This window comes from Medicago sativa, chromosome 3 (genome assembly GCF_051527215.1).
Source record: "Medicago sativa cultivar Bolivia chromosome 3, Bolivia_mono, whole genome shotgun sequence".
NCBI lineage: Eukaryota > Viridiplantae > Streptophyta > Magnoliopsida > Fabales > Fabaceae > Medicago > Medicago sativa.
Window position 1 is genome coordinate 72,131,545 of NC_140751.1, and position 72,089 is coordinate 72,203,633.

Below are 72,089 nucleotides of genomic sequence, written 5' to 3' on the forward strand. Positions count from 1 at the left end.
AAGTAGTGCAAAGTAGACCTAGAATTCTTCATCAAGGCAAGGCTTGGCTATGACCTATAATTCCCATGGTTCAACACATTTTTAAGATATGAAATCCAAGAAAAAGAAATGGGAATCTAAAAGCCATAGTAAGCTTCACATTTTAATGTGAACTTAGACCTATTTTACACTAACATCACTTGCAAAACAAGTAAGTAAACCATATATGCTCATGACCAGTACCCAAATACATTCAAGTTATGTTAAATTCTTCATAAAAACACACACCATGAGTCCCAAGTGCACAACAAGACATAGGAACAAAAGTGAACCAATTTCCACCAATTTTTAACAATGCAATTCAAGAAATAACCCTAACACCTATCTATATTTTTTTCAGGCTTTTTCAGTGTAAAACAACGCAAGAACATCATAAAGACACTAAAAAAAATCTATGAATTCTGCTAGGATTTTCTAAAACATTTTTAGGCATGCCAGGGGTGCAAATATCACAGACTGCGTGGGAAATAGCAAGAAAGATCAAGAAAACGTTCACAAAAAGCCCAAACCCAAAGTCCAAGGGATCTGGATCGCAGGAAAGGTTCAGGAGCCGTCAGATTGATCCATATGGATCAAGGCAGGATCTGACGGTGGAGAGAGGAAGAGGACGAACCAGTCCTGAACCGGACCGGTCCAAGCGCCTATAAAAGGCCAAGGACCCCGGTCCAATTCATTCCTTTCCTTCCCTTCTCTCTCTACCTTCGCTCCTTCTCTCTCTAAGGCTCCTGAGCTCTGCAACTTGCAGGCCGGAGAAGACGACCGGAGTTCTCTCCGACGCGGTGGCCGGCGTTAGCGCCGCCACGTCGGAGCTGAAACTTCATGGTTTCTTAAAAAAATTTATGCTATTAGGTCGTCCTCTTCGTCCTAAGTCCAGAAATGGCATTCGTTTTCTCCAGATCCTAATGGATTGACCTAGATCTACATTTGAACTTTACGGTTTTTGGCTTTTTGGAACTTCTTCAAAACTTTTGATACGAAACCCTAACTTGCTTCGCTTTCCACACTGATGATAAATCTAGACTCTGATTAAGAAGTTAAACGGTGAATTCTTCATGATTTCTTCGTTTTAGGGTTTCGTTTCGAACTTTTATTACATTTTTTGAAGATTCCACTTTGATTCACCGTTTAATTTGTGTTCTGAACCTTCGATGATGATCTTTAATGGAAAACGAGAAGGTCTTTGGATATACCTGAACGTTCGAGTGAGAAGACGAAAGGAATCTTCGTAGATACTCTCTGAACTTTCTGGTAAATGCTTCGTTGTTGTTGAACTGGTGAGATTCTTCCTCGTCTTCTCTGATTCGAATTTTCGATCCCTCTTCTTCTCACTTCTTCTCTGTGATCGCGTGATTCATCGTTTCAAACGGTGGACTTGCGCTAGAATTGCAGAGGCTATGGTTCAATGATGATGATTCCGGCGAATCTCTGAGAACCTCTTCGAATTTTGTCGAATTTGTTGAATCTTGTTGCAATTGATTGTGAATTTGAGACTGTTTGATTCGTTTTTGGTGAAATTTGTTGTTGAATGGTGTAATTGATGAGGAAATTAGAACGAATTTGGTGTTGAATTGTGTTTGTTACGGTGGTTTCAATGGTTGGAAGAGTTTGTTAGGGTTCTGTTGTGGTGGCGCGTAGCGCGCGTGGAAATGAGTTGGTGATTCTGTTCTGATGAGTTGGCAATGATTGTGTGGTGAATTCTGACCCTTTGACCTGAGTTGGCACCATTTTATAGGTGCCAAGTGTTCCTCTTGCCCAATGAAGTGCTGACACGTGCCCTGGACTAAGTTTGGACTAAAAAATGGACCTTGGACCAATTTGCAAATTGTTGAAGTTAAAGGACTGGACTGCAATTGAAAAAAAGGACTTAAAACGCAAAAAAATGACTTAAAGGGTTTAAAGGACTCAAAGGGCTAAAAAATAAAACCTAAAAAGAAATAAAATGGTATAAAGGGCTAAAATACAATATTAGAAACTTTAGGACTTAGAGAAAAGAGAACTAAAAAAAATAAAATGGGAATAAAAAATGGTAATTTGACTAAACGTAAAGTGAAACGTCTAAAATTTGACAAAACGAACTAAAACGAACCAATGGCCTAAATGAGGTACTTTAAAGTACCTCTCTGCCGAAATTTCGTGTGAAATGACTAAAATGCCCCTGGGGTTAAAACAACTGTAAATGACTCAAATACGAATTTTAAAATGGATTTTTAACAAGAAATTGGAGCAAAGACTTATTCAAGCAAAATTAACAGGCTCAGAGACAATTTTTAGGATTAAAGCAGCGACTTGACACTTGAAATGACTAAAATGCCCCTAGGGGCAAAACTGACTCAAAAATGACTTCAAATGCAATTTTTTTTAAAATGGATTTTGACATAGAATGGGACAGAGACTTATTCAAACTACTTGAAAGGAGTTAAACAAATTTTTGAAAGACTGAGAGAAATTTGACATAGGAAATGACTGAAATACCCTTGCATGTGAATTTTGCAAATAACATTGAAATAAAATGCAGAGAAAGATGCAATTGATCAGAGACGTATCAAATGACTTGAAATGCAAGATAAGATGAATTGAGTTAGTATTTTTAGGTCCAAAATTAGGGTATAACACTTTCCATCAAAAAATCATAATTAGGCAATGTTTTTTCTTTTTGATCAACTTCACCAAGCAACCTAACCATATCCATTCCTTCTCTTTCAGCCCTCATTTGGAAACACATAACAATACTCTCAAGCCTACTTCTTTCCAATCTATGATTTTCAGCTTTATTTTTCAACTTCAAAATCTCCAACTTTGAATTCTTAAATAAAACCATCACTTCTGTCATCTCCACTAATCTCCTCCTAATTGGAATCACATTGTATCCCATTCCCTGCAAATCTTCCATTGTCTTCCAAAGCTTTCTTGCATTAATCCAGAAATCCTTGGCCTTCAAATCATGAACTTTCTCAGCTGTATCTTCAAATGCTTGATCCCATGCTGCTATCAATTTCTCTCGTGCTAACTCAGAGTAGTTTCTTAGCTGAAAGAAATGAGGACTCTGTGGTATACCCTTAAGAACTCGCGAAATTTTTATCAATGGCAAAGGCGAATTCGATGGTGCGTCGGAATTTTCTTGGATTTTTTTGTTTGTTGTCACCATGACAGGATGATCGGAATGTTCTTGGAGTTTTTCGTTTGTTTCCACCATGATAGGATAATCAGGAACAAGGGTAAAAACAGTGTGAAGAGATTGATATTCGGCAATATTTTTCAAGTCATCTAGTTTAGCTTGAACAGTTTTTGCTACATTGAAAATATCACATATATTATTGATTATACACATAAAATACACAAAGAAGGTATAAAGGTAATGAAATTCAGATAATAACGTATACGCTATGCAACGTAATAGACAAGCAAGAAAAATAAAACAATGATTGGTTGAAGAGTGAATATTTTCCATTGTTCAAATCAACAAGAATACTAGAAGGTACCTTTGAACTTCCTGGTGATTTTTCTTCTCGTTGGAGAGTGAAAGACAGATGAATTTGTAGAAAATGATGAGTTGAAAACAAAGTTTTGTGAGTCTTGCATAGTTTCTGGCATTTGTTTGACGTCTAAAGAATGAGCATTTATATTTATGGTTTTATTTTCATGCGTTACTTCTACCAATAACAATAAGTGCTCTCAATTACTTATCGAATGAAAATATTTTCTGAAAGGTCACACTACAGGTTTTGGGGAATGAGCACAAATTAACTTTGAGTTAGCGGCATCGATGGGTGATGAATACGTATCATGAAAAATGTGACGTCATTGATAATCTTAAAAGATCAAGTTTAGAGGAATTTTAAAAGATTAGTTGAAAAAACAATTATAGGAAATGCAAAATAATTAAGAATAGTTCAATGTTCTAAAAATGATAATTTCACCCTTTAATGGATTTCCTGCCCTAGAATGTGCAGCTTTCACCTTGAAAAAGACATCATAATGAAAAAGGTTAAATATGTTTTCGATTATATAAATATGGGTCTTGCTAACAAGTGTCCTAAGGACATTGTTTAAGGAACCCACAAAAAGAAACTTTGTCTTGAAAATATAAATCAAACACATGTAAAAGTCATAACTACACAATTTTTAATGTGAAAATTACGACTTTTGGATGCTTAAACAATGCCCTAAGGGCACTTGTTAGCATTTTCCTATAAATATTTCAACTTTTCGTTTTATTCTTTTTTTAAAAAAATTACGATTATTAGTCCCTCAAAAGATTTCAATCAACACATTTGATCTCTGTATTTAAGTCAAGTCATGTATTCCCTTCAAATTTTTGAATGAATTTTCGCTGAAATATTCAGCATAGTATAAGTATCTCTCCCAAAAAAAATTAATTAAATATGAATTTTTAAGCGTTAAAAACATAAAAATTCATATTTAATTCACGTTTAGTTTAAAAAATTCTATTTTTTATGGACATATTCTTATAATATTCTCAATATGACTGTGAAAAAAATTCAAAATTTTGATCTATAAAGTCAGTTAAATTTCATTATAATAGGAACAATTTCACTACAATAAAAAAAATTAAGTTCAATTTTATTTCATTTTATTATATTCCAAAATATTTATAACAAATATGAAAGAAACATACAGTTAAACACAATAGAAAAACAGAGGGGTGGAGGATTGCCAACAGGAAGCAACACGGGCTGCAGCAACATGACAGTACAGCTGCTGCCATAAACACATCAGCAGCTGGACATAGAAGAAATGATGTGATAAAATGGCAGAAGCCTAGGCGCGGAAGAATGAAGTGTAATGTAGATGCCTCTTTTTCGGCTTCTAGGAATAGGTTTGGTATTGGGATGTGTATCCGTGATGATGAAGGGCAATTTGTACTCGCTAAAACAATGTGGTTCACTCCGATGTGCTCAGTTGACGAAGGAGAGGCTCTTGGTTTGTATCATGCTATGCGGTGGATAAGTGATTTACAACTGCCAAATGTTGATTTTGAAGTTGATTCGAAGCGAGTGGCTGACTACTTCAATCGAGGCAATGGAGATATCACCGAATTTGGAGTCATTATGGATAGCAATATACAATTTTGTTCCTTGCAATTAACAAACTCTCGGGTTGAGTTTATAAGGAGGCAAGCGAATGTGGTTGCGCATGAGTTAGCTCAAGCAGCTACTTCCTCATCTAGCTTCCGAACTTATATTGAAATACCGGATTGTATAAACAATTTGATTGCTAATGAAATGCTATAAGCATATTTTCTTCAAAAAAAAAAAAAAAAGAAAAACAGACTTACTTGCCACTAATAATTATAAAATATATATATACATGAAAATGACAACATGACCTATAGCTTATTTTCTCGTGAAGATTGTGTATTATTTTATGAAAGTATCTTTCAAAAGAGTTGACATGCGCGACACACGTGAGTCAAATTCAATTACTCATTCTCTCCTCGTTTTATTTTTTTAACATAAGCAAAAAGAGGCAAAATCAAAATAAAGAATTACTTCCTATAGAAAGAGATGCCTAAATATTCATCAACAATCTTCCACCTATGGCAGCTCTATTATTGAAGATTGTATTAGCTTAAGTGTTTGTTTTTGCAGTTTAAATTTTTTGCATGTTAGGCGTGAAGCCAATCAAACTGCTCATTATTTAGCTAAACGTGTTTTTTTTTCATAATTTAGATTGCATATGGATCGAAGAGACTTCACCTTGTATTTCTGCAGTCTTTAGTATTTGATTTATTGTCAGACTTTTGTTAATGAAATTATCTTTTAATGTAACAAAAAAAAAAAAACCTAAAGCATCTCCAAATAAAGTTGAAGATAAATCTGAATAAAACTCTTGTATCCTAACAAGGGGATCTCATCTTCTAACTCTCATCTTGAAAGAATATCTACACATATTTTCTTCTCTAAGAATACGAAAAAGTGTTATTTCCCACTTCTTTTTTAAAAAACCTCTAATGCGGTCTAACAATATAGAACAAATATTAAAAACACGTTCTCTCCTTATACTCCCTCCGTTTCAAAATGAGTGTCGCTTTAGTCAAAAAAATTTGTTTCAAAATGAATGTCACTTTACATTTTCAATACAACTTTAATTTTTTTCTTCCAACTTTAAACTCAATAAATACTCCAACTTTTCTCTCCCACACAATTTTCAATACAACTTTAAATTTGTCTTATTCTTATAAAGTAAGGTTATTTTAGTAAAATTGTTATGACATTTGACTATTTTATTCCATTCCTTAATATGCGTGCAATTAGCTAAAACGACACTCGTTTTGAAACAGAGGGAGTAAGATTTTACTAACAAATGTTAAAAACAAAAAAAAAACACAAATATATATATATTTGTGTACCTATTACTAAATTACTTATTATATAAAGATATATTTATTTTTTATTGTGCATCTTTGAAGATAGATTGGTGGTATTAATAATGAATATATTTGAAAAGAAATTAAAAGTACTCTCTCGTTACTATTATAAATAATTTTTTGTTGTTCAGATTCATTAAATAATTGAGTAGTATGTCAATTTATATAAAAAAAAATATTGTAGTCCCAACCATTCATAATTTTGAGAACCATTTGAATGTTGAATTCATAATGCTTTCATCTGTAACCAGGGGCGGAGGGTAGTTATGCATTGGGGTGGTCTTGGTTATCCCATTTTTTTTAAAATTTATTTAACTTTTTTGATAAGTAAGTGTACTTTTATGTCTTTTTTTTTTTTTTTAGGAAAGTGTACTTTTATGTCTAGCTACTCCAATAATTAATGTAGACTTAGCTACCCCAAATGAGTTTATTTGTAAAAATTATTAGTAGAAATATGAAAGACAAAAAATTATTACTTGCTAGATAAATATATTTCTCAATTTTGACACTTTTAGTCTATATATATATATATATATATATATATATATATATATATATATATATATATATATATATATATATATAGTAACTACATAAAGAGTTTTGTCAACGACAAAAACTATCAAAATAATTAAGATTCGTAAAAATACATTTAGTTTCTTTTATATTATTTGGCCCCCTCGTAAAATTTAGACTAATTTCGCCGTTGACTGTAACACGAGAACATTTTAAACAGTTAAAACTCTTGTACTCTACATTATTAAACGAATATAACGTTCACCAAAAAGAGAAGAAGTACAAAATATAAAAGGGGAGTAGGTCGCGGACTTTTTCAAAAAGTGATAAATAGATTAGTGCATCCTTTTTCACCATGACCTAAATATTGAGCAAAACAATCAATACAAACTCCGTTGACATCTCTAAAAATGCCCCCAACAGCTGCTTTGTCTGGATTCTTAACAGCTGCTCCATCTGTGTTTACTTAGAACCAGCCCTGAACTGGAGGGGACAAGATAACTTCCTTGATGATAGGAGCTTTTGGAGAATGGGTGATATCACTCTTGCATGCTTTCAAAATAGTGAATTCAGACATTGGCACTGCATATGTTTTTTCAGAATTGTTACCAGATAAGGAGACATTTGAAATGATTTAGAGTATTATTATACACACGTTATTATGCAAGTGGACTCTGTTTGTGGTATACTAATACTGAATTTGGGACGTTATTTTTGTAATTTTGTCATAAATGATGATTCTCCTACATCTGAGGTGTTAAATAATTGATGGCTGATATGCTTGATACATTCGATGATTTTGAACAAATTAGTTTGTTCGTGGATGTAACGGGTATGCAAAGTTGGCATAATTGATTTTGGTTATGATTTAGAGTTGGTATCAGCTGAATAGCCTGTATTTTTTTGTTGATATATTTTTGTTTGGTTAATTGAATAACTTAGTATAAAGTTGGTATATAAAACAATAAAAACAAGTTTCAATAAGGCCAAGCACAGGTTTGATACATTTCAAAGTTTGTCCATTCTCATTGTGTCACTGTCAAGTTTGGTATACCACAAAAGAGGCTAAAATCAGTAACCAATTGATGATCACAAAAGATGTCCCTAACTAACATTGGTATGGTACCATATAATATTTAACAGATACCAAAACAAGTAGCAAAGTGATTATCACAAAAAGAACGAACATTGTTTTTCATTATTGAGACTAGTAGTTATACCCTTGCGATGCACGGAATCAATTACGACCGAGCGATTATCTCCTTCATTATTTTAAAAAATTAAATTTCAAAAAAAGAAGTTCAATTTTAGAAGTTGGAGGGAACCTAAGCTAGATATTCGCTAGAAGTTGGAGGGAATCTAATGCCTCAGTTTTGTCATTGTTTTCGCGAAGTTAATTGTTTTGCGGATTTCTTAACTCATCAAGGTCATAGACTCATAGTGGACCTTTCTTTGTAGTTTCTTTTATTTTATTTTATGTTATTTTTTGAAATAGTTTCTTTTAATTTTGTTAGTCCTCTATTTGAATTTTTTTTGAAGAATCATTGTGATGGTTCTTTGTTTGTTCGCCTAGTGCGTTATTTATTGCTTTTCTATAATAATAAAATAAAATAAAATTGGAGTTTGATTCCTTATTCTTGTATCACAATATCTCTATTAACTGAGCTGTGATCATCGAGATTGAGGCTAGATTTTTTTTTTTAAGTAGAAAAGATCAAAGCTAGAACTAGAAGCATTGATTAGCTAAAAAAACCCTACTGAAAAAATCTTTTTGGTCTACCTTGTGTCCCTCTTATTATATTATTACTAGTGTTCAGATGGACACTATGTATTATGTCTACTCTTTTATTGCCCTAATAAGTATGTATGTGTGTTCGTTCGCTCTTTTCATCTCCCTAATGCGTATAAATTACAAACAATAATTTTTATGAAATATTGATTTTGATTCAAATTATAGGTATATTTTGCACTTTCATATTGTAACAAATTATACTTTTTTTTAATGACGACAACAATATAACAAATATAATATAAAAAAAATTTAATGACACCAAAAATATAACATTCTTATAGACAGATTTATTTAAGGGTATAATTGAAAGTGAAAAGGCCACCTCAAAACCATGTAATCCATTTATGTATAATATAAAATATAGTATAGATAAACTTTATATTTTGTCTTGAATAATAAATTTGCTAACATGTTCTGTAATTTAAAATGACCATTTTTTTTTGAATAGGCAAATTTTATTCACGTCGGAAAATGCAAGAAGCAATAACCGCGGAAGAAGAAAAGAAATACAACAACGGTACCGCATATATACGGGATACCGATAGACAACCACCCCTTACGAGCCACCTAATAATGAGGCAAACCTATAGAAGTATAGAAACAACAAGCATAACCCAGCCTCACCACTGAAACAGGCCCCAAGAAGCTGCTAGCATAACCAAAACCAGACAAGAAAAAAGGCACCCAAATACCCCTACACAACAACAGCAGAGCCGTATTGAAAGTGGCTGCTGCCAAACCGAAGCTGCTAACACAAACAGATTGAAAAACCAGCAATACCAGCTGCCCCAAATGTCCAAAAAACTACCCGCGCACCACCACCGTATCAAGGCAAAAAATGGGATCCCAACACCACTCATAAAAAAGACACACCGGAATGTTCATTCTCTCCAACACCCACCGCCAAGATAATACCTTGATTTCCTCCACTATCTCTTCTATCTCTTTATTAATCCCCTTAAAAATCTTGTCATTCCTAGCTTTCCACAAAACCCATATAGCTACTTGCCAAATCAACCACAAGCCTTTCAACCGATTTTTATTACCATCCCTCCCACTCCAACACTCCCAATGAACAAAGAGGTTAGGAGGGATCAAAAAATGCCAATCCAACCAAATCATCAACCTACTCCACACCATACTCACCACATGACAATGTAAAAAAAGATGATTCGTTGTTTCCTCAACACCATTGCATAAAACACATACGGTAGTAGTATCCGGGTTTAGGACATTTCTCAAGGCAAGATTAACTTTAGTTGGCACACGGTTGAGCAACACCTTCCAAGCAAATGATTTTTGACATATTTAAATGTATTATTATAGGAGGTTTCTATGGTTTAGTTATGATCCAATTTCTATATTTTTTTTAATGTTTTAAATCAAATTTGAAATTAAAAAAAAAATCATTGAAAATTGACTATCTTTTTTTACAAAAGAAAAACTAAGCAAATTCATTAATAATCAAATCTTGGAGAATAGTAATTTATGTAGTTACTCCTACTAAAGTATTAGAAATTGCATGGACTTTCCTCCTTAAAACTTTACCGAACAGTCATGAGTATAAGAAAATAAAATACCCCTAAAGTTCAAAATAATATACACACAATTATTGAGAACATTGTTTTTTTTTTTGAAACAGCAAATTTTATTAAACCATCATGTCAATGCTCAAGACGAACAGAGACCGGTGAAAATGAGAATACAAACTAAAGGTGTCGTATATATGCGGAACACCCGAAAATAAACACCAAAAGCAACACCCCTGAGGAGAACACCCATAAAGAACACGCCACCACCTAATACAGACTCCTTCATGAAAAACGACCACTGTAAAAACGATATCCCGCAGCACCCGTCGTCACTACTCACCCCCAAAGAAACACCCCTCTAAACTAAACTCCCAGACTTAATCACCAAAGTTGAGCCACATCCGAAAAGTGCCTATTTGAAAAGATCAAACAGCTACCACCACCTCTCGACCTCCGATCCACCGAAAGAAACCATAAAAAGCTCAAAACTAAACTTGAGCCAAAGAAACTGACTCCCGGTCTCGAATCAAAAGTGATCGGCCCACCAGACTTTAGGATCAAAAATAGAAGAGCACCCATCACCCCCGGTACACCAGAGAAACACCAAAACATGCCAAACAAAGTTGCAGCTAGACACCGACTCCCGATCTCGAAGCAAAAGTAACCAGCCCACCGGAAACTAGCATACAAAAAGTAAGACAAACGACATGATACACAGAGGTGCTAATCACAAAATGATCAAAAGGAAAAGGCTCAGCTCAACGGGACCCTCTCCCTCCAAACACCCTAAACACCTTAACAACCCCAAAAACGAAAAAAGAACTAGTGACGACGAACAAGGACCCGAGTAACAGAGGCAGCCTCCAGAAGAAATCACCCCAACAAACACCCACCTCCTCTCCTAAACAACACCAACCATCCCCTTAAGTAGCTCCCGTCTGTAAACCGTTCCGACACCAAATCCGAGTCCAAACCAACCACGACCACCCATCCAAACCTCACCAAGACAGCCCCATACAAAGCCACCACCACCCCACATCACCACAACACCACAAAAACCGAACACACGGTGACCTTGGGGGGGTCTGCTACCAAAACAAGCAAAAACTGAAGTCCACGACCAACGATGCGAACAAACCCCAACCACCACGATCCTTACGACGACAAACGATCCGGTAGTTTGTTGCAAAAGGATTAATCGTGAATGAACGAAATGCTGCCACACCTGCAACCACTGGAAACAGACCACACCTATCGGCACCACGCCTCACCCCCTCCACACCACACGTCCGTCTCCACCTACACTCCAACCGGACCACCAACCAACAGACAACACACCTTCTGATCCACACCACACAATCCACCACCATGTCACCACCCATCGCCACCACCACACATCACCATCGCCACAAGTCATCACCAAAACACGCAACACCACATACCAACCCAATTTCAAATTAGAACTCAAGTTTTACCAAATCAATCACAAAACAAATAGTCAACAAATTCATCTGAACCACAACCTACCAAGCAAAGATGAGAATTGTCGTGTAAAATTCCATGACAAAACAAGTTGTCCTTAGTTAGAATTCTATTGTGTAAAAGATGCCAAGAAAGCATTGACACCTTCAACATAGCTTCTTTGTTCCGCATGATATTTGTAAGCGAAGAGGTCACTTCCAACTTCACATGAGTTGATATTTGATAGACATCTTTAATTGAATAACCTTCACCTGATTCAAGTTGTCAATTAAAAAAAAACTAATTTGATTTCCAAAAAAAAAATATTATACAGCAACAAAAACCACCCCTCCAACTTCTTTACCTCCCCAACATGAAGCCTCGTATGTCACCTCCACCAACACCCGCAACGCCTCCACCCTAAATTACACATCTTTGCAACATACACAAATTGATTTTTAGCTAAATCAAACATCCTACTAAATCTTAAACATAAAGGTCCCTTCAACCATAGGTCTAACCAGAAAAAAAGTATTAGCCCAGCTGTACATCGGTCTTATTGAGTTATCATCAACCTCCATCCAAACCAGTGGCGGAGGCAGGATTTTTATAAAGCCCGGGCGAAAAAAAAATTTGCAATACATTTATAGGGGTTTACATAAGAAATTGCAAGCAAATAATAAAAAATTTAAAGAAATTGCCCAATTTATAGGGGTTTATATAAGAAATTCAAGGGGATTTACATAAGAAATTGCAAAAAATTTGGGCCGGAGCCCGGGCGAGTGCCCGGGCTCGCCGGACCTTAAAACCGCCCCTGATCCAAACACCTCTTCACACGACCACCCTCGAACCATACTGAACCACAACACCTTAAACCACAAACTCCCTTGATCCACATGCATCCTCCATCACCATTTTTTTAGAAAATAAATGTTAAACTTCCTAAACCTACGAACACTCAAACCTCCATTCTCCTAATCAAGACACATTACGAAGTGGACAAGTTAGAAGTCATGCATTGTAGCTACTCAACAAAGAAAGAATCATAATAGATTCATAAAATTACAATTATGATATCATAGGCTTCATGAAGATATCAAAAGACTATTTTTAAAATCATATTTGTTTGAAGATTCAAGCAAGAAAATGAGATTCATGGTTAATTGACTATTCCTCATCTCCACAAGTTTTCAACAAGCTTTAAAGATTCAAGGAATAATTAGAATAAGTTCATTGTTGAAGAATTATGGTAGAGTAAATGGTGATCACATAGAAATTAATATATCTTTAAAGTATTCAATATATATATATATATATATATATATATATATATATATATATATATATATATATTTGACCAACAAAAAAGTATTTAATGTATATATTATACTATATAATATTATCTTTTTAGAAGTTTGTTTTAAAATAAATACTTTAACAAAAAATATGTTTGGTATGTATGATAAGACAATTGAATTTTTTAACCATTTGTTAATACAGCATATTCAGATAAGATGTTTGTAGCCGCACATTGCAAGTGTAATGAAATATTATATATATTATAAGAGAACTGCTAGCAACAATCGCTCTGCCACACGCCTTTGCACACTCGCGCAAATAGCAAACCTACGTCAGGCAAGTTTTTAACTTTTATACCTGATAACCGGCTCAGCCTGTGGAGACATTGTAACATATTTTTTATTACAATAAAATTCCAAAAACACGCATCCCTTTTATATCCCACCTCTCTAGGTCAAAAAAGAAAAATCCCATTTCAATAAAAAAAGACAGTAAACACAGTAAGTTTGAGGCTTTCTGGTTTGGTGGGGCAACTGGGTTGTGACTAGTATGTTGGTCGCCAGTGGTTTAAATGGCTTGTGCTTTGAGAGAGAACTGATTTTTTTTAGAGAGAACGGTGAAAAGAGCTGGTTGCCTAGTTTCCTAACTAAAAGTAATGTGACGTGGCATCAGTAAATGAGCGAGTATTTGGTAGCGAGTGTGAAGGCAATTGTCCCACCACCGGCGACCACCCTCAATGGTGGGAAAGGAGGGTCATCGTGGTGGGAAAATTTGAATAAAATTAGGATGGAGGTTGGTTTGGTGAATGAGAGATGGTTAGTTGATAATATTAACAGTGAGGTGGGGAAGAAGATGTCTACTTTACTTTGGAGGGACCCATGGCTTGATGGGGTTCTGCTAGAAGCTAGTTTTCAAAGATTTTTTTGAGTTGGCGGAGAATAAACTAGCTACCATTGTGGAGACGAAGATGATGGGTTGGGGTGTAAATGGGGAGGCTTGGAAGTGGCTTATGAAGCTGTTTGTGTGGGAGGAGTATTTGGTGAAGGAGTATGTGGATAGATTGTCTAATGTTATTTTGCAGGTTGAGATGGATGATTGTGGGTTTGGAAGCTTCATTCGTCTAAATGGTACACAGTTAAAAGTGTTTATGAAAACGTGACTTCGTTAGATGTTGATTTTAATGTGGGCTACAACCATGTGTTGTGGCTTAAAATGATTCCGCTTAAATTTAATATTTTTTTGTTTGGAGATTGATGTTGAATCGACTACAAATTAAGGATCTCTAGGTTCAGCGTCATATTTTGGTCATATATGATAGTATTGTTCTGCTGAGTGTGGCTTTGCAAAAGTTAGAGACCATCTTTTCGTTAATTGAAAAATGTTCAATTCTCTTTGGTTCATGACCTCTGGTTGGCTAGGTATCTCGACGGCTTTTCATGGAAACATTCAGGATTATCTTTTGCAATTTGGCGGCCTAGGTTGGTTCTCTAAAAATTCTTGTCTGCCTTTTAATATTATTTGGACTTCAGTTCTTTTTGTCATTTGGAAGGAAAGAAATGGAAGGATCTTTCAACATAAGAGTGATCTTATTTAGGCTTTGAGTGAAAATGTTAAGTTGTAGACTTATTGGTGGTTAAAATCGTATTATGTTTTATTTAATTTTGATTATCTTCTTTGAAGGCAGAATCTGTTGTTTTGCATAAAAGCTATGTTGTAATTTTCTTTTATGTTGCTGTGACTTCCGGTTCTTGTTTTGTGGATTGTTTGGATGGTTACATTGTTCTGACACACTTTGTGCTGGAGGAGCGTTATTTGATTTTTAATATAATTTCTTTAGCTTCTTAAAAAAATATTATTACTTTTGACAAAGTTTGTATAACTATTTCCTTAAAAAAATTGTATTACTGTTATTAAACTATTTTCCTTTTTATTAAATTTCTATAAACTTAATGTGAAAAGAAAAAAAAACACTTTCTATAAACTTTTGAACATAGCCAATATTTTTTTTATCGGTTGGTGGAGTGACAAATATCATAAGAAACAAACATACACACATAAATTGGAGGTTTCAGGTTCAAATACGGGACACCACCGATATTAATTAAGCCTAGCAATTTTATTATTTGTCAGTTGAATTATGACTTATAGATAAATAGCCAACATACTTATATCCTTTTTTTTTGGATTGCCATGTTATCCATGTAAAGTTTTTATCATTGTTTAACAGTGACTAATCATCGAGAAATTTGTGGGGTACACAAGATGAGTTCTTTCCTCTAAACCAAATTTTTCGTACATAAGAGTCAAAAATCGAACTCATAACCACTTACGGGTTCAAATACCTTATAACTTGGATCATCCATTGTTGGTGGTATCTATATCTATAAATTTGTAGTGCTATTTTTTTCTTTATATTTTTACAATTTTACTTTACTATCATATATACACCATTTTATTTCATTAACTAATTAAAATTTTCAAATATTTATATTTTTATATAAAAATATATTAAATTTTGTTCAATTATTTTTTTCTTTCAATTTCACAAGTTGCTTAACCGTTTTTTTTACCAATTTTATCATTGATTATCAATCAAATAATCTAGTTTTTTTAAATAATTTGATAAAATTTATAACTAATTTTTTTTTACAAAGCCAAAAACACAGTATATCAAAAATCCTATCGAACACAAGATGTGTCTAACAAATATAAAAATACAAAATAAAAAAACAACCAAGCTTCGTCATTACATAGTAGCATAATCAATACATAGGGATGGATTAGACCAACAAGAATGATAATAAAAACAATAATTAGATTCGTAAGTCATCAGCCACGGGACATTTTTTTATTCATAAGCCAGAAGGAAGGAAAGACATAGGGAGACTTGGACATCCCAATAAGATTGACACCTCCAAGAAACCCCTATCATATGCCGCCTGACTTAGAAAATTTATTCAAAAATGGGAAAAGTATGTACAAGAGAGGGGGGGGACCACACCAAAACCCTCAAAAGAGAAGAAAACAAAGAAAAAGGAAGTGACCCTAAAGGAAAAAGTGTTGCTCAACCACCCTTGGAACGAGTGCTGTAGGAAATGGCTTTGGTGAGTTGTTTATTCTGCTTCCTCGTTAGATAAGGAGTAAAATGTTCGCCTGAAGCATCATTCTCTATAGCCCTTATTTGACGAAGCAATTCCAAGTCCTTATGAAGCATCATTCATATGTCACCATAACATATTCATTCATTGTGCCTTAAATCTGCGCCACTAAATCATGTGTCTTGTCAACATGAGTTGCTGCTACTTCAGTTTGCTCTGATGTTCCTACTTCAACCTCCTTCTCACGAGGTATATATTGTTGTGTTACCTTTTTTGTGGCAACAAGCTGGTTATTTGCTGGATTCTTTCCTTGATCAGTTGCTTCCATTGGTTTCTTTGGATGCAACCTCTTGCAATTCGACACGGTATGACTGATGAGATTGTAATGGTGACAGAACATCAGTAGTTTTTAATTATGAACCTCGACATCAAATGTGTAACCGTCTCTTTCCACCGTAAACTCATAAAAGAGTCGTTTTGATAGATCCATATCCACCCAAATATGTGCATATTGCCTAAAAACATGATTCTTTGTTGAAGCGCCCGATGTTAACAGAGTGCCACCACACTTGTTATGTCAAGCAAAGTTTTCTCTCGCAGATACTAGTATGACAATTCCATAATTTTAACCCGAACTTGTGCATGAGTATGTTGTTGCATATACCAGTTAGAACCCTTTCTCCATTTTGAGAGACGAAGGACCCTTGGTACCAGATTGACTGTCTCCTTAGCCCACACCATGCACATGTCATCATAATTATCAAAATGAAATTCAACAAAACCTCTACCAAGGGAAATCAATCTCCACTTACCTGACGTGTGCCATAACTTGGTTAATTTCATATTCAAATCTCCTGTTGTGTGTAGGGTTTATCCCCTTTGTTTAATACCAAACGACCCCGAAGGTTTCGCCGACAATCAGTGATACCTTTTTCATACTCCGCTTGTTCAATTTTGATGCATAGTCTATCGCCTTTGATGGCTGGAACCGGTAGGTTTGCGTTGTCAATGTTGTTGGAACCACACAAAGCTTGTGCAAAAGATTTGTTTTATGGATTGGCTTGCGGTGTTTGTTGTTGAGAGACCGCTGGACAAGAGAAAGGCATGCCGGGACAAAAACATGCTGCAATTCCGATGAAAGAATTGGCACGGTGGAAATTAAAACGATTGGAACAATGGCTTAGCAATCGATAACACGTGAGTGTAATTGAAGCCACAGGATCCAAAATTAGAGTGAAACGTAACACCAAATGGATTATAATTGAATAAATGGTGCTAAATTTGTGAATTGAAATGGTTAAATCTTGTTGGTAAACGGCGCACATGTTAGGAACCCTAGCACAACGTTCAAAAAGGAAAAAAAATTACACGTTACTAGTGCATGTCTTGATGGTTGTATGAACATAAGGAGACTAAACTGTCTTAGCAACAATTTTTTATCAGACTTTACTTACCCTTCGATTGAACTTTAAACTACCAAGGTCGCCTTCCCTTAGAAACCGAATGGTTAACATTAAAATAAAATAAAAAAGACTAAATTGGATATTGAGATATGAGAATGGCCAATGGCTAGAAGGGTTTATAAAATTTCTTGAAATCGCTACAGCGTATATAGCTGAATTATGGCGAATTTATGAGGGCCTTCGCATTAGGATGACATCAAAGTATAACGAGAATTGAAATTGAGACTGGTTGTTTGGTTGTTGTTTAGAATTTAAGGCATGAAATTAATGGTAGTGCGATGAGCGTCAATCTTATAAAGAAAATAAGAGAGTTGCTCGAGTTAGACGAGAAGATTCAGATCATTCATATGTTTCGAAAAAGCCAACATATGTACAAATGTACTAGCCAACATCGGATGTGAAAAGTGATGCATGTGCCGCATATTTTAAACACCCTCCTTCAAAGAAAATATCGGTTGTATTTAAATATCGTAAGGGTGTGTGTTTTTTCCCGATTAATTTCGTTGTAGTTTTATTTTTCTTATTTGTACTTAGACCCCTTACAATATAAAAAAAAAAAGTATATACAAAAAAAAAACTAAAAAGTCTAAATTTAGCCATTTAATAAATTTATTCAAAATTCAATGACTCCACACTATCACGTGGATGCGTCAGATAAACAAATAGGGAAAATAAAGATATGGAAAAGATTTGACTTTTATTTTTTTCTTTAAAACAAAAATAAAATCCAAAAGGTAAAATAAAAAACATGCAATGTAAAAAAAGTGGCAAAAACAATGTATTTTATTAAAACTTTATCAACATGTAATATTTTACCGTAAAAAAAATATATTCCTTTTTTTAAATTCTCAAATGCAGACATCATCACCAAAAATGAAAAAAACAAGGTTCAAATGTAACAAAGACAGCTTTTAATGTTTTCTGGTACATTGAAACTTGACACCTTGTTGACAACTCGTAGTAAAACCACCGAACAGAATTTTCACCTATTTATTCTCTCATTCATTCATTTTGTAACATTGCATGAATAAATAACTTCACAAACCTATAGAACAAGAACAAGCTACAATGATGATGCTTTCTGCTACTCTTCCCATTTCCCCTATTACTTCAAAATCATCCTCTTCAATGCAATCCCTCAGTTTCTCTCATCGTGTTATGGTTCCAGCTTCCGGCAGCCGTGTCACTCCGGCGGTGTTTACCGGTGTTTCAAAGGGTGGCTGTAGCTCACTCTCACCTGTCAAAATGAAGGCCTCTTCATTGACAACTGCAGCCATTGGTATGTTAATGTTTGTTTTAGTCTTTTTGTTTTTTTGTCTTGTTCTTTTATATTTTTAATGAATTATTGGTAGAATACTAGAATTCAAAAATGGGTATCTCTGTTGAGCTTAAAGTTTTAATCTTTATTCTGTTTTAAATAAACTTTTATTAGTATTTGAAATGTTGAGTTGTTTTTTGATATTTTTTTTCAATGATGAGATGAATGTTGTAACTCTGGATGCAAGATGATGCATCTTATTAATTTTGAATAAGTGGAGGACTCTTTGGAAAAATTTGAGATTTAAGGCTATTGCTTTTGTGATTTTGTGCATGTTTGGATTGACAATGAGTTTGGCAGAATTGCGATGTCATTTTGGCACAAAATCACGATGCCAACGTGATTTTGTTAAACTCGTTGTGGTTCCTAACATGCATTTTTACTTTTAAAATTTCAGAGTTTACATTGAAAAATGAAAAAGAGGGAATTTTTGAACAAGGGTCTGTTATTTTTGCAGTTGAAGAGGTTGATGAAAGAAAGAAGTTTATAGAGACATCAAAGAATGGAAACTTGATTCCTCTCTATCAGTGTATATTCTCTGATCAGCTTACTCCTGTTCTTGCTTACCGGAGTTTGGTTAAGGAAGATGACCGGGAAGCTCCGAGCTTTCTTTTTGAGTCTGCTGAGCCTAATTTTCAAGGTTCCAATGTGGTGAGTATGTTTTGCTTTTGTAGTTTCATGGTTTTGAAATTGAAGGTTATTTTTTAAATATATATAAATTCGGGGTTTGAATGATTGCAGGGGCGCTACAGTGTTGTAGGAGCTCAGCCAACAATGGAAATTGTTGCAAAAGAAAATAAGGTTACAGTAATGAACCATGAATCTGGTCAGTTAACTGAGGAGATTGTTGATGATCCTATGGAGATTCCCAGAAAAATCTCACAGGATTGGAGACCATGTCTTAGTGACGAACTTCCAGATGCATTCTGTGGTAAGAGTTCTATGATCATAGTAAATCATGCTTACCAAGATGGGCTCATGCCAAATTAAGATTCAATTAATAAATATTCAGACGGATATAACTGTATCAATTATTTATAAAGCATGGATGACGTGTTGATGACGCAAGGATTAACAACTTTATGATAATGGAAAATTGTTACGGCTAGGATGTTTTCAGTTTGAGCAAGTGCAACTATAATTATTGAAAACCAAAAGAAAACATGATATTAATGTCTTTTTCGGGTTTTTCGGATGACTATAATAAATGAAGTTAGATTTTGTCATCCAAATGCCGACACTCTGCATTAGTACATTATTTGTCGTTATGCGACTTCTTGTGTGAGCACATGCGCGCGTGCGTGTGAGAGAGTGCGCGCGTGCGTGTGAGAGAGTAATGTTGATATATTGTTTGTTCACATCTATTATATTATCTACAGAGTGTTAACTAGTTTATGTTGTTGTTCAAGGTGGTTGGGCAGGTTATTTCTCTTATGACACAGTTCGCTATGTGGAAAAGAAAAAGCTACCTTTTTCAGATGCCCCAAAGGATGACAGGCACCTCGCAGACATCCATCTGGGTCTTTATGAGACTGTGATTGTGTTTGATCATGTGGAAAAGGTAATTGTTTTTTGTATGCAGAAATTCTGCATCTACTACTCTTATACTGGTTGTGATGTGCAGTTCAGCATTTCTGATTTGTACTGCAATTTATACTCGTCTTTCTTACGAGAGACTCGACTCTGATGCTTTATGAACCAAACGATAATATTTTGAATTTATTACATTTTTTTACTTGATTTTTGTTCATTAAACAAGGAAAAGTGTTTCAAATTATGAGTTCTTGTGAATTCATTTTCTTTACATCTTTGGACATATAATGATATAATCCAGTGTTATCAAATATCGGCGATGGCGGGGCCATGGCGGATATCGGTGGCGGTTTTTGGGCTCACTGCAGTGGTGAATATCGGCCGATATTGCAGGTGTTTCCGCCATAATCCGCTATGACGGCGCCACAAAGCGGCCGTTATGGATAGATTTTGGCTCTCCACCATGGACCTGCCATCGACAACAATAATGTAATCGTCGTGTAATGGATACATATAATGAAATAACTACTGCAGAGATGAAATTTTTACTGAGCACTGATATGGAATCCATTGGAGATTAAGTCAACGTTTTTGTGTCTCGAGATTATCCATTTATTATTTATTTGCATTATTATTATTATTACGTATGATAATGATGGCCTCATTCATTACTTCAATACTTCATTGATGATTCAATTTCTTATTTGTGCTCTGCCCAACAGAAAGCATATGTGATTCTTTGGGTGAGGACTGACCAGTACTCCTCGGTTGAGAGCGCTTACGTGGATGGAACGATAAGATTAAAAAAATTAGTGGCCAAATTACAAGATAACAAGCCGTAAGTTATCTGTTGAATGCTGCTCTATCTAACCATGCAGTTGTTTTTTGAATCAAAATTAATTTAAAGTGTCGTTTTGTAGCCCGAGGTTGGCTCCTGGTGCTGTGGATTTGCAAACTCGCCAATTTGGTCCGCCTTTAAAGGAATCAAACATGACAGCTGAAGCATATAAGGACGCAGTCCTTCAGGCGAAAGAACACATTAAAGCAGGAGATATTTTCCAGATTGTATTGAGTCAGAGATTTGAAAGGAGAACCTTCGCTGATCCATTTGAAGTTTATAGAGCATTGAGAGTTGTGAATCCAAGTCCATATATGACATATTTGCAGGTTTGTTTCTATGAAACACATAAAAATATTTCATTTGGGAAAGTCGCGGTTCATCTTTTTCATCCACTGATGATCGTGTCTTTTTCTATACAGGCTAGGGGATGTATTTTGGTTGCTTCAAGTCCAGAGATTCTTGCGCGTATAAAGAACGTATGTTTTTGTTCATAGTTAGACTTAATTTTTAAATTAATTGTTGTTACTTCATACTTCGTCACTTCAATGTTTATTACAAGTCTTAATGGGAAAAATATGAGGTCTATTAAATTACTCTACTATTTATTCTAAAGTGAATAGTTATCACGGTCTTGTTATAAATAGAATAAGATTGTGAATCGTCCGTTGGCTGGGACTGCTAAAAGGGGCAACACACCAGAAGAAGATGAAAATTTATCAGCAAAGCTCTTGAAAGATGAAAAGCAATGTGCAGAGCATGTAATGCTGGTTGATTTGGGGCGCAATGATGTTGGAAAGGTTTGTTCTGTATTTTCACTTTAATGGATGTTCCTTTTGTTAAGCCTGTTACATTATAATCTTATGCAATAGTTTGCGCTATTATTTTTTTTATTTAAAGAAGATGTTGGCAGTCTTGTTTCTTATTTTATGTTTACTATAATCTCTATTGGAGTTGAATTTTATGAAAATTTGAAGTTATATAAATGAATATAAGCTAATAAACAAAAAATGATAAGCAGTGCTAATATTATGTCCACTCCTTTTTATTTGTTAATTGTGGTTGTCAATCCATATCAGCATGTTTAGTTGTTCCTTAAAATTCAATTTGCAGCTGGATTATCTGTTTGTGTTAGGAAAAGTAGGTACATATGTATGGATATGGTTCTTCAAAGTTATTGTTAACTGCTGTATCATGGATTTACAGTTAGAAAGTATTATTCCTTTCTTTGTCACAAAAAAACAACCATGACAATAATATTTATAACCTCAAATATCTCTTTAATCACATTCTCATTCGGTTTTATATCATGATGCAGACAAAGCCGATTCAATGATTTTATTCTGATTTTTTTACAAGATAGTTTGTATTCTGTACTTCAATCTATGCTAACAAAATTTCTGTTTGCAGGTTGCAAAAAATGGTTCTGTTAAGGTTGAGAAGCTTATGAATGTTGAACGCTATTCCCATGTGATGCACATCAGCTCCACGGTGAGAACATTTCCTTGTTATCTAGTGACTAGTGTTAGTTGATGCTTTAAACTATTCTATTGTAGTTTGTTATGCATAAGGCAACTATGCTGGTTACATCCTTCTAGGAAAAACTAATTTTCATTTGATTTTTCCTTTGCCGGTTGAATTAATACATGTGATTCTTGGAAAAATTAGATGGTAACATTGCAGATGTCTGCGTTCCTTGAAAAATATATGTATTTATTTATATTATCCATTGCACTATGAAACTGGGGGCTTTTTGTTGTATGTATTTTCCTCTTCTATGTTTTGACAGAAAATTTATTGTAAATAAGTTACCAGCACTAGGCACTGTTTATTATATTATGGCTGCCAACATCTACCCCTCTCCCAAGAACTACTATTATATTGAGGCTGCCAACATCTACCCCTCTCTCTAGAATAGTTTATTTATTAATTAACCTCTGAATGCTAGATAATACTTAATTGCTTGTTTTCCGTTTCAACAAAAAATATTTGTCATGTGATTAATTATTTATTATTATTTATTAAAAGGTTACGGGAGAGCTGCAAGACCATTTGACCTGCTGGGACGCTCTTCGTGCTGCATTGCCGGTTGGAACTGTCAGCGGAGCACCAAAGGTTCATAATTTTCTTCACTCCTTTTAGTCCAAATACAATTCCTCACAAATTTGAAAACCCTGTTCATTAGTGACACTAATGTCAAGCTTTTGCGGTGACCCTGATACATATTATCCTGTCAATTTCAATCTTCAGCTTCATTCTAACCCAATAACTGGTAATGCAGGTGAGGGCAATGCAGTTAATCGATGAATTGGAGGTGGCAAGGCGAGGACCTTATAGTGGAGGATTTGGATATATATCTTTCTCCGGCGACATGGACATTGCTCTAGCTCTAAGGACAATAGTATTTCCAACTGGGACTAGGTACGACACAATGTACTCGTATAAAGACCTAAACAAACGCCAAGAGTGGATTGCTTACCTTCAAGCTGGTGCCGGTATTGTTGCCGACAGTGACCCTGCCGATGAGCACCAAGAATGTCAAAACAAAGCTGCTGGTCTTGCTCGCTCAATCGACTTGGCTGAGTCTGCTTTCGTTCATAAATAAGATCTCTGATACCTCCAAATCGAATCATTGGATATACAAACTATGTGCAGAGTGCAGGTTGCTAACTCATATTACCGTTTACTATAAGAATATAGTCCTATGCAGGGAGCTCTTGATTGTGTGATATCTCTTTTGTTTGTTTGAACAAGTCCGAAATGTAGCTTCAAATAGTTATGTTTTAGTGACATTCAATAATTACAGTATCATGGTAATCTTTTATAGAAACATTCTTTCTTCAACGCCCACTTTAAATAAATTATCATGTAAAGTCGGGGCTCCTCTCCCGTCCCTTTCCTCCATCCATTGTTTACAGTAAAATCTGTCTTTAATGTTCAAATCCCTACATTCCATTTCCTCTAATGAAGAAAAACAAACTCATATGCAAGGTTTTGATCGATGAAGAAAATCCAGCTTTGCTTGCTTAGGAGCAAGCTACTAATAGGGACTATGCCGCATCTTTCTTCTTTGAGAAGTTTTTTTTTTCTCCTTTTGACAGATTCTTCTTTGAGCAGTTAAACTCAGAAGTTATCAAGGTTGGTGTTGCAGCTCAATGTCACAAATTCTGGTTTACAACGGATTATAAGCTGAATAACAAACCAAATTGTCAATTAAGAAAGGAAAAAAGAAAACAAATTTGACAAAGAATCCAACTTGAAAATCGTAAACACTGAACTAAAGTATGTGGAGTTTTAGTTCGTGCTGTTATTTTTTTTTATATAATCAAAAGGTTTTGATGAATTGACCATAATTATGTGGACTGAAATATTATCATTTTCTCAGAGTCAGTCAATTCAACGAATATCAGTTTCTTTAACCATAATTAAAATATATGACCATAAATATTTCTGGGCAATGTGAAGAGCATGGTTAATTTATGGTGCAGATTTCTCCTTACTTATTCTCCCTCTAAATATTTCACATCGCCTCAAAAATATATCTAGTAAAAGATGCAATACGAAGTCAAAAGTTATATCAAAATATATGACAATTGACAAGGAATAACCATAAACAGGTCTCTTAAAAGACTTATTTTTTATGTCTTTAATGTTATTGACAATTAAAATGTTAAGAGCAACTTTTCTTACCCCGTGTCACACATGGTTCCAGAAAGTATACTTCTTGAGGCATAATTTTGCCCAGAAATATACTTTCTGATGACTCAACTTGTATTTTTTTTTTTTTTTTATATACGTTTACATCCAAAGTCATTTGGGGGTGGAAAAAGTTCGTCCCTTCATACTGGGCACTTCTAATTGGTAAATTTTATTCAGTTTAGGGGATTTTGCTAAGCACTTGCACTCATACATGATAAATATGGGTTATGGTTTCCAGATAAAGAGGATAAACCTCACCTTGTTTCAAAAAATGAGCATGACCATTACACCATATAACGAAACTACCTAAAATCAGAAGACATTGTCTTACATGAGATTACATCAAGCTTTACATCAATACAAGCATGGTTAGCTGCATATGCAGATCCGCTATGGCTGAAATCCAGGATAAGGACATTGGTGCTAATCAAATATATATGCAGGGTTTGCCTAAGTGTGAATAGTTTACCTCCCCCTAACACTGGCAGGGGATTGAACACATCTCTCACTGCCAACTTCATCATCTATCTCACTACTATCTAAACAAAGACCATTTTGGTTTACACTCATTTCAGAACTAGCATTACTGCTTGTTGCGTGAGGAGAGCCCGATACACTTATTGTTCGACCACGATGAGATCCAGACCTCACACTATACATAGAAGATGCCGGAATATTTGTCATCAATGGCCTTAAGTTACCTGGAATGGTTCTCCTTATATCCTGTTCAAAGAGAAACAAACAAAAATGATTAGAAAAGAACTATAAGTTAATCAGATCTTATCAGTTTAAGTTAACCAATTCCATAATTAAATAAAATTGTTTTCATAGTGTCATTTTAGAGTAAAATAATATGTGAAGACTAAAATTCTCATAATAATTGCAGGTGAAAGGAGTAGCTTTGAAATAGTCAAGTAGACTATTCAATAAAATGAAGATATTACTGGAAAATGTTGATAAATGTTATATAGGCATTCTAAAGTGACATAATTTGAAACAAATGTTTCAAACATGACAATTACAATGAGATAGAGGAGAGAAATAGTTAAGGATCTAAATTTGGTCATTCTTGAGACATTGTGCATCTAAAAAGGTAATTAGCGAATATGGGATTCCATTCATTTTTATATAAAAACAGTGGTGATTTGTATGCAGGTTTGACATTATAAGATTTTCTTAATCTGACAGAAAGAAAAAAAATATATACAGAATGTAGAAAATAGGTGTACCATATGCCGAATAGCCATATCCAACGACTTCTTTGAGAGAGTTCTTCCAAACCCTGTGCTATCCGGAGATGAAGATGACTTGCCAGACAGATTACTACGAGGAGAGTTTTTGTTATCCATCATTGGTGGTGCTAGTTTTCGCATGTTTATAACCCTTTCAACCATTTTTGTGCCCATCATACCAGGACTAACATTGTCATTCACTTTGGGCCCACGGCTAACTGCAGGCATTGAGTTTCCACTTATATGAGCAGTGCCATTGGAAGACCGTCCTCTTGAAGGAGAGCATGATTGTCGCTTAGGTCTTCCACTAAAAGAAGGCTCAACAGATGAAGACCGAGAAGTGGGAGCTCCAGGCCTGCCCCTAGTCGCTGACAGTGGCCTATCAGGTAATGTTGTCCTCAAATTAGGTGGAGCATCAAGTGAAAATCCTGGCATCTCAGATGGCTTCCATGTTCTTGACTTCACGGTTGGTGATGTGCCACGTGATGGCACTTGCGGCTGTCTAGAGGTCACTGGAGTTTGCTGTCTTGTTTTCGTAGGAGTTGGCTGCCTTGTTGTCGTAGGAGTTGGCTGCCTTGCTGTCACAGGAGTTGGCTGCCTTGCTTTCACAGGAGTTGGTTGCCTTGATGACACAGTAGTTGGCTTGGGGCTCGAAGAAATCTTAACTGAAGAAGAAGATATATTGAGCTCATTTGATGGTATAGATGGTCGCCGAGTTGGAGTAGATGCTCTTGATGTGGACCTGGAAGGAGGTAAAGTAGGTCTGCTAGTTGGTGTTGAAGATCTTGCAGTCGATCTTGACAACGGTGTAGAGGATCTTGATTGAGTTGCTGGTTTTGCAGCAGGAGCGGTGCTCCTCGTGGCAGAAGTTGAAGGCTTAGTGGTAGAAACCGTACTGATGGGCTTGGTTGTGGACATTGTGGTCTTTGATGTAGCAACCACGTTTCTAGTTGAAGGTATTGAATTCCGAGTAGGTGTTGAAGATCTTGATGGTTTTGAAGTTGTGGTCAATGAAGGGCGTCCAGTAGGAGTTGAAGGGCGTCCACTAGAAGATGCAGGTCGTGATCCGGGACCCCCTGATGATGAGGGCCTCCTAGTTCCGCCGCTTGAAGAGCTCAACACAGGGGAGGAAGTTTGCTGTCTAGATGCCAAGCCAGTCCTCCCAGTAGGCTCCAGTTGATGATTTGACAACTATAACAACAACAAGGAAACAATTTGAAGAAAAATTAATTTCTGACAATAACAATGACCAAGTGAATTCTCACTAGGTGCGATCAGCTACATGAATCAATCAATACCAATCGCTCTATCAAAAAAAATCAGTAAAGCGCCAACAGGACACCAGTGAATCTTTACCCAATGATGATGAGTGGATCGTCATTTTTCTGACCACTAAAATTTAAAATCCAAGAATGACCTTTACTCAATGAAGCCTATGAATCTCAAATTCTTGATACATATTTAATGTAACGTGATACTTTAAACAATGGTCTTTTAATAAATAAATAAACCAATTAAAATAGGTGATGGTAAATGAACCGTAAAACATGCAATATGATTAGAAGTTTTTTTTTTTTTAAGAATCTAAATTAGCCCACCTAAATTAACACCGGGGAGAATCAAACTTTAGACCTTATGGAGGAGCATACTCCCAGGTCCCAAGTCAATACCACCAGACCAACCTAAGTGGGTTAATATGATTAGAAGGTAACTTCAAGCAATCCAAGGATATTAGTATTGTTGAGGACTTGAGGGGAAAACTACCAATTCTAGTCAGGCATCACGACAACAGAAAATATACAAAAATAACTGACTTATTCTATAGGTAACTCGATGTGCAGATCAATTATAAAGACCAAGTTCATAATGCACACTGCTTGATGACAATGTTATCTAACAAAAGAAGTTTTGTCAAAACCAGGAGAATTATAATTTCAGCAGCGATTTTAAACTAGACATACAGGCTTGCATCAGCTAATGACAACAAAATGATTGATATGACCAGAAAACATGAAAGCTTCATAGAAAATGCTTACTCTGGATTTCAATGCTGTTGGACGTGCGGTTGGAGTACCAAGCTGACTCATAACAGTCTTCCGTGTTTCCATTTCCAAAGAAGGAAAAAGAGGAGTACCGGGAGGAGTTAGAAGCCTGAAAAACATTAATCATACTGAATATCAATTTGAACAACAATCATTTGTACTGGCTTACATCACTTACAAGCAAAGCATTAACAAAACCATGCCAGTCACGCAAATAGTAGGAAGGAAAAAAACTAAATTATCTGCAATAACTAAAACAAATGTGATACAGGAACAGCAGAAAAGGAAATATTTGTTTGCAAGGTTATTCTTGTAATTTTAAGAAAAATATTAATGTCGGCATCTTCTGGCTAAATGTGATATTGTAATTTTAGGTATTCATATTACAAGTTCTTTGCATATAAATGAAACATCAAATATTTCCATTTTCTGGCTATCCTTAATAGTTTTATTTAAGGTAATTCATTTCACGGGTTCTTGGTATATATATGAAACATCAGCTAGTTTAATATGGAAACAGACGCAAGTGTCATAAGGAATGATACAATGAGTCTGACCAATATGAGAACGGTGCGTGCGTATGTAATACATAATCAGATGCCAGGATAATACTATTTCAAGTTAGAAAATGAAGCCTAGGGAGTTAAGAACCAGAACAAGAGAAAGGAATGCTTTATTTCAGATGACAACTTCAGTGTTCAATAACCATCTACTACCATTAACAGAAAAATGACTTCTACATGAAAAATTGCTCTATGAACCGTAACCTGTAAATCTAAAATTGTTTATCCGGTCAAAAGAGCAAAACCTCCATTAATCATTGCTCTAATAAACACACTGTCGAGATAAATATGATGAACAAAATATGTATTATGGCAATTGAAAGGTACGACATACCAGTCATAATCATTTTTATTATTTTCCGAATTGAGAAACTCATCAGCACCACTCTTCCGCACAGGAGCCGTTGGCATAGAAGACGAAATGTTAAATAAGGGAGAAGTGCCCGGATTTGACCCTGCAATCATGAAAGATACTGCGTCACAAAGGGAAATCCCACCAAAATTAGACAGACCTCATATTCATAAAAGCACATTTTGTCCAAACAACACAATCATTTTGCAACTTTTCACCACTTCTTAAAATAAGACAAATTCATACGCTAATTAATCTTAGGGCTGTTTGGATTTGCTTATTTACTATATACAGAAATAAGCACTTGTGATGATGTTCGGAAGAGCTTATCGAAATAGCTTATGAAATATTCATATGCTGTTTTCCGCTCATTTACATAAACTCTTAAGGTTAGCTCACGGAAACAGCTTATAACATATTTGAAGGGCCTATTTGGATAAACAACTTATTTTGCAAATTATAGCATAAGCACTTGTCATACAACCGCGTAAGTGCTTATGAATAAGCTATTTTTTGTATAATCTACAGGCTATTTTCATAAGCTATCCTCTAGAGCTTATGTAAATAATCTGAAAGAAAAAAAAAACTAATGAACAAGTTATAAGCTGTTTCCACAATTTCTCCCAAGTGTCACAAGTGTTCATGCTAGTAGGTAAGCTCAAAGGAGTCAACCCAAACAAGCTCAATATCAATTTGTCACAGAAATTCCTTATAGCTTAACTAATCTATTTATCCAAACAAGCAAAAGTCAACAACTAAACACGAAAACACTGAAAAGAATAAAATCAACAAAAACCCAAGTACCCACACAACTCCAAAAATAGAAACTTTTTGAGAACAAATTTATACCCAAAGCTGAATCAAACTCCTCCGAGGTATGAAGCAAAAGATCATTCCGTTCCTTCTCACGCTTCCTCATCTCAAGAAACAATGCAAGCTCCTCATCTTTCTCCGTCGTGCCGGAACCCATCAAACCCCCAAATTGCTGCTCTCTCTTCAAACCACCTTGCATTGAAGATTCCTGAGCTCTGAAGCTATGATTCATCCCCAAATTTCAGATTACTCGAACCCTAATTCCCTCAAAAGCCCTAAAACGCTAAACGACACTAGCAGAACGAACTAAACGACATTGTAAGAAAGAAAGAAATGAAAGAAGATGTAGAAAATGAAATCGCGTGTGGAGCGTGAGTTTGAGAGGCGCGTGAGGAGAGAGATGGATCGGAAAACGGGAAATTTGAAGTGTGACGGTGGAGAGAGTGAGGGATGAGTTAAGAAGACGGAGTGGTATGGGTGGTAATAATTATGGTTATGCAGGGTTAAAATGGAAAATTGTGTATGAAAAAGACAACTTTTAGCTCTTGTCGTTCCACTAGTTTGATGCCATGTTGCATGGTTTGATGGATAATCACGAAAATGACCTTTCCCATGTGCATTCCACTTTTTGAATTGTTGCAACGGTGGGCTTTGAAGTACCCAATTTGGAATATTGTATTAAGTGGTAGACTTATTTATTATTCACCTCAATTTTTTTATTACTAAAACTAAATAATATGCTTGTTTAAATTGTTTTTTTTTTTAGGGATGCTTGTTTAAATTGTTGAACTGCATCGATACAATACGAAGTGTATAAAATGGTAAAATGCATATAAATATGAAAAATTTAAAAGTCTAAAATAATCATGTATCTGAATGTGTAACGTTAACGATATCAAAAACATAAGTGAATTGAAGTCAATCTGTTAGTCTAGTCTGAATCAAACAAACATCACACTAAAAAAAGTAATATATAAAATATTGCATCACGACGAAAAAATCAAAACAAACAATATCGTACTGAAACGACGAAACACAGTAAAATATTAAGAAAAAAAAAACTTGAAGGAAATCACTCAAAAAAAAGGGAAATAAAAACAATTTAGAGGGTGATTATTCACCTCACCTAATGTTATGATATATAGTATAAACTTTTTTACAAAGATATGATAGTATTAATTAATGCGTATATCCTTTCACCTTAAATTTTTTGATAAACAAAATTGGTATGTATTAACTTTAAAAGTTTGGTCCTATTGTTGGATAAGGTTATAGCGTTGTCTCTTGGATGGTTGAAAGTTAAAAATGTCACGTTTGTTTTTGGGATTACTAGTTGGTGGTCGAGCCCTTTATTTGTCTTGGCATCAGCTAGTTGTTTTGTTGTTTTTTGGCTTTGACAAACTGACTTTGTGTATCTTTGATAGTTTCGTTGGCACATCTTGTGCTATTGGGACTGCTTGTTTGTGGTAATATTCTATTTTGGCTTGTTAAAAAAATAATTTATAAAAAATAAAAAAAATCGATTTTATTAGTAAAAAGACATATCATAAATGTAGATATTTCATATTCGAGACACATTAGTATCGTTTAAGAGATGTATATATAAATATAAATTTATTTGTAAATTTTTTAAGTCTAAAAGTCTTCTTTAATTGAACTCGCATCATCTCTCATCTTAAATTTTATTGTCTTTTTTAAGAATGTAAATTAGTTCATCCAAATTAGCATTAGGATGAATCATATCTGAAATCTTAAGGAGGAATACATTCTCAATACATTCTCAGATCTCAAATTAATATCATCGTATCAATCTAAGTGGTTCCTAAATTTTATTGTTACAGTAAAAAATGATTATTGTCTTTTTGAGATATATCATGTGAAATGGTTTTTTTTTAGGGAGTATCATGTGAAATGGTGTTTGCTGTTTAGATCCTAATGATTATTGTCCATTACATTACACAATGCTCCATACTCTACATGCATGTAAAAAAATCAATGAGTGAATATATTTTTTTTACCTCAATGAGTACATTTTTTATAAGAGAAATTAAGAAGAAGCAGGTAGCTAGCTTTCCCTAAAAAAATGTAGCTAGCGCCTGCAAAAGGATGGACACGGTTACCATTTTTTAGATAGAATTTTACCCTTTCAGACTTACAAGGTACAAAGTATTTACTTTTTTTTCTTTTCCTTTTTGGTTTATTTCGGAGGTTTGGTCCCTTTGGTGCACCCAAAACACAATATTTTATTTTACTCTAATTCTTTTTGGATAGCATCTGTGTCATAGAGATTCGATAATTATGAAAAACGAAAACTTATAACTAATTTGTTAATTGATTAAAAACTTCAAAATTTAGTGGTGGAAGTTTTTATGATTTTATAAATATGCATGCTAGCAAAATTATGAAACAAAATTTGGCCCATAAGTATATGTTTATTCAACAAAATTGTAAGTTTGCACGTTTTAGTTAGAAAATTAAAATAATTTGAGGCGTCTTCGAAATCTTTTGAAACTTTGCATATCTTTTCAATGTATTTTTATAGAAGTTTCTGCAAACAATCGGCTCAAATTTTGATTTCTAGATCGAGTTTTTTATTGTTTCTTTTAGTTTTTTGCGCTTTTAAAATTCATAATGTCTATTGTCATAAATTTCCAATTTTATGTGGAAAGTCATATTTTAACGTCATAAACATGCATACAAAAAATCAACCTCTAGTTAACTTTTTTGAGCATTATGACTACAAGAAAAAATATTAGGTAAAAAATATAAAGAATCTTAGTTTATACAATTAACCCTAAAATCTATCGAATTTTGTTCAAATTATAGATCGAAATTGGATACTAACTTAATTTTGAACTTAATTTGAAAATGATAATTTTAATTTTAATGTAGGAATTCAAGTGTTGCAATTTTTAATTAAATAAAGTATAATAACATAATTAATATGTATCATCATGTTTAATCAAAAACATTATTTTAAATATTAGGTAAATGATACACAAATACTTATTCCATACTCTCTTGTATTAAATGCGACTTTTAGAGTCATGCATATTAATCATCAAGAGTATCACAAACTACATTCACGAAACAATCCACATGTATTCTTGAATAATACATTCTCGTTCCTTCTTCGTGTATTAAACATGACTATATGCGTCATACATGTCATGTGGGAATGAATTTTTTTTTTTTTTGAAGGAATGTGGGAATGAATGTTATATATGTTATAAGTACGAAGTGATTGTAAATTTGAACTCATATTTTCTATCAAATGACTAAATTTGTTTAAATGAATGCATAAAATTTTGTGACATTCTATTGTTTTTTTGGACAAATTATAATTTTCATCGGTTATCACTTTAAATTTAGACGAGAAATATCTTCAATATTAATTAAATGTTTGATATCACTTTTTCTTCCTATATTCGTTTGTTTTTTTTTTTTTTCATTATTTATTATTTTTGTACACACTTATAAATAAAAAAACCAAAGATATCTTGGAATTACTAAAATAAAGATTGGTATCTCTCTAACCATAAACATACACTCTTATGTTAATCTGTGAATAATTTAAAGGAAATGTTAACGAGTGTCCCTGAAACATTCTTTAAGACATTTAAAAAGTAAATTTTTATGAGAATTATTGTCTTTAATGCATTGAAAATTGAAACAATTGACTTTTTAATGGATAATTTCTTAAATTAAAATGCTTAAAAGGTGCTCCGGGAACACTCGTTAACAAGACTCATAGTTTAATTATGTAGCATGTATAACCTATGATCTATCTTTTTTTGTTTAACACCTACAATCTATCTATCTATTTATAATATATGATGATTACAACATGTGTGAATAATTAGATCAGACCAACCACTAGTTAAGAAGAAAAAAACATCAAAAATATCATTTTCTACACTTTTAAAACTTTGATTATACAAGTTTCAAATTATTTTCTCAAAACAAAAATTATTTATACTATATATTTTTTTTTGCAGGATATTATATTTATTTCCTTAACTAATACGTACACTCATTAGCATTTTCCTAATTTATTTTTTTATACAATTTTAATTTTAAAATATGCTTTTACAAGACAACTAATTATAATCTCAGTCACAACATCAAAATCCCATTTGACCATCATTCTAATAAATTAGGATGATTTTTTTTTTTGACCAAAATAAATTAGGATGATAATTTACTATCATACTAATATATCTAGCAATAAGTAATTATATTAATTCTTATCAAACTAATCATTACAATATATTGAAAGACATTTTACTAATATGACTAAACTTGATGTACCTTTCAAAAAAAAAAAAAACTAAACTTGATGTTTTACTTGTTTATCTATTTCATTAGTTAATATCATCAATTTTCTTCACTGACAATTACGTAGGTCTAAAAAGTTATCACAAAGTAATGGTTTGTCATTTTTCTTTATCATTATCCTTCGAAACAAAGACATTGCTTTTGAGTGCGTTATCTGATAATATGTTAATTGAAAATCTGGGAAATAAGAAAAGATAGCACGGTAAAAACAATTTTCTTTCACGTAATTAAAATGAAAATTAAATGAAATGATAGGAGAATGAAAGAAATTCACTGTTTTCGTTTCATGTCTGTCTAACTCAATATGAATTTGGATAGTGGATATGCTTTTTGTTTGAACTGCGTCGTACACAAACAATTATTTAAAATAGAACTCATCTTCGTTCTAAAAGAGGCATGCATATGAATGGAAAAAAAAGGTGATGTTTTATATCGCGAGGTGTATCCTCACGAATACATCACGAACTTGCTTTTAACATACAATATCCTACTTTTCCATGTTATTTTTTTATTTTATTGAAGTAAAAAAAGTATTGTAACCGTTTGCCGACAATGAGAAACTTAGCCACAAGGTTTTCCTTGTTGCAATGAAAAGCTTTGGCAAATATGTTATAAAAAGTTTCTAGAGCAGTGTTGAACTATGTTGTTAACAGATGCTCAACTGTAGCATGCGGTAAGCCTTCAATCGACTATCAATCATGTCACGGTGTGGCACATGCCATTGACGGCGATGTTGTTGCCGAGGCCGACACCGTCAAGAACCGCCTTTGCATCCACCTTTGATGGGTTTTCAAGTTGGTAGAAGGAAGAAACGCAAATGGAGATATTTGATAATGAGATTGAATCATAGATGCAACATGGAGAAGTTTGCAGAGTAATAGATTACTAGCACACAGAAGTCTTTTTCTTTATTTGATTAATTAAGATATCATTCGTGAAAACTTCGTGAAACCAGGCTCCGTGAGAACTAGCATTTTCCAAAAACAAAAGGCTAAATGAAGGGATAAAACCTTAAAGCATGCGGTAGCTTTAGTTTCATCAATAACCCAAAAAAGTCGGTTAACATATTCATACAAAGGCCATGGTTATTTAACGGGGTCCACCAATGTACCTTTATTTTTAGACTCTATATTAGGGACGCCCATAATAATATTTAAATTTATATTATTTACAAAATAAAATTATTTATTTTAATATGTACTGTGATACAATTTGTTTTTTCAAAATAAAATGTAATAAAAAATATCACCAATTATACTACCAGTAACAAAAAGTTAATTTTACTTCCCCTACAAAAAGACGTTAATTTTACTTTGGAAGCAGACGAAATTAAAATTTGCAAAATAATAAAAAAAAATTAAATAGACAAAGATTCATATAAATTGTATTATGAAGTTGTTTATCGGCGTTTATGATAAGCAATAAGACTAGTTTTAAAATGTTACTTGCAGGATCAAACTAGAAATCCCAGGGCATGTTTTGCAATCTTTTTTCAAGAAATGTTTGAATATTCATTGTTTGCTTTATGAACAAGGTGAATAAAACTGCTTTTTGTGCGAAGATAACTTCCTTTCGACATAAATCAGTGAAGAAATGCAAGTAAAACTTTAAAATGCAGAAAGTAAAGAAACTTAAAGAAAATTAAATTGCAATGCATTAATTTAAAAATGGTTCAACAAATCTTTACATACATTTCGACTCTTTTTTCTCTACGTTGGTACTTTGAGTGTATGAATTCTATAAATAAGATTTGCGACCCATTTTTCATATGAAAAACTACCATTTATACTAAGAAAATAACTACACAATTTTATAACTGCTTTCAACGTCTTGATAAGAAACTGCTGCCTTTGAATTTGAATTCCCTCTCCTTCAACAATAACTGCTTGATTTCGACCAACTCCAAGCTAAACTACCCTTTGCCAAAAACTAACACTCTTTAAAACTCTTCGAAACACCAAGTTCCAAACTCTGTCGAAATCTTCAATAAGCCTCCTTATGTCAAAGATAACACTTTTGATTCTCGAAAGAAAATAGTCAACCTTCCATTGACTGCATTAATTGAGCCTGTCGAAAATATAGGTCAACAAAAGTATAATTAATTGTAAATTGGTTTCAAATCGTCATATCTTTTTTTTTATTACAAAGAATATGATGATTTGTAATAAATAAAAAAAGAACATGACAATTTGCGTGTATGGTATTACTTCACGATGTCACTTTGCAGGTTAATATTGATGACTACATGTTATTCCGTTAGAGGTGTGTATCGCTTTCTGTCTTCGCATATCATCAAATCAACACTTAGTCATCAACACTGTAAGTGTTAATTTGATGATCTGACGAAGACATAAAGCAATATACGCCTCTAACAGAATAATTTGCAGTCATCAACATTAACCTGCAAAGTGACACTGTGAAATAATATCCTACACTCCACTTACAACTCCTCCTCCCACACCAATAACCTTATACATCATATCCATGCCTCACCTCCCTTTCCCCAACCTAAAGAAAACATACCAACAGTCGTCACCCCCCAATTTTCAGACAACTCAACACAACCTCGTGAACCTAACATGTAAAGGAATCCCCCAACCAAGGGTCCGCCCAAAAAAAAAAAAAGAATCAGCCCCATTTCCAACCTCCTCCGTAAATTATCCTCAAACCAACTCCCCACTTGTAACCCAACCCCGTTACGAGTCTGAATCAACTCTCTCCACCAAGCTAACTCATCCCTACCTCCCTTCACACCATACCGTGCCATACGACCTCCCTCCACCAAGCTGACCCATCCCCCTCTCTTTGGTATTAGTTTTAATAAATATTATGCAGTGTCTATAATTTAAAAAGAAAATATAATCCATGTTGAATGATTCGAATGTAATTATGACGTTGAATGTCTCATAAACAATCCTCTTCCAACATTGACTCTATTATTAAGGACCAATATTAACTTTAATGTTTGTTTTACTCCCTCCGTCCTTATATGTAAGCACCTTTTACCTCTAATAAAAGGGTGCTTACATATAGGGAATAAAAGAGTGTTTACATATAGGGACGGAGTGAATAATATTTTTTTTTTTTTTTTTGCATGTCATGTGTGAAGTCAGACAAGTTGCATATTACTCCCTTCGTCCCTATATCTAAGCATCTATTTGATTTTATTTTTGTCCCCAAATGTAAACCCCTTTTCAAATTACTAGATGTATTTATTATTTTTTTCTAAACATACCCCTAATTAATACTATTATTTTGTCTTGAAATATGAAAAGTCAAATTTAATACACATACAGACAAATGACAATTTCGTAATATTAACACGCAAAACAGACACATTAATTACACTGACAACATTTCTTAAGAAATGTGAAAAAGACAATGAGTGCCTACATTAAGGGACGGATGAAGTATTTAACTAGATAATTTTTTACAATTCAGATCGCATGTGGAACGAAGAGACTCCATTTTATATTTACACTATTTTTGTTTTTAATATTACGAAGATATCCATGATTTAAAAAAAAAAAAAAGTTTTAGACTATGCCGTTCAATACAAGATAGTGCAATTTTGATTTTTTTATGCATTTTAGTTATCAAATTCGTAGTCTAAATTGAAATTTCAGACCTATATCAATATTTAAGTCCGACAAATTTATTGTTTTTCAAGTTGACACATTCTTGAGTCATAAAAACAAAATAAAAAAATTGACAAATTGTTTGCACCATTCCAAAAAAAGAAAAGAATTCAAACAAAAAAAAAACTGAACAATGAATTGAAATCTGTTCTGAACCCAATCAAAGATCGAACAATCCCTAAATTTTCATCTCTTCCGAACCCGAAATTGAAGAATGTCGAGTACGAAGAGGAACGAAGCTAGCAGTAGCAAAACCCCAAAGGAAAGCGTTGTTGCTGATTGCGGAAAGCGTCGAAGCTCTTGTGGTTATTGTAGATCTCCTCGTCCCAATAGCATCTCTCATGGTTCATTCCTTTCTCTTCAATTCCCCTAATTTCGTTGAATTTATTTGCGGATTATTGTTTTGATGCTTTTGCTGAAAACCCAATAAAAAAGTTTTGGTTTTTAACTGAAACGTGAATTGGGTTGTTGTTGTAGTTGGTGGATTATACTTTGACTTTAGATTATTTAAAAAAAAAAAAAGAATTTCTTACTGGGTTGTTTGGATTGTTGTGTTATAGGAACTTATATTTATGTGATACTCGATTTTGTAATTAGATGTTTGTTTCTTTTTTTCTTGTTACAGGCATGCTGGCATATAGCCTTACGGTGTATGACTACCAAGGTTGGTGTTGTTTGACATTCTTTGTGCTTGGCACTCTTCTCAATTTGATATTGCTGACATTTTGCATTTATTATATAATAATTTCTGATAACAAGTTAAGAAATTGCAAAGCTGAAATTAACTAAATTGATTTTGCTCTGTGATGTGTTGTACCTATATGACATGGTTTGGAACTGCAAGTGTTGACTTAGTGAGTTGTGCTGTCCTTTTTGACACTGAAGTGATGATCTTGCTCATCATTGTTCAGACCCCTCTTCTTTATAGGCTTCTAATATATAATGTTCCAAATGTGCTTATGCTTTCGGATAGATTTGCCAACAAACCATTATAGGCTACGAAGCCCAGATACTCCTAAAATAGGGATGTATCCATATAGGATACGTGTCGGACATCGATACTCTGCGGACATCGATACTCTGCGAATACTCTCGGATATGTACCATAAAAGTATCATAATTACTTTTTTTTAATTTAAAATATATATTTTATAGGATACTTATAAGATGCTTCACGGATATACTCTCGGATACTTATTGTAGAAAAGATGAAGTTTATAAAAAAAAGTTGAGACAAGGTTGTGATAATTCAGTGGATATGTACATGATTCAGTTGAAGATGACACTAGACTTCTTGAATCAGTAGAGTTATCTCTTGACGAACCAGACTTAAAATTCATGTTTTTTTTATGGATGATGGTAATGGGAGAGGAGACTCACTTGGTCAACATCAGACAAAACTTGTTTTGAATTATTCTAGTGATGCTTTTGTTGATATCCTAACATAGGGATGGAGAATAGATTGTGATTTATAACAAAACTCTACACTTTGTTTTTTGATCACAGGTATTATATTTTGTAAATTGTGATATTTATAATTATTATATATTAATGAATGCATATTTCTGTCAAGTATTTTACATGCATTTAAGTTTTATTATAATTTTTTATTAATGTATCTTAACTGTATCGTATCCTAAATTTCAAAAACTTTACTTATCAGTGTATCCGGATCGTTTTACTTTCACACCCACACCATGTATCCGGGCTTCATAGACTATAGGCCGAGTAGGATGGTTAACGACCGAGTCAGGCTTAATAACTAGATTAGCATGGCTGAGTAACCTCCCATGAACAATGAACTAGTACCTAACTTCCCCCCCTTCCAAGAATCTTTACTTAGAACCATTTCTCCCGACCTCTTTAAATAGAGAAGGCTTATCTCATCTAAAAAGGGGACTCATTATTCACTGGATAGCCACCGAAACAAAAACCCTGTTGCGATCCTAGTTATTAACAGGAGCAGTAACTTCTCTCGTTTAGCTGATAAGAAAGTGCTTTGATTTAATACTCCAAGCTAAATTGATTTGCTGATATGACTTTCGGATTAACTCAATTTCATTTTATTATCTTCTGTTAGCTCTTCTTGATCGGGGCTGGAGAAGATCTGGAACTTTTATTTATAAACCGGAGATGGAAAAAACCTGTTGCCCTTCCTATACAATCCGCTTGAAAGCAAGTGACTTTGTTCCCTCTAAGGAACAACTTCGTGTATCTAGACGAATGCAAAGGTATGCTTATTTCATGTGATATTTCTTGAGAGACATACTTTTGATTTTTAAATTGATGGTATTGAAATTAGTAACTGTTGTTGCTTTTTATTTTCAAGTTCAAAAGCTTTGTTGGCATCATTATAGACATGATATGGGAGTATATTATACAATTATCTCGAATAAAATAGAATCCTCACTCATTTGACTGATATAATTTACCATCATCCTCTTTCTCACTGATACGTAATTTGAACAATTTTTTTTTTTTTTTTAAGCTCTTATGTTAATTACCTTCAGAGTTTCCTTTATATGTTACAATTTTCATTCCCCCGGAATCTTAGATGCTTATGCTTTCAAATTAGTTCCTATCGAATTCATATTTATCTCTTAATAGTAAATTAGAGTATACTCTTTTGAGATTGACTTAATCTCATTGTGTGCTCTCCCTTAAATATATTATATCTTTTATATTTTATTGTATATATAAATGCATATCTATGCATACTTATTTTACACACTTTTCTCTTAAATGTTTCTTGTTTTAGTTTTCTTGAATTTGAAAATACTCGTGCAATGCATACGATACTTGCTAGTTGTTAAACACAAGGAACATTTCTATTTACAGTTAATTTTTATTCACTATCAGTAAAAGAATAAACCTTTGGGACATGTGTCACTTCCTGGTGAATGGTGATTTGATTTTTTCGAGCAACACTTTCTTTTTTACTAGTGTCTTTTTTATTATAAAAAAGTGTATGTGAGTTGAGACTTGATGGCTAACCAGAGTCAGGGAAAGTCTTGAGGTTCATCAACGAAGTCCTCACATAGTCACATGGGCAGTGAGACTCAAACTCACATCCTTTTGGAATACGAGTTGAATACCTACCAACTGGACCAATTTTCGTAGGCTTTGCCACCATTTTTTTTATTTATAATTAAAAACACTTTTTTCTATTTTCTCTGGAGGTGGGCGAAAATTTGAATTGCATCAATGTATTACCATAAGGTGTTGCTTCTCCTTTCCTTTATTTTAGCAAGAACTTTCAAGGAGGTTAAATACACGGGATTTTTTCCCCCCCTTCTATTATATGCAATTCACTTCATTTGATATTTGTAGCCCGTAAATGTTCCAATTTGTTTGTTCCACTTTTCACCGATGGTTCTTTCTTCCTAGGTTTTTAGATGGAACCTTGGATGTTAAAAGAGTTGATGCCATGGAGGAACCAAATACTTCAAACAATTCAGAAAGCCTTGTCCATAACAACCCATCATGCTCCATGTCAGAAGAATCTCTATCTGTTAGCAATAAAGAGGTGGATGAAGTTGAAAAATCTTTGCACTATTTATCCGATCAGATTGATAATGCAGTGCACATGTTCACTGAGAACGGGGAATTTCCATCTGGTATTCAATTACCAAAAGCTTCAGTCAGAATGGTTTCACAGGGGAAAAAGAAGGTATTAGCCAATGGGTCCGAAGACCTCTTATATAGTAGCAATATAGCCTTTCAAGTTGCTGCATCTATAAACCGAGCAAAGTCAAGGGACAAGGATGGTAATGATTCTAAACCATCAAGAGATAGTGAGAAGGAGAATGGATTTTCTCCTAAAACTATTGCAGAAAAGCTGGTAGCATCTTTAGATTCAACAGTGAACATTTCTGGTCTGTCTATCAGGGCTTGCAATGGACATGTAAATTTTTATGCTTCTAGTAAGCAAGTTTCCCAAAATGTTACTATTCAAAAAGCTGTAATTCCAAAGAAGTCTGCAACGAATCGTAATATTGGAGGAAAGCGAAAACTTGAGATTTGTTTGAACAGATCCAGTTTTGATCCAGAAGAATATGCTTTATATAGAAAATATCAGAGAAAAGTACATAATGATAAACCAGAAAATTACACAGAAAGCTCATATCGCAGGTTTTTGGTTGATACTCCATTAATATATGTTTCACATACTGGTGATAACACAGTTCCTCCTTGTGGTTTTGGCTCTTTCCATCAACAGTATTTAGTGGATGGTAAATTAGTGGCAGTTGGGGTTATAGATATTCTTCCTAACTGTTTATCGAGTAAATATTTGTTCTGGGATCCAGACTTTGCCTTTCTATCACTAGGCAAGTACTCTGCTCTTCAAGAAATTGGTTGGGTGAAAGATAACCAGGCCTATTGTCCTAGTCTCCAGTACTATTATCTTGGCTACTATATTCACTCTTGCAACAAGATGAGATACAAAGCTGCATATCGCCCTTCAGAGCTACTATGTCCTCTTCGCTATCAGTAAGTTAATTATTCAGTTCAGAGTGCACATGAAACCACTTCACCATGCTTGTAGTTTATCCAAAAACTTGAAGTGCATAAACGTAGTCTCTTGTTTTTTTTTTTTTTATTATTTATTTTATTTTATTTTATAACAATTATTGGTGCAATCTGTATGCCTATGAAATAGATAATGTTAACTGATTATCGCCTCTTCATAGTCTTCTACTATATCAGCATGCTGTATAGGCCGTTGCTTGATTTTTTTCTTCTGAATCTGATAACTTTTTGCCCACCTCCTATATTATGTGAAACAAGGCTAACAACATCAATGAATGATCTCCAGGTGGGTTTCATTTGACATTGCAAGGCCTTTGCTTGACAGAAAGCGTTATGTTGTCTTATCAGATGCTTCCATTTTACAAAATGGAGAGTCATCCCCACTTCAAGTTGCTGAAGATCAAGACACAATGTTAAGCCAGGTTGATGACAGTGGTCAAGAAGATGCAAATGATGTTCCAATGCATGAAGATGAAGATGAAGATGAAGAAATGGTTGAATCTGAATTGGAAAGTTCTGATGATGAACCTGATATAGAAACTACTTCAAATGGTGAACCAGAAAATGGCGATTTCAGCAAAGTTTTGCTAGGGATAAAGGGATCCCGTGTGAGATACAAGGTATGATCAGTTCTCTGTGAATAAATACTCCAGTTACTTCCTGTGCTTTAAGCACCTGGCCATCCTTAGAAAATGTTAGTTGCGAAAAATTGTAGGAAATGTAGTTATTATCACTAAATAGCGAGTATGTTTCAAAATGGTGAATTTCAGACATGTTGTCGGTTCCTATATTTCTTCCTTTTCATACTTCTGTCTCCCGAAAAGATATTACCAAGACAAAATTGTAATTTCTCCTCCCCTACTTACCGATATTTTATTTGGAGGTAACCGGATTGGGGATAGTGATAGAGGAAAGAGTTTGGATCCATGTGTTTAAGGAAAAACTAATATTCCAATGTAAAACTAGTCATGTTGCATGTTTAGGTAGACATGTATGTTTAACAATAGCAAACTCCTGCATGATTTATTTGTCCCATTCTGGTCTGATTTGTTGTCTACTTTTACTTGCATATACTGCACTATTCATATCTGAAGGATCTGCAAAGTGTATTTGGTCGTGAGCAGCAGAGATACTTGGAGTCACAGTTGCAGAAATACAGGAGGGTTGTCGGTCCAGTGTTATCCGAGCGAATGGTCTACTCTCTCGGTTAATTATATCTCGGAACTTGAATCACATAACATGCTACTGCTATTCTCCCCAGCAAATAAGATCCTGTATCCAGCAGCTGGAGCTGAATTTGATCCCCATTTGTCTCTAGGAATGGCATCAGCTGTAACAATTATGTGAACTTAAGTTTTTGGTCAATGGTTTGTTTTATTTAACATGTCTGATTTGTTTATCAAATTTCTTGTGCATTTGCATATACGGAATTTAATTTAATGGCGTATCTATTTTGCCAGCATTAGTTGCTGAATATGGAATGAAAGTGATCGATTTGCGTTCTTAGTTGAAGCATCAAGTTGGAAATTTATGCAAGTTACCTCAATCAATTTTATGTTCTATGAAAGCTTAGGTATATGATGGTTAGATGATAGATCAATGTATATGATTAATTTATCCTGTTGGTGGAAACAATGGATCCATGTTATACTGGTTCCTGGGTCTTGATGGGTTCTTTTTATGCCTCTACTACTTGCTGCTCATTCGATTTGGTAAAGAATCCAAATGGAATGTCTGAAATCTTTTTTTTTTTTTGTTGAGGGACGGAATGTCTGAAATCTGAAAGGTGAACAGCGCTTATTGGATAGTTTTGCCGGTAAAATTAAATGTTATTTATCCCTATAAAATTTTGAATTTTTTTTGTTCGTTTCAATAAAATAATCACAAAATATTATATGAAAATAGTTTTGCTTGATAGATTTGATAATATTTTAAATGTGCCTATAAAAAATTGTTTAAAAATTTAAGCCAACTTGACATGAGAGTTCAAACTACTTGCAAGATAATTTTGCAGTGACTAAAAGTGAAAAACATAAAAATATTAGAGACTAGAAACAGAATTTTATAGGGACTACAGGTATATTTATTTAATCCTTAAAAATATTATATGAGGTTATTTTCAGCCTGAATTCAAGAACTTGAGTATATACCGTTTTTTTTTTTTTTTGAAGAAACTTTGAGTATAATCAAATTATAATTGAAAAGAGTGTCTTAATAATTAAATTAAGTTTATGAATTTTTTACTTGCACAAAAGGGAAAAAAAGGGGCCGAAGTGTTTTAGGTTTTCGCAAGCACAAAGACCATACTAAAAGATAAAATTGTTCTTATAAAGTTTGTAAATGTTATGAAGAAATTATATGAGAAGTTATAAAAAATAAAAACCAATTATAACTAATTTTTGTTGAGGAACCAATAAAAATATCTGTTTATAAACATACGGCCTAGTGTAAGTGTTTATGTCCTGCATTAGTACATGAATTCAAATCTTTGCATCTCAATCCTGTTGTGTCAGTGTTTCACATTCAATCAATATATTATTTGCCAACAATTATTCAAGAAGAAACCAACATAAAATCAACCAACCAAGTTTTGGTTATAATAATACATAGTTTTCAGCAGTCTTTTATTTCAATTTCAATACATTACAATTACATTTACATTTACTTGACAGAGATACATCACATGATACTGGAAAGGCTTTCTTCATCCAACTATGGTGCTACAAATCGAAAAACACCCAATTAGAAGTTCGAATATAAACTTAAACTATTTCTTAATAAAACAATATATTCACCAATTAGATCTACTCAAATTATGTTACTGAAAGAGTATGACAAATGCTGATTTTGCAAAATTTCCTGTATAAATCCACATTCATCTGACTAATTTTAGGGTTAAGGAATGTACAATTAGGAATGGCGAGATGAATGGCTATAAATCATCTGCATCGCTTCCGCCAACATGTGCTCCATTGTTGATCCGATAATTGCTACCATCAGGACCTGATACCTTGTACCTGCCCAATAACACAATTCATCTAATCTAAACCATTACATAATTGGACTCTGTTTGGGTACACAACTTAATTAAGCATTTACAGTAGTACAAGCGTTTTATCATATAAGTGATTATGTATACTATTTATATATCAAAAGATAATATAAAATCATATGTTTCTACATTAGCTATAAGATGTTTTAATAAACATGGGACTTATAGAAATAAACTGAAAACAACTTATAGAAATATCATAAGCTATTTCCATAAGTTCTCTCAAATAGTCTTACAAGTGCTTATGCCAGTGGATAATCTCAAATAAACCAATCTAAAGAGACTCTTTATGCTCAAGAAGACATCACTTTGATTATATTAGGAATGTTATCTTACAACATTTCTACTGACCTTTCAAGCACAGACTTTCCTTCCTTGTACTTTTGGTCTTTTTCGTGGGCAATCTCCTGAAACAGCACCATTTCTGTAACTAAAAGCTACATAAAAGAAGGAAAAACAATTATATTCGAAGCACTGCCTCATAATCTTACATATTTCCAACCCACAATCGATCCACAACCCACACAGAAAATGTCAGCTACAGTATGCAACCCAGTCATCATCGGTCTCTCCTCTGTTTCGCCAAGAGAAACATTCACGCTGTCAAAGAATACAAAGTTTCAATTTTCAATTATATCCTTAAAAAGAGGCAACTGCAAAAATATATTGTAACAAGAGGCTACAGATTAAAAACTAACATTTTCGGTCAACACTTTGGTTACACGTTATAAGATCCGCAATGATATGATTTCATATTTGACCATAAGTAACTCATTTAAAAGCTTGGTTTTGTACTTGATAGATAAATTTTAGCGGTTAACTTTTTAGGAGGAGAGGGAATTTGTTAGCAGCAACGTCGAACCCTGAACCTCCTTCTTAATACTCCTTTAGTGTCCAAACTCATACCAGTACGATACACCTTCAGGGACTTGATCGACATATCTTATATGCAATAATAAGATGATGCACAGGCGGGCATGTGGCGTATAAACACAAGTTCTTGAATAAACAAAATGCTACTATTTTTTTTCTTCTCTTTCTTCTTTTTAAACCACATGCAAAGACATTACCATTATTGGCGACGGTCTCAATACAACAAGTGAATGTTTTATTTCAATTTCTTAGGAATCACACAATGTCAGAGTAAGCATAACTTACACTTTATTGAAGAGATAAGCTTTCCCATGTCTGGAGTGGAAAGTCTAAAATAATCACATAGGGAAAAAAATTTAAGTTAGATTAATTGTTCTTATGAAAAACTCAATTAAGAATTGGGGCCCCAATTATAAAATTACCATAAATTTCCAAAAGAAAACAAAAAGACTAAATTTTTCAGAATTGTAACACTAGCATTATTTTCCTTTGGAAGATAATATCCTCCATATCATTCACTAGTATTGAGGGAGAATTTGTTGAGAATCTATGCTGGTTACGATTTACAACTTGGTATCTTCAGTTATTTAGCAGCAACAATGTTTAATGACAAATCACAATATCACATTAGACATACATCAGTGATTCAGTGTAGTGTATCATTTGTGAAATACATCTTTTTTAAAACTAAACAAAACATCAAAACACAAGTAAAAAAGACAATGTGAACTTATAATGTGGCAAAAAGGACCAACTTATTGTAACGTTACTAACGTAAGTGACCAGCTTGAAACTTTGTAAATATATGAAACCAACTTGAAGTTTAAAATAACCGTAAGAGATCAAACATCCAATTTAGCCTATAATACTACTACTCAATGTGATCAATTTTCTCCAACCAAGATAATAAATACAGTGCAAACAAATTCTAATATAGAGAAGAACAACACTTCTAAATGAAAAGCAATAAATATTTCATGTTTCTAAACGAACACAAATTCTAAAGCGAGCACATTAAGCAATCAATAAAGAAGGACAAATCAATTAGTAAAGTGATTGTTTCTACATAACTGATGAATAAACAATGAATGGATTGAAAATATAGAAAAAACGCCAGAAAAATAATTACAAAAAAAAAAAAGAGAGAGAAAGGTGATGAAAAAGGAACCTTGGAAACGATGTCTTCATATAAAGCAAGATGGGTGCGACAGTATCTGCAGGAATAGATCTTACCTTCTAGATTGATCACAAACAATCTCCCCATGAATCTGTGAAGAAGATGAAGAAGAAGAAGAAGATCAAAGACATTGATTGAGATAAAGAAGAAGAAATGAATGGTTGAAGATTAACGTTACCGGTGTGTGTGTGTCTGTTGGTACGATGCAGTTGTTGTAAGAAACGTGGACTCACAAGTGAGATCATAAACAACACTTTCTATTTATTGCTCTTTCATTTTATTTTATTTTTCAATAAAATTGCTTTTTCAGATTAAGACATACTTACTTTATTAGAAAAGATTTTTTTTATTTTAGAAAAAGCAAGTTTTTTATTATAAAAAATAATCATTGTTTTTCTTTCTTCTTTTTTATATAATAAAGATCATTAATTTCATCATTTATGCATGACATTATTATAAATTTTTTTTTGTGATGGCCGGGGTTCAAACCCCGGACCTTGCATATTTTATCCATTGTCTATACCAACTGAGCTAAGCTCACGAGGACGGACATTATTATTATATAATAATAATATAAAAGGTCCATTACTTTTTTTTTTAGGAATAAAAGGTCCATCACTCAATGTGTTTATATCGCATGGAGATTGACTAAGATATTTTGACAAAATCTTTTACATTATATTATTTCCTTATACAATTTATTAAAGATACTCAAATTTATTTTAAGATTTAAAAAAAAATTGTTTCATTATTGTTGTTATTATATTATATATTATATATATATATATATAATCCCATAAATGATATCCAATAATTTATGTATGGAATTTACATTGAATTTGGATGTTTTAAAATTATAAAATAATTTTTAATAAATTAAGGGCTTAATTATTCAAAAACATATTTAGCGGATATTGTTATTTCTTATAAGAAATGAAGAGGATCTCACCTCAGCATTCAATCGAGTAAATTTATGGAAAACCCAAAATAAGGGAAATGTCTCACTTGAAATTGATAATAACAAATTAAAATTTAGTATCTAGTTGGAGTTTCTTTCTTCTCTTTATTATTTTTATGGTTCTTATAGATTCTTTATCAGAAAGTCACTTGTTCTTTAAACATTCCAATAGTCAGCTGTTACAAAAAAAAAAAAATCAAATAGTCAGCTGGTGATATTTGAGGGGAGTGAATCATGCCAGATAAATTTTATTTTGGAATCATGCCAGATAATTACACATAATTAAAATATTAGCAGATAATTACACGTAACTAATATATGCCTGATAAACTTCAATTTTTTTCTTGTTTTTCGAAAGCTTTAATCTTAAATTCATCACAAGTAGTGACCAACAACCAACAAAACATGTTATATGATCTCCACATTGTTATGAAGACTTTCGATACAAGAATGTTCACATGGATCCACCACTAACTTTATTGTGCTTCCGTGTACTTGTTTGCGCGATCACCTGGTCGAACCAATGACTTTGAAGTTCGAGTTAGTCACCCCAACCTATTAATTCTGATATCACTGTGGAGAATAACCCGCACACACTAAGGCTCAATCTAGGATGAGAGATCATGATAGGTTTCCTATTGTGAGCGAGTTAGAGCAAAATTTCTCAGCCATTGGTTTATGAAAGTCTATGGACCTTAGTGTATGCTGTCAACATTTAATACTTCCTTTCATTTCATTACCACTCTCTCTCAACAACTCAGATCTGCATCAAACAATGAGGGAACAAGAAAAATGCACTCTTGAATTGTTAAAAGCATAGTCACCTGGTTCGCAATTCTCTTCGATACGTGATACGGTTTGGGTATGCGGTACACAACTTTCAAAGAATTAGGTACGCGGGGATATACATAGTCGGTACGCTGTTTCTGTTCGTGGTTTCTTATAATATATTAATCGGTAAGCTTTGAATAGAAATAAAAATTTAGTTAACATATAACAAAATAAATTATCTTTCAACAATTTTTTTTTTTGAAGGGAAGCAGCATGTTCTCTTTTCATTTAGTTAAAATATACTTTTTTTTTTGAAGGAAAGTAAAATACTATTATTATTAATATTTAATTAATTATTAACTTCTTAATAAAAAATTATTGTTGATTCATTCTCTCTGTGTCAAAATAAATAAGAAACCGCATGTTCTCTTTTTATGAAGGGAAGCAGCATGTTCTTTACTAGCTAATAGTCCACATCGGAGGATTTGCTAGCATAGACGGGTAAGCTACATTATAAATAAACCTTCAACAAAGTTTCAAGGCACAGCTAACCATTCTGCTTAGAATCGGTGGATCCAGTGTCATTTCACTATTTCCAATGTGATTTGCACTTTTAGGTTTGTTTGGGAGTTCGGAGGGGAAAGGAGAGGTGGGTTTTGGGGGGTTGGAAATATATAGAAAAATGGACAAAAAATTCACATTTTTTAAAAGAACAGTTTTTTAGAGAATGATAAACTAATATTTATGATTAATATACTTTTAATTTTAAGAATATAATAACAACATAGATTGGATTTAAAAAATTCATATAAACTCTCCATAACCCCCAAAACCCTCCCCCAATACAATTTTTTTGAATTCCCTCAAATGAGGGGGATTTTTTATTATGAGTAAAAAATTAACCTCCAAATCCCTCTCCTCCCAATGTCTTCTATTTCTTCCACTTGCTCCTTCCTTTTTTCCAAAACCCTCCCCTCCTCTCCCCTCCAAACTCCCAAACAAAGCCTTAATTTCCTGTTTTCTGCGAACTCTGAGTAAATTCAGAGGGAACCGGTTTGCATATGTATTGGTTGCATATGTATTGTACCTGGTAGATGTAATCTTTTCTCTTTGATGAATATTAAAGTGTGAATTCTGTTCTGTTATTGATTTGTTCATAATTGGATTTCAAAGACTTGTTCTTTTATCTTTAATCAATATGAAAGTATGAATCCTACTATTTAATGGGTTTGTCTAAAATCTCCTCTCATAGATATGAAAATTTGAACACCATTCTTTTTTATGCTCATGCCAAAGCTGGGCATAATTTTTTTGAAAAACATATGGACAATTAGTTGAATGCAATATTAGATTGAACTAGAATGATGAAGGAAAAAATTGGTTTTTTCATGAGTGATAAATAATCTCCCTAGAATTGTGTTGATATTGTGAACAAAAGAAACAAAGAGATGGTTGTTTGATGTAACACAATGAGAGAGTCTTTAGTTTATATTATAATTTAGTTTGCCTGATCAATCTAACGATTTTAAAAGATGATGTAACCTAACAAGGTCTCCACCCTAGAGAGAGCCAAACACCAAAGATTAATCCACATATCCATGAATCTTTGATGAACACACACACACACACACGAGGAAACCACAGAGAACAAATGAACAAAGATTTACGTGGTTCGACACTTGTTACGTACATCCACATAAACATCTCAATATAATGTATTCACTATCTCAAAAAGTATTACAAATGATTGTAACTCAATCTCTGATTGTGTATCGACCTACAATACTCTTACTCTAGTTAAAAATAATGGTAACACTCATATCTCATGCAAGTGATGATCACCCACACATCATCTCCCTAGGACCTTGTTAGGGATGCCTCAACTCTACACATTATCACCAAAAAATGGAGATACTTCACCTCCTCACAAGTCTCTCTATATGAGAGAAGTAACCATCCTCATTCATTAATATTACAAAGTAGACATTAATTGTTCTATCTCTATGTTTTTTTGTTATATATTTAACAGTGACGTGTTTTCGTTGGAGAATTTGTTGGACACATAAGGTGAATTATCTCCTCTGGATCGAATTTGTTTCCATATGCAAGAACCAAAGATTAAATCTTTGATCATTTACTTAAGAGGCTCAAACCCATTACCTATGAACCAATCCATTGTCGGTTTCTCGCCTCTCCTTTAATCATGGGATTTTTCAAGTCTCAAATTACATTCATGCACCTCATGAAAATATACCTCTTAAATTTTACCATAATGTGACAATTTTTGTGATTTTATTAGTTGAATTAAAACTAAGCTTTTGATACTTAAATATATTTAATTATTTTCTTATAAGTAGCATTACAGAGTTACATGTTTGTAGAATATGAGAAACATATATACCATGAGTTGCTATAAGCAGCATTACATAGAAGCATACAATAGAGTACAAACATACACAAATGGTATACATAGCAGTTTTTAACTTCTGCAGAAGAAAAATAAATTAACTAAATTTTAAGATGGAGTAATGAAAAGGGCTTCACATGTTATGTCACTGGTTGAAGGTGGCAATGAAACCAATAGGTCCTTTACCTGTAACAGCAGCTTGAATTGCAAAGATGAGGAAAACCACCATGGCCAAACGAGAATGCTTAATCTCTGCCAATTGAAGTCTTTCTTTCTCTTCAGGATCACTGGCTAAACCAAGAGGATCAAAGAATTTTCCACCTGGGTATAACCTTTTCTCTGGGTCAAGCTCTGCATTCCTTTGAAACTCAATGTAGCCAATTACTAGTACTTCAATCCATATCAATGTGCTAATTGAGAATGGAAGAGAAAATCCAAAGTAGGATGATCCTTCCACCAACTCTACCTGAAAATAGTTAGATAGTAGTTATCAAAACAAAATGAAAATGAAAATATTCTTCAACTAACTAACTAACTTTATCTTTGTCTATCTTTAATTTTGGTTCTGTTTAGAAAAAAACAACGGATAATTGATAAACTAGTTTATAGCATATAGCGGACAAGCTAGCTGATTGAATTTGTAGTGTTCAGCGAACTTATCAGTTGAAGTAACTTATAAATATGAAATACAACAACAACAACGCCTTATCCCACTAAGTGGGGTCGGCTACATGGATCAAATGCCGCCATAATGTTCTATCAAAGACCATATTTGGATCCAACTCATTGACCTCTAAATCTTTTCTAATGGTTTCTCTAATAGTTTTCTTAGGTCTTCCTCTACCTCTTTTAACCCGACTCTCCTCCATTTGATCTACTCTTCTTACCACGGCGTCTACGGGTCTTCTCTCTACATGTCCAAACCATCTAAGCCTATTTTCTACCAACTTTTCTACTATAGGTGCTACCCCCACTCTCTCTCTAATGATGTCATTCCTAATCCTATCATGTCTAGTCTTACCACTCATCCAACGCAACATCCTCATCTCCGCTACGCTTACTTTACTCTCGTGTTGGCTCTTAACCGCCCAACACTCCGTACCATACAACATTGCCGGTCTAACTGCTGTCCGATAGAACTTTCCTTTCAGCTTAAGTGGTACTTTCTTATCGCACAAAACACCTGAGGCTCTTCTCCATTTCAACCACCCAGCTTGAATACGATGATGTACATCAGCTTCTATTTCTCCGTCATTTTGTACTATGGACCCAAGATATCTAAACCGTGTAACTTGGGGTATGATATGATCTCCAACTTTCACCTCTAAGGTAGACCCACTTCTCCTTTTACTGAAGTTACATTCCATATATTCCGTCTTGTTTCTACTCAGGCGGAAACCGTACGCTTCTAAGGCTTGCCTCCAAGTTTCTAGCCTCCCGTATAAATATGAAATGATATAAAAAAATAAGATAAAAAGTGATAACCTATAAGCTTTAAATTATAAACTACTGGAACTAACTTATCAAAAGCCGCTATAAGATCATGAAAATAAGTCATAAGCTCGTATAAAAATGACAGTTACAAAATGAGTCTTTTTTAATCTTACAAGCTTATAAGCTATAAAGCCTTAAACTAATTTTTTTGTCTTATCAAACACACACTTTGTCGTCAGCTCAGTAGTAAAAGTTTAACTTTGTAATTTCAAAGGGCAAAGTTCAAGTTGATTAAAAAAAGGACAAAGCTAAAATCTCTTAAGAAATAGTTTTAAAATGTGTCATTAGTGTGATTGTTAATAATAATAATAATTCCTAACTCAACATTTAAAGAAAAATTATGTTTAGTTACAAGAATTTGTTTTCAAGAACTTTTTTAGAACAAATTGTGTGGCCTGTTGGAAAGGGAACAAAAGAAATAATCAAGACACAATCTCCTACAAATCAAATAATAATGTGAATTTTTGTCTTCATCGTTCTTGGTTCATAAGTCATCTTCAGCCATATAAACCACACTAATACAAAAAGCTTAACCAGGAATATTGGCGACAGAATCACATCCATGACCTAGGGACCATATTACATTGTCCTTAGCTAATGCACATAAAATCAACATGTAAATACAATTTCCTCGGTCTTGTCACATAGTTTCCCCTTCTAATTTCCACACACCCTAGTATCTGATCCCAATGATGTTAATGAAATATCAATTGAACAAATGAAAGTGTAAAGCCCTATGAAACCGACACATCACCATCACGGGAACATAGACATCAATAATAAGGATTATGGTTATTTGTGATCCGTGAACTAATAACCGTGAACATAGCTCAGTAGAAACAATACATATCACATAACAAATTTTGTGATAAAAAATTATATGGTTTATACATATTGAATACATGATTAATAGATAGTTAATGAATATAATAAAATATCATAATTTATTAATCATACACTAATGTAATTAACAATAATTATGAATTTAATTGTGACAATTTTTTTAATGAAATATTAACCATAGTTTTGAACATCAAACCATGATTTTAAATATGATTTGAAAATCTTCGTTAATGGTGTTCAAAATTGTGGTTCATGTTTAGGAATGTTTTTTTATTATGATTTTCAATTATCTACACCAAATTGATCCAATATTTGAATTGCATTACCATATAAATTGGTATGCTTTTTATTTTCAAATCTATGAATTAAAACAATATATATAACTCTGCCAAGTATGTTAGTCTAGTTGGTAAATAGTTGACTCATACTCCGCAATAACATGAGTTCAACTCTAGTCGTTAACATTAGAACCTCGACGGTGTTTGTAAATGCTACTTCAATCTTAATGTTGCTCTTGACCTTAATGAATCCGAAATCCAACTCATCTAAAAAATTTGTATGATAAAACAATAACAATGACATAGCTACCTCAATTGAACAATGACTATGAAAAAAGTACCTTTCCAGCATCTTGCCATGCGACACCAGTGAAAGCTTCAACAGCCAAAGCACCAAGAGCACCAAGCATAGCCCATCTTCCATGAATAACCTCACACTCACGAAACCTCTGAATTCCAAAAACCTCCGTGTACGGCTGAAACGGTGTAGGGTTAACCTCTGTACTCTCCACTCTAGTGCCAATAATATCACCTGCAAGGTTCTTAGCCAAATTCTGGTCAAGTGAGTCAAGATCAAACTGCAAATACTCAACAGGTTTGGCTAATCCCAATGGATCGAAACCACGGTCACCGATCATCGTCCCATCGAGCCATTCCGGTGGCTGAGCACCAGGAAACCACACTAGCCCATCACTTTCTTGTTTTCTTACTTTTTTCACTTCCTTTTTCTTAGGTGCTGGCTTTAACTTAGTACCTAGGTTGAAGAAGGCACGAACTCTTCCCATGTTTGAGGTTGGTTTGCAGAGACTAGTGCCGAAAAAATGCGACATGGTGGCGGCGGTTGCCATGGTGGCTTTGTTTGGATTTAGGAACAAGGTGTGTCGGAGGGACAAAGTGGGAAATGAATTATATATATGTTTTAGTGATCATAGAGTGTGTGACTGTGAGGAGAAGGGAGTGGTCTATCTTGCTTCTTATCTGCATGGTGTAATTGGATGGTTGGTTTATTGCTGCGTCACATTTATTTATTTGTGGACCTTATGGAAAATGAAAAATATTTTCTTTGTTTTACATTTTCACTTTTTTCTTATATGTCATCCAAGCTCCAACCATTGTTTGGCTTATAATATTTTACAATTTTTAGAACTTTGAAAAGAAAAAAAAGACATCGGCATGATTCATGTATTAATTCAGAAACAAAGCATTGTTTACTTGAATCACACACTTATGTGATACAAAATTCAAAACTTCATATATGTCGAACAAAGTTTTCTATAGGCAAAACAATGATTTTTTAAGTGCATATCTATAGGTAAAACCACTACAAGAAATGATTTTTTAAGTGCATCTATAGGTAAAACTACTACAAGAAATTTGTAAAATTGCGACACATGATTTACACAACAAGAACTGTCGCAATTTGATATTTGCGACATGTCTTGTGACAGGTAAACCCAAGGGTCGCAGGATTTTGAGTAAAATTGAAGGCGTGTCCCTCTTGTCAAGTGAAAACTCATTAACTTCTCTCTCTTCTTTCGGATCTAATGTATCGTACTATTGTTTCCCCTTCTCTCTTCTTTCCCATCAGATTCAAACTCTCTATTTTTCCCAAAATTGTTAAAATCGTCCAATTTCTCCATCGCTAACCTCCGCTCCCAATCGAAGATGTTTACAAAACCCTTTCTCCTTCCCGCTCCCAACCGATTCTAAACCCTAATCTCAGGTTACATCTTCTTCATCTCTTCTTCTTTCGTGAACTGTTGCAAAGTGCTGTTGTGACCCCAATTTCACTGTCCCTCGGGAAACCGTCACAAAGGAGCATATGCGACCCTTAGAACAATCGCAATCCTTCATTTTAAGGGTCGCAAAATACCTTTTTTTCTTGTAGTGAACAAAGTTTTTTTTTAAGTGCATATCTAATGTAATATTTAATGTGGTTTTTTCAAATGAAGAGAATATTTAATTCAGAGTTTCGTTGAGAGGTAAATAAATTCGGATTAAATAGAGTGAAATTTAGTAATACAAAAACAAAAACCAAACCAAAACAAAACAAAAACCGATTAAAGATAGTGAAATTTAGAAACACTCTTAAAACGGGTGTCATAACTACTTCATGTTTTTGCGGTTTGTTGAATCTTAGGTTTATTTATTTTATAAAGCTTGTAAAAGTTTTTAGTAAAGTCTTTTTTTTTTTTTGTCTTTCTTTGATGCCTCTGTTGTACCATTATCATGCAAGGGTACAAACCCTAGTGTGTCACTTTTTTATCTTTTCTTTTTTCTCTTTCTAATGATACACTCTCCATCTATCAGGCAATTTGAAAAAAAATCATACTAAAATATTTAACAAGTAAACTATTTTATTTTTTTTTCAAAAGAAAAAAAAAGATAAAAAGAACCCAATAGGCCAACCAAATAGGTCTAAGATGACATGGTTGTTTTCAGCCTCAAAACAAGGAATCTAACACAGTTTCTTAAAATTATTCTTTTTTATTTTTATTTTTATAGCAAGGCATGGAAGCCGCAAAGGCAGGAATCATTGGACCAAAATGAGGAAAAAATAAGCTCTTCTCTTGAGCAACAGTCTTCATTATGCCAGGGTTTAAATGAGATAGAATTATATAGAAATGAGTTGTGAAGGCATTGACATCCTCTCCAAACAGATTTCTCATTTAGTATAAAATGCTGTAAAAAATGAATTTTTAGGATTTCTCATCAATTTCTCGTAGTTTAAGATTTAGAATGACATCTTATTTTTCTCCCTTTGAAGGAATTGACGTCAAAAACATATTTTCCTTGCCCTTTGATGACAATTTTCTTATTTAATATGTACCAAAATATTTGCAACACCTTACAATGTCTACCACACATTTGTCACCAAAATACGATCAAGGCGACGTTTCGTACTTCTATTGGATAGGACCAAGTAAATTGTCTCCCAAAGAGGGAAAAAACTACAAATCCTAATGAGAAAAATAAATTTACCATGCTCATGGGTCTCACCCACCTTACCACGATGATGCTCCAAAAAAAAAAACCATTTCTTTCAATATTTGAAAGCACCGAATTAAAATCTCACAGTACACACCACTCATCACCTCCAAAACATCCCTTATACCTAAAAAAAGACTCAACATCACCCTTTTATCCGATAAGGATCACTTTGAGTATAAGTTAACAACAAAACAACACATTCTAAGAGCCCTCAACTCAAGACCTGCCACAAGAAAACCTGGATTGGAGAAAAAGAACACAAACTCCCCGTTTGACTTGAATTCCCAAAAGACATTAACTAAAGAGCAACGTAAGTAAGATAATCATCCAAACATAAAGCTAAGTTAATACCATTGACATACCCCACCTCCTTATTGATAAGGAAATCTACAGAGAAATGTGAAGTTGACTTATCAGGACCTGAGAGATAAGCATTGGATAGTAGTCATAATACCATTGGTCGATCCCTAATTTCCCCCCATTGTTGATATAGCTTCGGATTCACCCACCGAGATGGACTTAGGAGGTTTTGATAGTAGTAATGGTTGCTAGGAGATGCAAACAAAAAACATCTCCCTTGAAGGCGGTGAAAGAATTCAACTCCTAAGAATAGATGTGACCTGCAGATTGGAAGAAATGGTTGATGAGATAGTGGACAACGCAAAACGATCACTAGTACAAACTCGGACCTCAACTATTGAATAAATTCCAATTCATGGTTTGCTTCTACTTCCTTAATTATTGACGTAGAATACAATTTGAATAAAGAACAATTAGAGAATAGACAAGAGTGGGAAAAGAGAAGTCTATATATTGATGTAATTATATATAATAAAGTTTTGTTAAATCTACAAAGACACTGAATCTTTTCATCCAATTTGCTGAACTTTGAGAGTGTTTAGATTATATAATCGTAAAAAGGCATTCAGATTATATAATCCGAATAAATGATATTTTCGAGAAGGAAAAAAAAGAGGGCGTATGAAAAGAGGGTAGGGTGGAAAAAGAAATAGTAAAAAGAAGTTCTTGGATTGGGTCCATGAAGCCCAATTTTCAAATAAGACTTGTATAGATAAGAATTGGGGATTTCTTTTTAGGCCCCCTTGGTATCTCTTTGTGCTGAAAACAATCATTTGGGAGTTTCTACCAGACGAGTTAAAATTAAAAAATGTCCGTCAAGAGTTATCTCAATTTTTTTCAGAAGCTTGGGAGACATTGAGGGGGGTCTAAAATGAACTGCTCTAAGAATTTGTGCAGCACTAGTGTAGGCCTATCGCCAAGAGCAAATATAAATTTAACTCGATTTATTATTTATATACCGTTGAGAATAGTGATTGTCAAGGAGAATATAAACTTATAAAGTATGTTAATTTAGTTAGTCAATTAGGGATTATTTGGGAGTTAATTACTTAATTAGTTAATGCACTTGATCTCGACCATTAAATTCATAATTCATACTTCATGAGTATGATCTGTAACCCTATCATCCCATGTTTTTTCAAATTGTAGCATAGCATATCAAAGATAAGTTGGATCAAATTCTATCAGGCTATGGTAATTGGAGCACTCATGTCAAACACAGCGGTGTGCATGAGAGGTTTGTTAGAAGTTTCATATTGGATGACATATGATCACTTCACGTGTGTATAAGTGAGGATAATTCTTACTTTACAAGTTAATTTTATAAGGCTTATTTCAAAAAAAGTTAATTTTATAAGGTTGATATAAACCTAACCAAAAAGTTTAAAAGGGATTTTTGATCTCTATAAATACTAGGATCATCATGTAATGATCCTATTTATAGAGATAATTCATAGATGATTTCTAAGTTAATTACTAACCAAAACTAGCATACATAATTCTTATCCTTCTAACAATCACCATTCCTAACATATACAACATACTTTATACTATATAGATAGATGTCACCAATGGACAAAGGGCAAAGGGAAATGTCACGCCAAAGCAGGAAGTCGCAGTTATCATGGCATATACAGTGACGGATCCAGAAATTTTAATAAGTGAGGTCAAGTTATATCATAAAAATTTATAAACGCGTAAGCGTGCGAAAATTATATAAAACTTTATAACGCGTAGCGTCAGTCACAACCTTTTTCAACAAATATAAGAATAGTTTATATTATAATAGTAATTGTATGGTCTTGCCAACGATATGCTCTGAGATAATTGGTTAAAGAAACAAAATTTTATCTTAAAAATAAGCATTATTTGTATCGATATAATAATTATAACTTTTTTTATAAAAAAAAAACTACTTCTTTTGATTTATTAACTAGTGTTCTTAGAACATTCATTAGGATCTTTCTTAGTTTTGTAATTTTTATAGTGTAATAAATAGATTATGTGAAGACAATACTATATAAACAGGGGCCAAACTATATATATAGGGATTTGCTAGAACACACCCACTAGTTTTTATGTGGGAGTGTTTTAGCAAGCTACACCTTAAGGTGTATTTAACTACTTTTTAGTTATAATTTGCTAAAACACACCTTCTAAAAAATAAGTGGGTGTATCCTAGGAAATGCCTATAGGAGTTGCTAACATACACCCACTTATTTTTTAGAAGGTGTGTTTTAGCAACATTCACCTTAAGGTGTATTTAACAACTTTTTAGTTATATCTTTGCTAAAACACACCTTAATAAAAACTAGTGAGTGTATCCTAGCAAACCCCATATATATATATATATATATATATATATATATATATATATATATATATATATATATATATAGGGTCTTGCTACAAGCCACCCTTTGGTGGTGTCTTTTAGCAAGTCACACCTCAAGGTGTGATTTGCACTTTTTAGTTATAACTTTGCTAAAAGACACCTTCATAAAAGTAAGTTGGTGTCTTTTCGCAAATGCTCATAGAGTAACTTGCTAAAAGACACCTTCACAAAAGGTGTCTTCTAGCAAAACCCATATATATATATATATATATATATATATATATTCCTTGGTTAACAATAGTTGTAGTTTTCCCAATAGCGGCAGGTTCCTTAATTTTCTTATTCCCTCATAGGGGAAATAAGGTAATTAGGTGGTATATCATTTGTATATGCTTAATCGATCTCCTTCTAACAACCTATGCATTTTGTTATCATTTCCAATTGGATGATCCACTAATTCAACTGACGGAGAATTATAAATGGGTCAATTTTTTTGATTTTTACTGGAGATTGGGAATAGATGGACTCTCTATAGGACCATATATATATATATATATATATATATATATATATATATATATATATATATATATTTGAGTTAAAAATACAATACACGTGTGGAGGCAAGTGGGGTCGCTTGACCCCATTGCCCCCACACTAGATCCGTGCCTGGGCATATACGCCTATTAGACTTCATTTTTGACACACCATCTCATGGACTTATAAAGCTGATGATGGTGGTACCTTAGCTCTGATATTTCCCATGCACTGTTATATATCTAACACAGTGATAAATTTAGAGTATTACTTTTCGCACCCTATACCTTTCCTCGCGCGCCCTATTTTTTTTCCCAAAATACCCCTAGTTCGGATTATATAATCCGAAGAGATTCCGGAATATTAAATCCGGATTTATACGACTATTTTGGCACTTCATCCACCCTGATGGATGATGATGCCAGTTATGAAAATATTGTTCCGGATTATATATTCCAAAAGAGATAGATTTTTCCGGATTATATAATCCGAAACGTGTAAATCACTCCGTTGAAAGTCAACAAAAGGGGGGTGGTGAATGATGGTTCCGGATTATATAATCCGGAATGTACTAAACATGTCCGGATTATAAAATCCGGAATGCATCAGTACAGAGGCAGAAGCCATCTGTTTTGGCTGAGCCTCTGTTTTAGAGCTGATTCAGTCAATTTTTTTGGCCTTTGACCATATGCAAACCAACAAAGAAAACTATAACATTAAAATTAACAACACAATATAATTTTTAAACTTTTATAAAACATAATTATCCAAATGGTACATAACATAATTATCCAAAATATTCAAACATTAAAATTACATAAAACACAATCAGCCCCTAATAACTACACCCGTACCACCTCCGCCTCTGCCACCACCTCTGCCACCCGTAGCCCCTAATCCTCCAAATGCTGCCATTCCTCACTCCCTTTCGACACCAGACCGCTTCTCATCATAGATGTGGTCTCTGATGCAGCTCATCCTTCCGCTAAGCTGTAAGTACGCAAGGTCTCCATCATCTTGAGCAGCTTGGGCATCAAGGACCTCACGCTCTGGTGGCCTCGGCACCGGTACCAGCATGTTTGGGAGAATCATGCGTGGATGAGACACATGGTAAAACCACTCGATGTATCCATCTGCTACCTCCACACCATGAACTACAATCTCTCCCAACTCCTGAGGTGTCGGCGTATAATCAAGTGCATGCTGAAAGCGGTTTGTGATCTCCGCCAAGTTAACATCAACATGTGCACTCTGAACGGGATGTCTCGGTATGGTCTGAACAAACCCAAACTGGCGAAGCACCCTCTCCGGCAAAAATATCTCACCATGCGTTCTCCGCATCTCAGCCATCCAGAGTAAAGGCTGACCCGCTCAAACTGACGTGCCTGACGGTGCACAGCATATGGGGCCATGACTACCCTCTTCAAATCCAGCGCATCTAGATAGTTCCTGTAGTTGTCCACCGTGCTTAAACCCTGTAGTGGTAAAAAAATCATCGCGCGGGAATACTGATGCTCTACATATCCATCCCATACATCCTTGCTTCCCATACCTGGGAAGTGATGAAACACCCAAGCCTGCACCAAAGACAACCACATATAAATATACAAACCCTATACACTTACATTTTAAAAAATAAAACATAGTTCTTAATTTATACCTGCAACAAACTCAGGTATCCTGCCACCTGACTGGTGTTCCAACGTGCAGCATTGTTGAACTCCTTATACAAGTGAGCTAGTGCCAACTCCCCATGTAAAACCAGCACAAATATCAATGTTTATGAAGTACTTCAGGTAGACAACATCCACAGCCCACTGGCTTTTGTCACTGAAGATCGTGATGCCCACCAAGTACAGCAAATATATGCGGACAGCCTGGTCCCGCAACCTCCGCACCTCCTCAGTCACACCATACTCGGCCGCCAAATCCCTCTGCTCCTTCAACCGCTCCTTGAATATTGTCTCCAAGTAGCTAAATCTGCAATGTGCACCTTTGGTCTTCTCAACCTCTTTAAGAGCATCACCCAGATCATGCCCCAAGTACTCCACCATCCATTCCACCGCCTCGTCCCATGATATGGACCCGTGGGACATGAGCATGCCGTCAATGGGGATATGCAACAAAGAGGCCACATCATCAAGTGTGACCGTCATCTCCCCAAACGGAAGGTGGAATCTGGAAGTCTCCTCGTGCCACCTCTCCACGAACACACAAACCAGCCCTTGGTCAATAATGGTGTAGCTGGTATCCTGGAGCCAACCAAGGCCTGTGGCATGCAATCTGTTCTCCCACCACCATGCAACCATGATAGGTCTAGTGTCATCATTATGCATCGCTTCTATCTTCTTTCCGTTGTTGATGCATTTTAATTTTCCTCGCCACTGCAAATAATTAAAATTAATAAAGTGAGTTTAAACTCATGGCTTCACAAACATATTTAACAATAAATAAACCAGTAAGATTTAACAGTACATAAACAGGCAGTTTCACATATAAAGCGAGTTTCAGATATAAAGTGAGTTTAACAGTACATACCACGCCATCAACCGCCTTCCTGGCCACGTACACATGGTACCTCCAAAGCAGGTCAGTCTGGTGTGGGCCACCGGGATAGTCGTGTAGTGGCTCAGGGTCCACCACCTTCTTCTTTGTCCTTCGCTGTGGCTCGGCATCTTCCATTTCCTCGTCCATACCATGCAGCTCCTCCTCAAACTCCTGCTCCTCCATAGGCTGCAATTCCACATCAGTCTGCTCCTGCTCCTGCTCCATATACTGCTGCTGCTCCTGCTGATGCTCGACATCAGCATGGCGTCCTCTACCACCCCGACGCCTCGGAGGAACACCACCTTCCTCTTGCAGCCGTCGAGAACGCTCTCTCCTATGGGAAGCATGCCCTGCCTCCCTTACGCGTCGGGTATTAGATGTTGAACCTTCTGTAACATTCAAACCAAACATCACAATCAAACAACACAATCAAACAACACAGACCAGAAGCAAAACAACATTCTGGGTTTGTCCGGATTTTGAAATCCGGATGAGCAACAACCTATTCCGGAAAACAAAATCTGGATTGCATTCGAACAGAATTAAAAAAAAAACGAACTAATTGAACTTGCATGTGTACAGAAATCGAACTTACCTTCCATGATGTTTGACAAGGGTTGAAATGCGGTGTTTTTGAGCAAGAAAACTCCAAATTTGGACAAGATTTGTGGTGTTCGGAATTTGGGATAATGTAGAGAGAGAGAGAGAATGGGGAAGTGAAACTGTAAAACTGTAAAAATGGGGGGGGGGGGGGGGGGTGAAGTTCCTTTTATACTTCGCAATTGTCCGGATTCTATATTCCGAAAAATGTATAGATGTTCCGGAATATATAATCCGGAGGGCATGTTGGTCATTGGCATAGGGCGCGCGAGAAGGCCATATGGTGGGAAAAGTAAATCCCATAAATTTATGTAATTTGTAATATGCATAGTGGTGGATCATGGACCAATATATATAAGGGTTAATTATGTTTCTAGTCCCTATAAAATAGCGACCTTGTAAGTTTAGTCCCTACTTAATTTTAATAGCATTTTTAGTCCCTATAAAAAAAAATTTACTTATAATTTTAGTCCCTGCTAAAACAAAGTTTGATTAATTATCCTTAAACTCTTAAATTTTTGAACGATTTTTTTGAGACAAGATTATAACACTATGAAAGGTTCGTTTACTAAAATTTAGAATTTTCTGACATGAAATGAATTAAATATGAATTTTTTAAAACGACAAAAGTTAAAGATAAAAAGTAATAAAATCTGGATGTAGAAATAAAATTTTGCAATAATTTTTTTGCGGACGAACTTTTAGTAATGTTTTAAACATGTCTGCAAAAAATTGTTCAAAAATTTAAGAGTTTAAGCATAAATTAAACAAATTTGAATTGAGTAGGGACTAATACTCAGTGCAGAAAAACAAAATTAGGGACTAAAAATGCTATTAAAATTAAGTAGGGACTAAACTTACAAGGTCGCTATTTTATAGGGACTAGAAACATAATTAACCCTATATATAAAAAAAGATGATCTTAAAGTAATTATTAACGAGGTTGAACCCCTTTTCAAGCCACAATTCCCATTATAACACTATTGTTATAAGGAGAATGTTAACCAGTGCCCCCGGGGCATTGGTTAAACATCAAATAAAGTAAGTTTTTATCAAAAAGTAATGTAATTATTACTTGATAAAAAGTGGCAGTTTATATTTCCAAGACAGAAATTCTATTTATGGATTCCTTAACCAGTGCCCCGGGGGCACCGGTTAACAAGACCCTTGTTATAATTTGTATGTAATGTCACTTAATTAGATTGCTTTTCCCATCAAAATTTTCATGTAAAATCTAAAAGAGAAAAACCATCATTCACACGTGTTGATGTCGGATAATGTTACTGGAAAGTCAAGAATATTGATGACTACAAGGTTGTAAGGGACATATGCCCAAGTGGACTACATAAGACATCATAATCAATCGAACAAAAAAGATAAAGTAAATAGGAAAAATTCTCCCACAATGCCTACACATTTCACCTGCTCTTAATTTCTAGGTGTGTTTCTACGCTTCTTCTAATAATCATAATCATGATTTTTTTACCTATAATTTAGTCTTGTCTCAAATCCTATATTCCCCGACATTAATTATTCCTAATGTCACTTCTAAACTTTTACTAATCCTCCCTCTTAATGTTCAATTTTTTTCTAAGCACTTGGCCAATGACAATGTTGGGGTTTTGTCGTTCTGATTTGCACGTGTGTTGCTTAGTTCACACTGAGGTAATTAGTCTCAAATGCTATAATCATCCTAAATACTTAAATCTCCTATCTAATTCACATGGAGATTGTTTTTTTTTTTCTTCTTTTCAAGTCATCACTAAATATATTTGATTTTTATTGTTTAAATTTTCTTAATAAAAAGGAGGAAAAAGCATTGGCGCAACGGTAGAGTTGTTGTCATATAACTGAAAGGTCACGGATTCAAGTTCTGAAAATTATTTATTGTGTAAAAATGTAAAAAAACAAGGTAAAGTTGCGTATGCTACACCAAATGGCCTTCACCATATATATTGGATATCAACATAGTTGTTTATGTAAAAGCATCGTTGGATATCAACATAGTTGTTTATGTAAAAGCATCGAGAAAAAGTGATGGACATGCCGAGTTGCTATTTGGTACATTGGACGTCGATACCTTAACCTTAAGTGAGTTTTAGGGAACTACATCACTTTGAAGTCACTCATTTATTTATTTTTACTCTAATGGCGCAAGACTTAAAAATCTTAAACCCACAATTTACTCAATACTGTTAAGGATTAGTTGCTTCAACAAACTATCATCTTTCTCCTTCAATGGTAAAACTCGTTAAAGACACTTTTGAAACTTGGAAACGCTCTATCGTGTATATCGTCGTATAAATTTGTTTTCTCCTAATTTGTTTTCCACTCTTTTACATTTACTCGTCTATTTATCTATTATCAACGACTTTAGTGGAGGTAGATGTACATAACAGAGGATCCAAAAATGATGCCTTGCTAATTTTAGGGACAAAAATAATCGATTGATACAATTTTACAGATTAAATTGATGATTCATTTTAGTTTTTATCTCCACATTTTATTTTAGATATTTCAACACTATGTTTGGTAGAGAAAAAATATAGAAGAGAGTTAAGGAGGAGAAAGTTGGGAAGAGAAGGTAACATTCTCTTGTTTGGTACACAAGAGAAATTAAAAACCTATATGTGGGACCCATTTGAAAACCTTTCTCTCTTGACATGCGAAGAAATGCAGGGAGAGATTGAATAACTTTTCTTATTCCTGTGAGATTTCAACTTTTCTTATTCACATTATTGTTTGATTCAGGATTAAGAATAATGTGAATGAAAATAAAAAAAAGGATTAACAATAATGTAAAGTCGATTAAAGTAATGATTATAATGTAAGAAGAAATTTTCAATGCTCACAAGTTTGGATAAGGATTTGACACGAATTGAACAGCAGCATCAATTTTGAGCTGGGGGGATTTTGTCTAATTGAACATGACATTAATAAGTAATCATATCCTAATTAGCCCGCAATTAATGTTAATCAAGATAATTGAGTTACCATTAGTTTAGTTCCAAGTATCCCAACATTTTTTTTTAGAGGAAGTATCCCAACATATAATTGTTGATGTTTAGGAACATATTTTTCCATTATTTTTGTCTAATCAGAATCCATCAAATGTTTTTACTTGGTTAAAAACGCAAATAAAAAATATTTGGATACACACATATAACAAAAATTAAATGATAAAAAAAGTAATAAAAAAATAATATAACTAATTTACTTTTCTTTTAAATTTTTCTATTAATAAGCGTGTGTCAAAATATTTTTTATTTGTGTTTGTGAGTAAAACTAGCCAAATGTCACGAGATGTTTTTCATTCACACTTTTCAGTAATGTTTTGAAAGCCATGAAGTGACAAATAGAATTAAACAGAGATTGAGTAACAATGGATGTATAGAGAAAGAAGAAACAACAGAAGGTAAACTTCAAATGTAATACAGATGGGGCTCTTATAGTTAGTAATCACAAGGATGTATGTGGAGGAGTTTTTAGAGATGAATTAGGTGCGTGGGTAGGTGGTTTTGGCCGGAATTTGGGTATTGTTCGATGTTCATGTCGGAACTTTGGGGAATATACTATGCTCTTGAATTTGTTTGGGATAAAGGATACGGAACACTTTCTCTTGAATCTGACTCGGCTATTGCGGTATCTTTGGTTAATAAGGGATGTCCCACGACTCATCCTTGCTTTTATATTGTATTCTTCATTAATCTCCTTATGATGAAGGATTGGCAGGTTACATTTTCTCATATTTATAAGAAGGCAAACCAGGTATATATTTTAGATCATCCTACGGGTTGTGTTAACCACTTTCAATACCTACGGGTACTTGCTATTTAAATCATCCACTGCCGGGTTGTGTTAACCTTTCATGGCATGATGTAACCAATATATATTTTAATCGTCGTATTCGTCTGTAATTTGGCCTAACGGCCTCCCTTGTATCAAAAATGAAAAACTTCAAAAAACCAACGAAGAATTAATGATGGAAAGATACCCGGATTTCATAAGATAATTGCATGTCAATGTGCTTCCAGCTTCCTCCCATATGCACGGGTCGCCGGTTGTTGGTTACCATGTTAAATTGGACTTTTGCAATAACAAGTGTTCTCACTCATGTTTCAAATAAAAACTTCTTATGTTAGCTTCAGTGACAAACATTTATTCTATGCGGGTATAATCAATTATAAGCTTACACTTATATCTAAAAGATAGTAAAAAAAACATTAATGATAATATATACTTCATACGTCTCAAATATAAGTAAAAATTGATCAACTAAAATTGATGTATTTGGTCTAATATTTGTACCAAATACACATATATAGAGAGATATATAGATAATAAAAAGTTTACATGAGTTGAACTACAAGGTCTAACCAGAGTCTTGGTAGACCTCAATGCTTAGAGAACATATTATCCAGTGTAATTACATGCCACCCACCAAAAAGATCGTAACGATGACAGCTGAAGTTGAACCCACGATCTTGTGTGTGAGTCAACTATTTACTAACTGAATCAACTATTATATGCTTGTCGTATCTTTAAGTTTTGAGAGATCGCCATATGATCACCAAGTGTAAAATCATGACATGTTTCATAAAATCTGGCACAATCGGGAAAGTTCCTAATGCTTATCCTTTAATTGTTTTTATCTCTAAAAAAAATTATCATCAAAATATACATGTTTGTCATCATAAAAAAATGAGAGATTGTTGAATCAAAGTGTTTTGAAAAACAATAACCCATAATTTCAGTGATTGATGATAACAAAGGATAAGAGAATAACTTACACTCTAACACTTGTTTCATGCGTAGAAGATTTGTTTAGAGGACCTATATTTTGTTTACACTTGAAGAAAACTGAAAAATGTCTGACATATGACTATTGATCAACCTCTATATGTGAGACTAAATCGTGTTCAAAAACATAAACTATGTATTTTACCATTGTCGTTACTCCTCAGACGACGAAGTTGTAGCCATACTTTATGAAGGTAGAGAGACTCGGTTGAGTCAAATCTTCGTAGGTTGAAATCTAAGGTATTATAGGGTAGACAAGGCTATACCTTAACGTTCGTAATTAGTTTTGGTTACAGTGGATTAAGTCATCAAAGGTATTAAGGAAAAGAGAAACACTTGCATAGACACAGACCTAACACCTGTCTTTTGGGCACAGCCAATAGATTTTTGACAATTCATGTTTATGAGTTTTTAAATCGGTTAAAGAATTAACTGATTTCATATAAGGTTCTACTAAGTCGGTTGAGTAAAAGAGCGACTTTGATAAGTTTTTGTCTTTTTTGAAAATATAATATTTTTATTTTTATTTTCATTTTTATCTTCATCCCTTAGGATTGTAATACTGGCTCTGATACCAGGTTGAGCGCAGGGTCGCCAGCGGAATTTTCTCGAACTTGATTTAACATTTGTTCGATTTTAATTAAACCTTGAAATGGTTTTAGGAGTGTTTTAGCTCTCTCTCTTTGTGTATTTGTAAGATTTTCTAAATTTTCTATTTCTCTTAGAAAGTCTTCGATATATTCTATATGGTATTGTACTAGTTCTTTGGAATGGAAAAGAATTTGTCTTAAGACAATTCTTCTATGATAGAATTCTATATCAGAGACTATGTTCTCTAATCTTTCTTTAAAGAGTTTTACTTCTGTTATTAGACCTAAACCAGGCATTATTGATTAGTCGTGGAGTTTTCCAAATTTTTGGCCTCTTTTAAAAGAAATTCGATTTGTGTTAGAGCTTGAAAAGGTTCTAAAAGAATTTTCGCTCTTGTTTTTTGAATCTCGGTGAGATTATTTTCTTGAATTTCTTCTAATAGATTTTCAATTAAATCTATGTGAACCATTGTTATAGTTTGAGCCTTATAACAAATTTGTTTGAATACTATTAAATCATAATACCATTCAATATCACTGACTATGGTTTTTAGTCTTTCTTTTAAAATTTCTAATTCTGTTTTAATTATTAACCCAGGCATTATATGTTTGAACTTTCTAGAATTTTTTCTAAAGATTGTTCAAATTCAACTAGTTTTTGGGATGGCCATAACAGAGTTGTGGCTCTTTCTTTTTGTATAATAGAAACATTTTCTGTTTCTTCTAATTCTTCTATTACTTTATCTACATATGAAATTTGTAGAATCATTAAATCATGGATTCCCCAAATTGTGTTCTTCATTTCTATTCTAAAGAAATTTTCTTCTATTTTGTTAACTAGGGTATCTAGTTTTATTCTGAATAATTTTAGTTCATTTTTTATTGTTATTCCTGGCATTATAATTTTTTATTAATACCTGAAAGTTCAGTTTTTATTTCTGATAAAGCTTTATTAAGCTTTCTTTTTTCATAACTATCTAGTGAATTTCTTGCGGGTAGAAATTTTGGTTCACTTGTGCTTTCTTCTTGTTTTAGAAGAGGTGTTCTTTCTATAGTCATAATAGATTTTGACCTTTTTAATGGTTTTAGAATTGGTGATTCTAATTTTATTAGTGGGGCAAATAGTTCATCTATTTGTATTTTTTCTTTTCCACTAAATTCTATACTGTAATGGGAATTACTTAATGCATAATTCATTTTATAGCTTATACTAAAAGGATGGTTTCCTGGTCTCATAAGGGTTTGGTCCTTAAGCTTATAATGAATTACTATAGATCTGTCTAGATCTATATCATTTAGACTTAAACCTATCTGTAGGTTTATATCAAATTTTAATTTTCCACACTTTAGATTTCCCTCACCTTGGGCTATTAGTGAATGTTTTTCATTCATCCTAGCATCTTCGATAAGAAGTTCTAGTTCTGCATCTATTCCTTTCATAAAAGTACTTTTTATGATTATTTGGATAGTTGATATATGAATATATCCTATCTTCTGTCTTTTTTCTAACGATAGATGTTTTAATCTATTATTAATCTGTTCTTTATCAATTATGGATATTATAACAGATCCATCTGTTGATTCTATTGGTATGGCAACTTCTCCTACCATTATTCCATATTTTAAAATGTTTTCTCTAGATAATTTTTCTTTTATTAATGAAAAAATACTTTTCTGTTTGAAGTTTTCTTCTGGTTTTAAGGTAAAATCTATCTTCTCTATATGATCTATTAATACATCTGCCATAAAACCAGATGAATTTTCTTTTATCATGCTATATTCCATCATGAAATGTAAAAATTATAAAATATTTAGAATCATACCTGACTTTGTCTTGGATTCTTGGTAATTCTGATCTTTCGATCCTTTGGGATTTGGAATAATCTTTCGATTATTGATATTGAAACTAAAAATCTTTCGATTTGGTTATGACAACCTCAAATCCTGCGAAGCCCTTTCCCACAATGTTTTTCATAAACTAAGGTACTTACTTCATTGATTTTAGTTGTAATTTACAAGTGAGCATCGAGGCTCTTATTTATAGGAGGAAAGGACTTACAGAGTAGGTCACATGTCACTTTCCTTCCAGCTCAAAAGAAAAACAAACAAAACACGCAAAGGAAAAAGTAAAAGCATTATCACATAAGGTGATAAGATTTTCAACTAAATGGACCCCATCTGACTCAGATGATAAGGTTCCATTATTACATCTTTTTTCCTACGGTCATTTACATGACGCGTGTCTAGGCTTTTTCTTTTGCCTTATCTTTTGTTGCTGAAGTTGTCGGTATTTTGGCTTCTTCTGCCGACACTTTGTCTTTTGCACACCATTTACAGATATGCCCTTTGTAGGTTGAGAAATATTGGCAACATTCCTGTTGTACTTCGTCTGGAATTCTATGAAGACCATTTTCGAATCCTGAGAATAATTCTTCGAATTGAAGCGTTTGTTTGAGGTGCTCTGTAGAGACCTTTTTCTTTGAGTCGCAGACCATGAGACAATAATCTGAGACATATAAGACTTTATAATTGGTAATGGATGACCCATACTTGATTAGATAATCATAAAAACGCTTCATTTGTTGAACAAATGAGATTAATGTCCATCCAACACTTGTTGCATTTGGTTCTAGATAGGTTTTGTTTGAAATACCTATCTTTATAGCTGTTCTTGGTCTTACAGCCATCTGATTATTTTCTTCTTCGAACCATGGATATGTTTGTTCGAATTGGAGAAATATTTCTCTTCCTTTAGCGAGGAAGTCATTAAATCTTTTTGCTGTATCACCAATCTCTTTTGGAAGATCAGCAAGTTCTTGAAATCTATAACCTTCTTTTTCCTCAAGATATACAGTCTTGAGCATTCCATAGTCATAGAATTCTTTAAGTAATTCCTTGGATATTCCTGGAACTGTATTAGCTTTTACCCCATGTTTAGTATTGACTGGATAAAAACATTCAATTGCTAGTTCTTCCTTGAAGTTGGCTAGCC

General features: G+C 33.8%; 6 protein-coding genes across 7 annotated transcripts; 2 read left to right on the top strand and 4 right to left on the bottom strand.

Annotated features, from left to right (window-relative positions):
- Positions 1-2,638: 2,638 nt before the first annotated feature.
- On the bottom strand, positions 2,639-3,630 carry LOC146939891 (uncharacterized). Its single transcript, XM_085749831.1, has 2 exons — positions 3,519-3,630; positions 2,639-3,327 (listed from the first exon to the last, which is right to left on the bottom strand). Exons 1-2 carry the CDS (start codon positions 3,628-3,630, stop codon positions 2,639-2,641), a joined length of 801 nt encoding a protein of 266 aa, XP_085605957.1.
- Positions 3,631-18,444: 14,814 nt separating this feature from the next.
- LOC146939892 (anthranilate synthase alpha subunit 1, chloroplastic-like) lies at positions 18,445-24,107 on the top strand. 2 transcript variants are annotated; one of them, XM_085753442.1, is made up of 11 exons: positions 18,445-18,867; positions 19,364-19,557; positions 19,648-19,837; positions 20,316-20,467; positions 21,162-21,277; positions 21,360-21,606; positions 21,700-21,756; positions 21,925-22,077; positions 22,688-22,768; positions 23,306-23,392; positions 23,559-24,107. In XM_085753442.1, the coding sequence occupies exons 1-11, from the start codon at positions 18,657-18,659 to the stop codon at positions 23,880-23,882; spliced, it is 1,812 nt and encodes a 603-aa protein (XP_085609568.1). In that variant the 5' UTR covers positions 18,445-18,656; the 3' UTR covers positions 23,883-24,107. The 2 variants fall into 2 exon arrangements, with proteins under 2 accessions (XP_085609568.1, XP_085609567.1); XM_085753441.1 differs by having other exon boundaries at positions 18,525-18,867; positions 21,360-21,756.
- A 1,081-nt stretch (positions 24,108-25,188) lies between these two features.
- LOC146939893 (flocculation FLO11-like protein) lies at positions 25,189-30,408 on the bottom strand. The gene is made up of 5 exons (XM_085753443.1): positions 30,015-30,408; positions 29,148-29,268; positions 28,245-28,359; positions 26,206-27,399; positions 25,189-25,699 (listed from the first exon to the last, which is right to left on the bottom strand). The coding sequence occupies exons 1-5, from the start codon at positions 30,208-30,210 to the stop codon at positions 25,442-25,444; spliced, it is 1,884 nt and encodes a 627-aa protein (XP_085609569.1). The 5' UTR covers positions 30,211-30,408; the 3' UTR covers positions 25,189-25,441.
- A 7,575-nt stretch (positions 30,409-37,983) lies between these two features.
- LOC146939894 (arginyl-tRNA--protein transferase 2-like) lies at positions 37,984-43,990 on the top strand. The gene is made up of 6 exons (XM_085753444.1): positions 37,984-38,298; positions 38,580-38,618; positions 40,035-40,185; positions 41,342-42,445; positions 42,771-43,104; positions 43,579-43,990. Exons 1-6 carry the CDS (start codon positions 38,169-38,171, stop codon positions 43,693-43,695), a joined length of 1,875 nt encoding a protein of 624 aa, XP_085609570.1. The 5' UTR covers positions 37,984-38,168; the 3' UTR covers positions 43,696-43,990.
- A 1,043-nt stretch (positions 43,991-45,033) lies between these two features.
- Positions 45,034-47,819, bottom strand: LOC146939895 (Yippee family putative zinc-binding protein). Its single transcript, XM_085753445.1, has 7 exons — positions 47,765-47,819; positions 47,578-47,677; positions 46,695-46,738; positions 46,028-46,136; positions 45,888-45,943; positions 45,393-45,501; positions 45,034-45,204 (listed from the first exon to the last, which is right to left on the bottom strand). Exons 2-6 carry the CDS (start codon positions 47,671-47,673, stop codon positions 45,417-45,419), a joined length of 390 nt encoding a protein of 129 aa, XP_085609571.1. The 5' UTR covers positions 47,674-47,677; positions 47,765-47,819; the 3' UTR covers positions 45,034-45,204; positions 45,393-45,416.
- Positions 47,820-51,631: 3,812 nt separating this feature from the next.
- LHCB4.3 (light harvesting complex photosystem II) lies at positions 51,632-55,220 on the bottom strand. The gene is made up of 2 exons (XM_085753446.1): positions 54,679-55,220; positions 51,632-52,188 (listed from the first exon to the last, which is right to left on the bottom strand). Exons 1-2 carry the CDS (start codon positions 55,183-55,185, stop codon positions 51,868-51,870), a joined length of 828 nt encoding a protein of 275 aa, XP_085609572.1. The 5' UTR covers positions 55,186-55,220; the 3' UTR covers positions 51,632-51,867.
- Between the last annotated feature and the right edge of the window lie 16,869 nt (positions 55,221-72,089).

What these genes read in the sequence shown, in the direction of transcription:
- LOC146939894 (XM_085753444.1), top strand. Translation starts at nt 38,169, where the DNA reads ATGTCGAGTACGAAGAGGAACGAAGCTAGCAGTAGCAAAACCCCAAAG. An exon ending in GTATCTAGACGAATGCAAAG is followed by an intron (nt 40,186 to 41,341) that starts GTATGCTTATTT and finishes CTTTCTTCCTAG; the next exon opens with GTTTTTAGATGGAACCTTGG. An exon ending in CTATGTCCTCTTCGCTATCA is followed by an intron (nt 42,446 to 42,770) that starts GTAAGTTAATTA and finishes AATGATCTCCAG; the next exon opens with GTGGGTTTCATTTGACATTG.
- LOC146939893 (XM_085753443.1), bottom strand. Translation starts at nt 30,210, where the DNA reads ATGAATCATAGCTTCAGAGCTCAGGAATCTTCAATGCAAGGTGGTTTG. An exon ending in AATAAAAATGATTATGACTG is followed by an intron (nt 28,360 to 29,147) that starts GTATGTCGTACC and finishes AATGTTTTTCAG; the next exon opens with GCTTCTAACTCCTCCCGGTA. An exon ending in CAACAGCATTGAAATCCAGA is followed by an intron (nt 27,400 to 28,244) that starts GTAAGCATTTTC and finishes TTGTTGTTATAG; the next exon opens with TTGTCAAATCATCAACTGGA.
- LHCB4.3 (XM_085753446.1), bottom strand. Translation starts at nt 55,185, where the DNA reads ATGGCAACCGCCGCCACCATGTCGCATTTTTTCGGCACTAGTCTCTGC. An exon ending in CATGGCAAGATGCTGGAAAG is followed by an intron (nt 52,189 to 54,678) that starts GTACTTTTTTCA and finishes AACTATTTTCAG; the next exon opens with GTAGAGTTGGTGGAAGGATC.
- LOC146939895 (XM_085753445.1), bottom strand. Translation starts at nt 47,673, where the DNA reads ATGGGGAGATTGTTTGTGATCAATCTAGAAGGTAAGATCTATTCCTGC. An exon ending in ATGAAGACATCGTTTCCAAG is followed by an intron (nt 46,739 to 47,577) that starts GTTCCTTTTTCA and finishes TGATTATTTTAG; the next exon opens with ACTTTCCACTCCAGACATGG. An exon ending in CGATTGTGGGTTGGAAATAT is followed by an intron (nt 45,944 to 46,027) that starts GTAAGATTATGA and finishes GTGCTGTTTCAG; the next exon opens with GAGATTGCCCACGAAAAAGA.
- LOC146939891 (XM_085749831.1), bottom strand. Translation starts at nt 3,630, where the DNA reads ATGCCAGAAACTATGCAAGACTCACAAAACTTTGTTTTCAACTCATCA. An exon ending in AATCACCAGGAAGTTCAAAG is followed by an intron (nt 3,328 to 3,518) that starts GTACCTTCTAGT and finishes TTTTCAATGTAG; the next exon opens with CAAAAACTGTTCAAGCTAAA.
- LOC146939892 (XM_085753441.1), top strand. Translation starts at nt 18,657, where the DNA reads ATGATGATGCTTTCTGCTACTCTTCCCATTTCCCCTATTACTTCAAAA. An exon ending in GGCGCAATGATGTTGGAAAG is followed by an intron (nt 22,078 to 22,687) that starts GTTTGTTCTGTA and finishes TTCTGTTTGCAG; the next exon opens with GTTGCAAAAAATGGTTCTGT. An exon ending in CTGTCAGCGGAGCACCAAAG is followed by an intron (nt 23,393 to 23,558) that starts GTTCATAATTTT and finishes CTGGTAATGCAG; the next exon opens with GTGAGGGCAATGCAGTTAAT.